Here is a 72,089-nt window from a genome sequence, read left to right as displayed (position 1 = left end):
CAAATATGACCATTAACCAGAGTGAGGAGGACAGGGCGAGTATGGCAGGCACAAACAGACAGATCATCTGCATCACCTGACAAAAAATACACCTTTCCAGCATTGAAAAACATCAGTGGTGTAAACAGAAAAGCTGAGATGAGTAGAGAGAAAACAAAGCAAATATGACCAGTGGCACTTGTTAGCTGTAAGTTTGGATCTCTGCACTTTGGGGTAGTTGGTAACATTGGCATGTGTCTTATGAGGCACTTCATTATCATCTGCCTGCACTCTTCATGAACTGTATTTATTTTCATTGATTCTTAAATATTCATACAATCAGGTACTCAGGCTCTAAGAAAGAGAGATGTGAGGCACATGCTAAAGTGGGCTTATGTGTATTTGCACTGACTTCAACGCAATCCCCTTTTTTTTCCACTTCAGTGGCTGAACAATCAGTCCCAGATGGGACTGATCCCATGCAAACCCTGTTCCTCACCTCAAGATTTTGACCAGCCCCCACTGAAGATGCTGTGAATGATGGGCTCCTGTGCTGTCTTGTATAGGTTGGAGTAAGGTCTTTGTTTACATGCCTCCCAAAACTGGGAGCAGGAAAGGGGAATGCAAATATGAATGAACCTTAAAGACATGTGAGCAGCTCCTTCCTCTCTCCTCTCCGAGACCTGCTCAACCCACAGCACAGAGCAGTTTCGTGTGAGCATGCTTTCAGAGACTGGTCTTCCAGATCCATTCTGGGCAAATGGAGAACAACTGGCACAACTTAGAACATTATAAGCTCAAGAGCTCGTAGCACAAGATTGTAGCCCACATGCTGCATAAAACCAAAGGCCAAACCTGCCAGGAGGTGCTGATCTCACACTCATTTCATCCCTCCCCCCTCTTTCAGTTTCTCAGAGGCTTCAAATAATGGTTCTGTCATTGGTGCAGGTTAGTGAGCACAGTTCCCCTTCTCCTCTTGTCATTAGGGTCTTTCATGTCTTATTATCGAGGTGTCTAATCTTCCTGCCCTTTGTTGAGCATTGCAAGCCTTGTCGCAGCTGTTCTGTATGAGTTTAATGTAGCTCACTAGATAGATGTGGGGATGAGACTCTCCAAATGCTTGTGTTCTGCTTAGATGTTATCATGAAAACATAGCAGCCTTGACCTTTCACATAACTTAGCCAGCCATGAATGGTGGCAAGCCCTGTCCCCCAGCCACATAAATTTCATTCCTGTTCATCAGCTGCTGTTATGCAGAAGAGTATTTTATCTGCCTTACTTTTGACATCTTAATTTGGTTGCAGGTCTTTCCTAAAAGCTATTCTTTGTATATTTTCATCCCCAGCTTTTGCGTGCTGGAAGGTATTAGACAACAAAGTGCCTCCTGGACACTTTCATTTGTAGAACATGAGCTAATTAGCACTTTTAATGGGTTTAATGGATTGCATCAGAGTCTTATAGAAACAATGCTTCTTATCTAGCTAGCAATAATTGGGAACACAAATGAGTAGATCCCATTCTTCCTTGTAATTGCATTAAATCAGCTGATGTCTGAGCTGGGGCAGTACCAATGTGAATCCATCTATGAAAGCTGCTGCACCTTCCACTTTACTTTGTGCTCATATATGTTTGTATTTGTTTCAGTGAGACTACCCACATGTGCTGTTTCTACTAGTGTGCGGTTCCCATTATGTTTTGGTACCATTTACTGTTCGTAATGAGATCCTACGAGATGACACAGCTTTATGATGAAGAGCTACCTTCTATTTCTTAATCCCTTGTTATGCAGTGTTACATGTATTAGATGGTTTACATATTAGATGTTAATTAAAGGGGAGCAGATGGAATCTGTCAGCATCAGAAAGGCTGTGTGTTCCAGTTTGTGAGCCAGCAGAAGAAATCCACTGGTTTGCCAGGATGCAGCCTGCTGAATAAAACTGTTGTGTGTGAATGGACAATCAGAACTGCAACTTCTTTGACATTTAACTGGAATGTGATGGATTAATAATAAAGCAATTATAAAGTAGTTAAGGAAAACAGACTTGCTGAGCAGCAGCTGCTTCTTATGTAAGTATATCCTTGATGGAAAAATAGCTTTGATGCCGAACACGAAGTGTTGTGCAAAAATGCAGCACTTTTGCTTTTATTCACTACTCTCCTCCCACCTTCATGCAAACAGATTTATTACAGTGTAGTAAATAAACATCTGTGCAATATTTTTTATACTGCTGGTGCTTCAAAATTTCTCTGTATCTCTCAGAGGCAAATGAACCTCTCAATTTTCCAAGTGCGGGGAGTAAATTGAAGAGTGGGTTCTGAAATTACTAAGTTACACAACAGCTTCTGATAGGAAGATGGCAAGTGGCAATGCTTCCAGGCTCAGCCTTTCATTAAACGAGTCCCATCTTTACTCAGAAACATCCTCAAGCATGGAAGTAGATAATTTGGTCCCTGTGGTGGTAATTGTCACTAGCCAGTAAGCTGCAATATTATTTATTTTCTCTCTATGAGTCTCTTCTCAGTGGTGCACTTGATGATACCTCTGTAAAAGGGATGCTCAGTCACAGTTGTGGTAGTATATGTAGTGAAACAAACATTTGGCCCCTTTAAAAATTAGATCATGAATCAACTGTTTTTTACAGAAAGCCCTGAATAGTCTTCAGAGAATTCTGTGTGGGGATGAGCTGTGGAAAGATAAGAAGCAAATGAAAATAATGGCTGGGTATGGGAAAGAAGGAAAGAAGTAGAGGAAACTGTAATGGATAAATATCAACATTTATGGGTATTTATCAAACTCCCAGTTTTGACTTTCAACATAGTCCAAGTGCTGTTTCTTCCCCCAGGTCTGGACCCCTGGTTCACTTAAACCATATTTTTATATCAGCTTAGGACCTGGCAGAGAAACATGATCTGAACCTACAGTGTAAGAGAATGAAAGTAAGGAAAGGGAAAAGGAGGCTGTCAAATGGGGGATATGGCAACCTTGTGTACAGAGCCCTTTGGTGGTTTCTAGCTTTTCACATCCTCATGCAAAGCAGCAGTCTTCTGATAGTGGGATGCAGCTGTGGGAGTGTGTGGCTGTGTTTTTTGCAAATGCCTGGGGAGAATGAGGAGAGGTCTCAGCTGCCACACGTTCTAGAGCATGACTGGGCTCCACCTCTCCAAAACAAAGAGGTGCAGAAACAGCATCACAGCAAGCAGCAGCTTAGAGAATGACAGTCATGCCCAGTAAATGTGTTTATGTTGGTGGGACTCATATCTGGAAAGCAACTGTCTCAGCTGGAGATAATTAGTTATGGAAGAAATGAAAATATATTTTTCTGTGATCTAATTACCTTGCAGAATTGCGGTATTCTACAGTGTGAGAAATGCCTTTTTGTGTTAAAAGGAAGGACCAGATCTTGATTCTTCTGGAAAATTCTTTTTAAAAAAGACTGTACTGTCTCAGGGGTGAGTGAGCAAGATTTCGTGTAAGTAAGTAAGCAAGCAGCTTTCAAGGCCACATGCTGTATATGTTAACTCCTGTTTTACATTATGGTGCTGGCCAGGCTTCCCAACCCTTTACACCAGGCACTGGCAAACAGAACAGGTTCAGAGCAAACTGGGGGCTTAAATCAGTGTGGCATTTGATGCTGTATCAGATGCCTGGGGTAAATCTAAGTTATACTACCAGAAAATAGTTGCATTTATTGGCTAAATTAGTGTGACATTAGTGCTTTTTATGTTTAAGAAGACCCAGAAAACATGCTGATTGCCTTTAACCATATTTTCGTAGCTTGTAGTGTCTTAGTCTCGGACATCTTGAACATAATTATTTCTTGGTCGCCTTGAGTAGACTTTCATTGTTTTGCTTTCATTGTTTGCAGTTATAACTGCTATAAAATCCTTTGTTTTAAACATTGCACAGCAGCCTCTGCTAAATCTGTCAATTTTTACTGAATCCCATTTGTAATTATAACAACAGTTTCTATATTAACCTGAATCCTGACATGGATATATCTATTGTATTTTGTTTAATGCTTTATATTAAGTTTTAATTAAGTGGCTACTGATATTTTAGATATTACTTTAATTTCTCTGAATGAAAATTGTATATTGCTTTTTATAGCTGAAATATTTCCTTTTCTTCCCTTCTTATAATGGTTGCAATTAAAAATATATATGTAAAATGTTCATATCTTTTTTAACTAGGAAAACATTTTCTAAGCAATTATTTCTTTTATATGTGAGGAGTTGTATCTATTGGTCACCCATTCCTTAAACGACTCATACTTAAAACTGATTTCCAATTTTTGTTAAGAACCACTAAAATCTTTTTGAAGCTTCAAGTTTCAGGTCTCTGCTATAGTCTGTCCCCATCACACGGAAGAGCATTAGATCATAATATTCTCACCTTGCCATATGTGTTTTCTGTATTTTTGAGTCAGTGATTTTTGGCCATCAGAGGCCAAATACTGAATTAAGATGTAAGGGATGGTGGAGGTAAGAAAACCACTCCCACCTTACACGTAATCACTTAAAACCTTAAATCATAAAGTGCCCTGCATTTACAATGTCATTGTAAGAGGCTGAAATGCCTTCTTGCAGTACACCTTTCCCCAGTTCTAACAGACAAAATTAGTTTTTCTCTTAATTTCAATGTTCAGAATGCAATCTGTGCTGTCAGTATAACTTTTCTTTAGTAAGCTTATCCAGTTCACAGACAAATTATATGCCAAGTGCTCTTCAAGCTTCGGTGTGGTGCATGAGTGAGACACAGTAAAGCTGGATCTGGTATTTGGCAGATGAAGAACAGGAAAAGCTTAGCACCAAAGGGCTCACTGAAGAGGGTCTGTCCATTTATTGACTGCATGGTCATGGTTCTGAACCACATAGGCTGAAGTTGGAGGATTGTTCCATTGACTTGATCTCAGAACATGGACCTGTTCAACAGAGCTGCTGCTGAGCATGTGACACTGGCTAGAAGTTCCTCGTTGAAATATTTTACCTTAATTTCTTAGCAAGAGTTTCACATTAATTTTCATGTGCTGCAGAGCTACATTAGAAAAATGTGTTTTCCTCCTGAGATTAATGTATAATGACATCTATCCAAAGAATGCTTAAGTATTCACACTTCAGAGAAACTGACCTTTAAGGCACACTTAGTGAAAGTAAGCTAAAATCAGTACTGCATTCTTGTTACCAAGGACACTTATAATAATTTTCTTAATTGTCCTTGACAATCTTATCATTAAAGATCTTGGCATTAATTAACTATATAATGTCTCTTGGTTGATAAAATCAGCCTTGCTGTCACAATAAGCATTGTATTTCCAGGCATTCTTTGCAGGACTGTATCTATACCAAGGGTCATTCATGCTACTAACGTTGCCTGGATGACACACAAACATTTGGAGCACTTAATTGTCTGAAAAGTGAGCTGAATGAAGGCAGTGGTGTCGCTGTAAAATATGTTCCAACTCAGTGTTTCTGAAGGGAGCTTTTATGCCAAGATTAGTATCAATGTTTAATTGACAGCCTCTTCACTTAGTTAATTACCTGGGCTATTGTAGCAGAAAGAGAGAAACGGACAAAGGCATTTGTGAGATGAATCACTACCAATACAGAAACAAATATGTGAGTCCTGTGAAGACCTACAGGAAAAATACTGAGTCTCATCTTTCTCCTGCTAGAGTATGATCTTTCAGCATTTTCAAAGGACAACCTGAATCACCACAATAGCATTGGTGGTTCAAAGGTGGCTGGGTTCAATACTTTTATAATTTTCAGATGACTGTTAGGAAAGTTTGCAAGTAGAAGGCTGAAAGTTCAATCTGTGGGCTCTGCATCAAAACACAATCAGAGAGAAATTGCATGTAATTCCATATCTGCTCACACATCACAAAAAATTACTTTTTTTTAAGTATTTGTTTTTGTAAAAAATGGGCAGACTAGAATCTCAAGTGTGGTCTGTAAATCTCTCATACATTAATGCCCTGACTGTGGTTAAATGTGAGTGTGCACAAGGTCTTTCAAATACAAATGTGGGAATACAGCAAACTTATTGAGAATGCTTTCCAGAAGGCACAGTCAGTCAACTTGGTGTCTCAGCCTGACCTCTCGGGTGTGCATGCAGTACCCACCTCCAGCTGTGCCACCAGCAAGCACCAGCCAAAAGCACACAGCTGCTGAAGGAAAGCAGTTTATACTGTGGTCCTGTGTTAATTTTGCTGGGAACAGCAAACTTATCCTTCTGTCCAAATTTATCCTCCTGCCCATAAAGAGAGGGAGACAAAAAACTTTTCCATTTTGGCAGCAGGATCTTGGAGAGCTGTGTGACTTCCTTCCAATGACCATGTCAGAAATCTTTAGAACTGCCAGTGAAGAAATCCCTGTCCTCTCCTCTAAGTAAACCTATAGGACCCAAGAGGCAAGACTAGAAATAGTCCTTATGTAGCAGGATGACAGTGTCTGTTCTTTTTTTTTTTTTTTTTTGTCCTGTGGTGTTCCATAACCTATTTACTGCCCAATTGTTGTCTACCAGCACAAACACCCATAGGATTTAGGCAGTGAAGTGGGAAGGACTATGACACCTTTTCCATTTGCTGGTGCCACTGTCCCTCCACAGTGAAAAATAAGGGCATGATGAAACTGAGCTTGAACTCTAAAATCCCTATGGACTATCCTCAAAAGTCTGGGGATCCAGGGCAGGCCTACCAAAGGAAAAAAAATTTTTAACTTAGATACTTAGCACCAGAAATCCTCTAATTCTGATCAAAAACAATGATCACTTGCAATTTTAGAAAACCTTGGCACAAACACCACTGCTGTGAGCAACAGCTCACATTAAGAGTCTTCAATTTCCAAGTACAGACTCATCAGCTCCTCATATCACTTTATAACAGGTATTTCTGGGGTGCAGTTTCACTACCAATTAACACTGTGAGCCACTGATGAAGAAAGAGTCCAGCTCTCCACCTCTCTTGTCCAGGTTATGTGTCCTCTCTCAGGTTCCTGATACCCAGCTGCTGCATGACCAGGCTGAGCCACCTGCTGGCTGCTCTGGTTGAAAGCTGGCAGTGAAGGAGAGCAAAGCAGTCGAAGGATGAAATGTCCTTCTAGGGGAGAGCCAGCATCTAGACTGGCCTCTATGGATACCATGGATCCATGTATTTGTGATGTTTTTGATGTGTCTGAAGGCAACCAGAAGTTCACATAAGGGTTCAATCAGAAGAATTGTTAATTTTAGTGGAGATCTAACTCAATCTGCCAATCAGACTGTAATTGTCTTTTAGCACTTCTGCCATCAAGATCCCTTAGACACAGCTTTAAATATGGAAATCATGTTGCTTATGAAAAGGAACAGACCTGTGTTGTATACTGTCTCCCTTGGTGATCCTTCCAGAAAGTCATTCTCTACAAAGGAAACGGGTAGCAGGTACTGTAAAGGGAGATTAATCCCCACTACTGCTGCTGTTGGGTCTGAGCTGGATGCAGACATCTGCCAATCTCTGAAATGTTCATGCCCATAAAGCATCAGGGCATGCAGTTTTTCCGTACAGAGCACTCATTCTCTTTTTCTTCTCCAATGGAATACATCAGATTCCCAGGTTCAAGAAAATTCTTTCTTATATGACTCTGGTTTTACTTCACGCATTTCTTTGCTTTTCCTCATGATTGTCTTTCACCTTTTGCCAGCCATTTTGCAGAACAGATTTCACAGAACTTTGCATCTTCTAAGGCAAAGAAAAAAGAATTACCAAAATTTGGATGCTTGAGCACTCTCCTCCAAACTACCAGGAGAAGGCTAAAGTTAACGCGAGAGTTTACTCTCTCATTTCCATTTTCCACAAGGGAAATATGAATGCTAGTGACTGCGCTGGGGGAAGCCCACAGCTGAAGAGAAGACATAGGTGCCAGTGAAATTTAACAGTAGAGTAAAAAGATCACTCCAAAGCTTCTGTAGTTGGATCTGAACAAGGTCTGAACAGAGTTTCTGAAGGCCACTGATGCTTGAACTCTGACTTGCTGTAGACTGAAATATGTCTTCCAGTTTATTCAGGGGCAGGGCTATATTTCATGGCTTTGGATACAGCTCACAAGCTTCCATCACCATCACTCTCAGCCCCTGCCAGATTTACAACTGAGGCCAGCTTCCTGTTATTTCAGGTCACTGTCATTTCATCTGCCTTTAGACACTATGTTTTCATAACTTTGAGGAGTGAATGCTACATTCACTATCTCAGCAGCTATGTTTTCACCCTGACTGCTCATTTTGGAAGGCATCATATGTGTCATAAAAGTGTATCAAACAAAAAGTGTATCAAAGACTGGGCCTGTAAAGATGTGCTTTTAAATGACCTGTAGGAATAAGAACATCTTGTTCTGCATCAAGTTCATCCAGGTGGTTTGTGATATTGCAGTATATGAACCAACCCTTTTCATGCCTTTCCTCATACCATTGTATTAGTCTTGTAAAAGTTCAATGAACTTTTACAAGTTCAAAAATTAACAAAGTATTTTGAAATTACATGTGCCTAGGGAAGATGTAAACTTGGAAAGTATGAGTTGGACATAATAAGAAACTGATTTCTGGGACTTATTTTCAGGAAAACAAGTCACAATGGGGTCCAATTCTTGGCTACTTGTCCCTGCAGAGACAACCCCTGGTAGGGCAGGGTGCTGATTTTTGTCCAAAAACTTGACTTGGCAGCTAACTGCAGCTGGGTGTTGGTTTCCTTGATGCCCACTGACACAGGGAATCCCTTGTATGAAACGATCTCATTGCTTGGTGAGTCAAACTATCCTAGGCCTTCTGCTTGTTCTCACTGTTGAGGTAAAGGAAGTGAAGCTCCAGAAAGAAAACAACTTGTGACTCACAGAGAAAAGGTGACAGAATGATAAGTAGGGCACACTTGACTGCTGTTTTCACAAAAAAAAATCTTTCCTTTACCTAGTTCTGCTACAAGCAGTAACTCTCTCTCTGTTTTTTTTCGCTAGTTCTCCATTCTCCATCCTGCAGAACTTCTGCCGTTATTTTCTCTGGCAGGTTACTAGAACCTTGAAGTAACAAAAAAAGAGAAAAAATTAATACAGGGGAAAGACTAGACTGGAAAAAATAATCTGTATGGAAAAGTGCATCTGTTAGTCTCTGGAACAGTCTTCACAGGCAAACTCTGCAAAGGGTGTACTTCAAACAGAACCAGTCACTGGTCAAAAACAGAAATGGCTGGAAGAAGATAAATCATTTTAAGACACTTTGTTTTCAACTAGTCTAGCCCTGCTTATAGGCAATGCCACCTGAGGCAGTTGCAATTGCAGTCACATTACACTGCTACCACTTGGATCTCAGAGTTAGTTTCCCATAAGACTAGTCACTTAGAATTTGTATTTTGCCCTTCTGGCTGTCATTTGAAACAAAGCAACACTGATATGGGCTTAGAAAATTTTTTTCTGAAGCCATAAAATCTAGACTTTTTATATATAAATTGTTTAATATGATTAAAACTGAAAAAAAGCACTAGGATTGTCATCTCTGTACTATTTAAATACCCTTCCATACAATGCTGAAGACATTAGTTTAAATTATCAATCATTACCAGGTAAAACATGCATAACATTCTTGGTTTAGATTTTGCGTGTCACAGTATTATTGAACAGTTTGATGCATGACAGATCTTTGGGTAGCGACTCCTGCAAGACGAGACCTGGCTACAATAACTAATATTTGGAATTAAAAAGTTAAACAATAATTTACCACTGAAAGTCCCAGCAGGTACCCACAAAACATGCCTCATAGGAAAAGCAGTATTGCTGTAAGCACCAACATAAAGCAGCACACAAGTCTGGGACACAGATGGGGGAGCAGAAAGAGACAAAGTGGTTAAAACTGCAGTTTTCATTCAATTGACTTCTGGTAGCTGGATGTATGACTGCCCCTCTATGTAAGAGACTTTCTGATGTTCAGTGCACATGCTTGGTCCACGGTCAGTGCATGTGTGCAGCAGCAACAGCCCGTCTGCAGTACAAATAAATGGTCTGCTATGCAGAGAGCCACAGCCCAGGGAATTGGTGTGCCAGGCAAGAGGGAGGCTTCTTCAAAGTGCAAAGGACAGCAGAGCTTTCAGCTCACCCTGCTGCTTTTAAACATCTTCCACAAACCCAGAGTCCTGGAGTGTAGGTGTGTCTGCCAGGTCCTGTGTGGTTGCCTGCTCCTTTGCTTTTGCAATGAGTTAAGCTGTTGCAGGCCAGGTATCATTAGTTGAGATACCATCTAACTATGTCAACATGCTGTTGGGCATGGTCTCAAGCTCTGTTGAGAGGTAGCATCTGTTGCCTCAATCTCAGCTTGGCACTAACAGGGATATGTCTGCTGTCTTTTACCTGGCTGGCTTGGTCTCTGAGATGAATTTTTCTCAACATCTGGTTGTTTACACCTTGAAGGAGGATTTTCTCCAGCACAAAATAACATTGTTAATTCTCTTCTAAGATATAAAGTCATCTCTCTCATTTTTAGGAAAATTAAGAAGTAATTTGGAAAACTCTTATAATGGGAAAAAAGCTTTCCATTCAATCCAATACTCTGCAGAATCTGTAGATCTCCCCATTTATCCCATTGTACTTTCCATAAGGATGGAAAATGCCCAGGCCTCAAACCTAGCAGCTTCAAACTGCACCCAAATAAACTAACAGACACCACTCACTACCTTCTGAAGAGTGAACATTTACGAAGGATTGCTGTAAGTGAATCTCATCTACTCCAAGGCAAGATGAAAGCTTGAACAATTGCCAAAGATGAGCCAAGCCAAGGGGGATGACTTGGCTCTCCCTGCCAGAGTCTTGACGGGGCCAAGGGAACTTGCTGCACACATATGGCAAAGCATATAAATTAAACAGTTTTTGACAGTGGCCACCAGAAAGCAGTGTCAGCATCCTGTCACTGGGCTCTGCTCTAGCCCCGTGTCACAGGCTGCAGTGAGCAGCTCAGGGTCAAGGACACAAAGAGCTGGGTTACACCGGAATCCACCCATGCATGCTGCTGGTCATGAGTCCCCTTAGGTATGGCAAGGAATAAGAATGGAAAGAGCCTTCAGTTCTCAGTCCAGGCTTTTACCTGCCAACTACTGGCATCTAAGCATGGAAGAAAACACCATGGCTTTTTTCACTTATTTGTGTCCAGTGCAATTTTTTGCAGTTTCCAGTGCAATGGAGAGTGTGTGAGGGCAAGAAAAATGAGGTACCAGCACTGGCCTTTGTGAAAACGTAGTCACCAGCAGCACTGTTTAGCATTTCACATCACAAATCTGTTTGAATCAGATACAAACCAATCAGATACAAATCTAAATCCCATGGAACAGGAGGCATGATCCTCCTGGGATTAGTGAGCACACTCTGTTAATATATATCCTAACTTTTGGAACCTGTAGCTTTAATGATATTTATATGAAAAAAAAAAGAGAAGAGAGAAATATAAATGACCCTGCTAATTCAAAATTAATAGCAGCTGAATGTACTATAATTTATCTCTAACTTGTGGCTAGGCAGAAGATTCACAGTGCCAAAAATGCAGAGAGATTTTCCAGATATTTCCCACCAATGAAAGAAATGCCTGTAATGCCTGATGGTGGAGTTGGCTTTCACCACTCCAGCACCCACAGCCCTGCTCAGGTTGGGAGGCATGTGCTAGAGAAAAGGGTTTATGATACAAGAGCCAACATATAGATCAGAATACATTTTCTCTGCTGAATCACCTGTATCTTCTCCACAGTTTTTAGCTCATATTGCTTGATAAATAGATTAGGCGAAGGATAAATATGTGAAATAAAGCAATGCTATTTACTTCTGTGTGTAAAAGATAAATGAGTGAAATAGCAAAATGTTGCACAAACCTTTTAATGCCAGTGCTAAAGACAATGTTGATAACTGCATAATGCAAAACCGACACATTCTATTACACAGATGTGTGAAGAACAGATCTGTTATACTTGCAAGGAATAAAACTGACAGTAAAAGAAAGTCTTTGCAACTGTGAACTTTCAGGCTAACTGTAAGAGTAGGATCCATGCTCATATTGACACATGGGCAGCTGAGTCATGCACAGTTTGAGAGAGGTAGCCTAAAAAGGGCAGTCAGTCTGTTGCAGGCTGGGCTAAATCTTGGGGGCAAGTCTGTTGGCTGAAAGAACTGAGCATTTTTTACCGAAGAAGAAAGCTATGGCAAGTGATCCAGGTTTGAAAAATGACAGCAAGAACTAGTGTTCAGAAGACCTCTCATCATTTCACCTTGTTAAAACCTGATATCTTCTTTACACCCACTTACCTTTTTAATTAACCTAATAACTTTATAGTTTGTCTTCAACTCTCACTAGTTTTCAGGAGACTTTGTTTTGTTAGACAAGAAATTTGGAAAATTTTGAAAAAACCCATTTGATCATCCTAGATCACGTTAGTGCTTGATTTGAAGCTGAGGGTTCAATCATTTCACATGAAACACAACTGTGTAAATCAAGAGACAGATCTCAGCCTGAGTGGCTGTCTAAAATAGGTCAGATGAATCACCCTCTGGAGAAAGGAGTACAGAGTGCCTACAGAGGCTACATAATTAGGGCTTATGACTTTTAAAGTTAATGAGATGAATCCTGTGCTGGAGAACTGTAGTTTGCAGTGTACTATGAAAAAGGCCAGGCATTGAAGGCTATGTGCAAAACTGAGTATTTTAAACACCCCTTCATCATCCCATCAGAATCAGCTTAAAACTCTGCTGTCATGGGGTTGAAGCAGCACATGGGGATGTACTTCAAGGCTATGCCACAACGTGTATGCACAATAAAGCAGAGTTAGAATTGTTCAGGCAATTTTGTTTTAATTGATAACATGAAGTAATTGGCTTACCTTGGATTTCCCCCAGTATTGCTTAGACTGCAGAAGAACTTAAATAATCTTTTAATGAACTCCATCTTAGCTGGTGACCCACTAAATGGTTTGCAGGGTACAAACTGGTGTTATTAACATGCTCGGCAAAGCTGCTATTTTCACCAACATTTCATGAAGGCACTGTAAAAGAAAAGGTCACCTCAGAGGAACAATTCACTTACAAAACACTTCCTCAAACAATTAATCTACAAAGCACTTTCTTTTTCAAGATTTTTCACACTGAATCATAGAGTTCAAAAAAATATTTCTAGTTTCCCTTCTCTTACCCTTCAGTTCCAGGTAGAAAGCTATCCCTAACTTGCTGGTTGTCCCCAGATGTCCCATTTCATTCACAGGTGATAATGTTCTTCTGGAAGTGACAGCCAGCCCCAGTTGCTGAAATATTGTGAGGATTGAAGGTACAGATGAAGAGTTACTTCAAGAGATGAAACTCCAATCAGTACTTCAAATACGGGATTATTTCTTGCCCCTTTGTTTTGGGAACTGCTTCACTTATTACCACAGGGCCACCAGTGGGATTTTCCTCTCAGGGGCGTCAGTTTGGTAGATCATTTGCAGGATTGATAGTTTTGTAAGCTGAGAGCAGTGGTGAAGCTTGAAGGAGTCAGTGGTAGTGTAGCTGAATGATAAAGACAAACATTAAGGCATTACACAGAAAAACCAGTCTGTAATTAAGTCTTCACTGCCAGATAAAAAGGAAAGGAAAGCCCAAAATCTGGTATTGTTCCTTGTGTGGGACTCTAATTTCTTCGTCTTTTCCGACTTACAGCAAAAAGAGGAAATTATTTTTGAGGAACTTGAAAATCCTTCATACAAGTAAAATTCTTAGAAATGTTTACAAATGCTGCATATGTCTAATCATCTTGTTTTTTTGGGTTTTTTTATATGCAACACTATGTTACTCATCACATTTGGAATAAAATAATATTGGAGGATAATGTGTTTAGAAAATTAGTGTAAAGGTGGACTGTGTAGCACATAAAGCAGACACAATTTTTTTCCTCTATCATTCCAATTCTTACTAAGATCTTAAGGCTCTATGGTCAAGGAAAATAGCAACCCAAGAGCATATTAAGATTTGTTTTGCCTCTTTTTTTTTTATGGAAAAAAAAAAATGCATCCACTGAGGTCTCAGCCCTGGGAGCTTGTTGCTTCCCAGAACTGAGCCTTTTGCAACGGCCAATATATTTTCAATAACTTACAATTACATAGCACCAACATTTTGACACACAGAAACATTTGTTTAGGAAAAACAACACTTTGATAACAATTCCTGTGTGCAAGAAGAGTGCCCAAACATCACAATTGCACAGAATAAAAGTCTTAATTATCATGGATTCTCAAGCATGCCCTGAGAGCAGCTGGCATTGCTGGGCCAGCTACCTTCTGCTATCCCTGGATTGTCCTCACAGGTAGCAGGGAATCCTTTGCAATCCAGTAGGCCTTGAGGGCAAATGGGAATCTGGGCTTCGCTCAGGGGGCTGAAGGACACAAGGATGGAAAGGGAGGCCCTGCTGCTGCACAGGGATGCTGAGTGCCAAGAGCCATGTGGGATGTTGGTTAGAGGACAGGAGGAGTGTCCTTCTGCAGGGAGAGATGGAGCGAGCAGGGCAGCTGGGAGGTGGTAGGGCTCCGAGTGGGGGGAGATGAAAGGAGGAGAAACTGAACACAAGTATGCACGCCTCCAGGTCTCCAAAGGCTAAAGCTGTTAAACTTTGGAACCACACTAGCTCCAGGAAATAGCTGAAGTTCACATCCTATCCTCACAGTCTGCATTTAGCTGCACATTTACTCTTAAGTTTATTTTTAATTTTATGGCCAGTCCACATGACACTCATTGGCCTATGCTCCCGGCCCTGCTGTATTACTTGAGAGTTTCAAAGAATACTTTTTCTTTCTGGTAGTACAATGCTAAATGACATTCATAAATTTGCACATTCTACAACTTTCCTTAACTGTTTATGGCAATTTTTTTCACATTTCTATAATAATTTTTATTTCAGGCATACACAAGATGACAATGTAAGGAAGGTGGTTAAGAAGTTAATTAAGGTTATTAAATTATAATAACTATGAAATTTGTTATTTAATTGACAAAATTAAGTGCTTTAAATCATAATTAATCTAGGAATGGAGGAAACAAACCCTTGAAAAAGTCCCAGCACTTCCTAAAACTGGAAACCTCAACTGGCACATCTGAATCCTGCACAGAGTGGGATCTTGTCTGAGGAGGCCAGCACTGAGTCTTTATCATCTCCCCCTGCAGTGGCAGATGGAGGAAAAGGATGGGGAAGAATGTGCCTAAGATCTCCAGCCTCTTAGCATTGTACTGCAAAAGGAGGATGAGGAGCAAAGGAAATCCCATCAGGAGTTGTTCCTTTAGGTTTTCCTGACCCATTCTGGGACTAGAGGAGAAAATCCATCATCCAAGGGAACATCTGTAGAAGATGGATTTTCCCCACAAACACCGGAAGAATCTGAAAACCCACGGTAGCTGCAATGATGGCAGCTTTGACAATAATATTCATCTTGGCTGAGGTCAGGATCACACTTCTCTGTATGTGGAACATTCACAGGGAGTTAGTCATATAAACCCAGACAGCAAAGCCAGCTGCAGCATGGAAGATTTTACTGTGTATCAGGGTTGGAGCTACGGTGAACTCATAGCACTTTGAAAAGAAAATGCTTAGAGCATCTCAGTATTCACATACTGCTCAAAGCCTTCATACAGTTGTCAGAGGCTTTTTTTTTAACTATGCTTTGTTTTCAGGAACACTTTCAAATTGCTAAGTCACATTTCCATTGGGAAGAAAATTTTATGATAGTTGGATGGGGTTTCAGATGGAATTTTCAAAGAAATGTCCTAATTAACTCCTTAAAGAATCCTGTAGTATATGTATAGGAAGCTCATGCATTCACTTGTGCTGATAGGGCTGACACCTCTCACCAAATTCCTGCAAACAGTGCCCTTGTTCATGTGAAATCAGCAGTGACAATTTCTGCAGGATTTTGTTAAGTTCCTAAGTGTGTTGTAGAAACCTGGCAGACACTGGGAAAAAATGAAGGTTTAACTGGCACCACAATGGTGTTAAAATGGGGATTAGTATTAGCATGTGCTTTGAATTCAGAGTAATAGAAGTAAAACCAGACGCGTTTTGTTTGGCATGTATTTCATGTCCCAGTGAAACTGGCATACCACCATTTGATCAGGCATGAAGCCATCCCAACAGATGGTCTCCAGCAGCAGCAGCCAAAAGACCATGTATGAACATCAAATGTGTTTGAGAAGGGCAGGACTCCAGGCTGCCAATGTCAAAATTGTTTTCCATTCCCAGCTTCTGTGCCGATGGCTAATGGTGCTATGCAGCCCCTCCACTGCACTGGGGACAAATCCAGCATCGTGGGGAGGATTTATGATCAGGAGCATTGTCAGGCCTTTTGTGCCTACCTTCATCTGGCCTCTTGCAGCAGGCCTTCATCATATCAGTTTAAAAATGCTCCTGGACCCATCATTTGTGTTTAAATGAAAAGATGGAGAAAGATAAGGCTTCTGCTGCATGATATTCTCATGGCTTTTATGCATAAGGGCACCAGGAGTGCTCACAGAACGGGTGCACCTAAGAGGCAGACACATTTCTTTCAGAGCCAAATGAAACGAGCACAAACACTTTCTGTGTCAGTGCCAGCCACTCCACATTGTAAGGAGAGATTTTTTTTGAGTTTGCAATTAGACGGCTGCAGAGCAAATATGCCGATCGTGTTCTTGGGCTGTAGCCTAAATAAGTTGTGAGTTTGGCTTGCACAGATTTAGTTAATCCACTGAGGATGTGAATGAGCCCCAGCTCTTCCCTGTCCCAGTCTTCTCCACACCTTTAAGTCCAGCAATGCCATTCAGCCCTATGGAGCCCTCTTGCTTTCCTGCGACGTTCTTGTGCAGGGATGTGCCTCCATTCCCAAGAAAGACTGGAGCACTAAGACTACAGCCAAAATCTCTGCTTTTCCCTCTCATTTCTAAACTTACTCCAAAACAGAAGGTGTTTGTACTGCCAGACCCAACACTCCCCCCTTATCACATGGCAGGAGAAAGGAGGAGGCAAGTGAGTCTAAAACCTCAGAAGAGTGTCTGTAACACCAGTTGGGCATGCTGCCCCCTGTGCCCACTGGTGCCCAGCCTGGCCAGGGCACAGCCAGGGACACGGAGCAAGAGTGGTGGCAGGAGCTGCCCCCGGCCGGCTCCTCATGGTAACATCTCTTGCTGGTGCTCTGTGCAAAGACAGGAGCACCCTGAGGCCACCAGGCTCTAAGGCATGATCCCCACACCACACGGAACACAGGGGTCACTGGCTGTGAAGAAGGTTTTTCACCTCTTCTGCTTCATCTTCTACGTGGTTTTCCACTCTACAGGACATTTTAGGCTTTTGAATTACAAAAGTATCCTAAAGTTCCTTTGGAGTTCACAGAGCTGAGGATCAGCCTCTTTTTATTCACGTTCATGACTTGATTGCCATCCACTGTATATCATGGTGTTGTCCATCAGGGAGCTTCCTGGAGCTTAACAATCCAGACATGTAAGCTTCACAAGCATGCAAACATAGACATATGTATTCCAAATAACTTCTCTCATTGCTGAAGCACAGCCATCCCACCATGAATTGTGGCAATTTTTCAACAATGTGCAGCTGCATTACCAAACCATGCAGGATAGGAAGCAGAGGATACCTTATTTCAAGGAAACTCAGGAGGAAACCAAGGGTGGCTCCATAGAATTAATCCCATGTGAATTTGTCTCCTGACCAGGTTAAATAGTTGGCAAGTGGGAAGGAAAGGAGAACATTTTTCATTAATCCTGGGGCTTTAATTTGCTTACATTTCAACCCTTTTGTGTGTATGAACCTTGAAAATAGCTTGTGATTCAATATCAAATGCTTTTGTGCAATTGTCCTGCCAAATGAAACTTGTTTGAGCTTCACTGATGTTCCAATACCAACAGTTGATACAATCCGGCTAAATCTTAAATTTCCATTTGTTACGTTCCTTGAATGTTTCCAATGCTAAATAAAGTGTCAAAATTTAAATGGATCCATGACTACGTTGGAGTGCAGAAAGAGGGGTTACATGCACTGATTTGTATATTCAGTGAATACCAGAAGGTCTTGAATCTGGCAAGGGTGAAAGAGATGGTGCCAAACTAACTCCAAACAGCTTTTTCAATAGCATCTCCCCTTGTAAGGCCTCAGGTAGAGCAGCTCTAGAAAATGCTGACACCGTCAACATGATGGCACTTCCAGCAAAAACTTTCAGCACCACTTAATGAATCACAAATTTTTTTCCTGGCAACACCTGCAGGTCAGTGGGAATTCCTCAATCACAGATTGAGCAAGCCTGAGTCTGGGGCCAGAGAGAAGCAGAATACACGGTTTAATATTAACACCTTTGCCTACACCTCCTGAATGAAAGCTCATCTAGGAATAAGTCAGAAATAGTTCACTTGCAGTAATTTTTGTTTTGCTCAGGTTTGTTTGACTTTTCAGGTACTTCATGTTTTCTACAGGTTTGGTTCTGGGTTTGCATCAAGCAGCAGATTCTTTGTGGGTCTGACATAAAGCCCTGCTTATTCCTCTAACAAATTTTTAAATCTTTTTTTACCAATTTAAGGCTTATGCTGGAAAACAGGACAGAGGCATTTCACAGTTTTATCTTTCTGTTGGTGCTGGTGACACCTGGGCACTTCCATACAAACTCTTAAAAGGGCTGAAACAATGAAGTCTCCAGTGTTATCTTTGCCACTTTATCTCGAGGGAGTTTTTTTTTTTTTCTTTTTGTGAAAGTTTGCAACATTTTGGAGTGAGATGCTTAGGGATTCTGATGCATGGTATCAATTTCAGTTTAGATCTTTAACTGGGTTCTTAGCAGTTCAAATACTTACTGGGCATATGCGTGGGTTTCCCTTTTAAATTCTTCTTCCAGTGAAGGCTGCTTTGCTTCCCTAAGAGTCCTGAGGTTTTGCTAACAGGGAGAGCTGGTGGGGGAGTTTTCGAGCTTTCCAGAACTGTGCTGCCATCTCCCGATCAAACATGAGGGTTCCCCTAATCAAAGCCTACTGGGACAAAGGCTAGCAACATTTCCCCCTTTCCTCCAGAAAGGACAATAGAATCAGAGAATAATTTAGGTTGGAAAAAACTTCTAAGATCATTGAGCACAGCACCACTGGGTTTACCACTAAACTACTAAACTTGTTCTATTGCTTGTTACTTGGGAGAAGAGACCAACACCTACCACGCTACAACCTCATTTCAGATAGCTGTAGAGAGACATAAGGTCAGCCCAAGCCTTCTTTTCTCCGGGGTAAATAACCCCGGCTCCCTCGGCCGCTCTGAGTAGGACTTGGGATCTGTAAGGAACCCCATCCCTTTCCTCACATCTGCTCTGTTTGCCATGAGTGCTTGTGCAGAGAGGACACCCACGGGCAGTGGCACTGAGGCTGGGTTCAGACGAAGACCAGAGGTGCCAGGAGCTGCTCCTGAGAAGGATCTCCCCAGTCTGCCTAGCAGGCAGAGGAGAGGCTGGGCAAAGGCCTATTCTTTGAGTCGATGAAGATGAGTAACATTTTCTGAATGTTAGTTTTTGCAAAATTCAACTTTGACTTTTAGGAAAGCTTTTTTTTTTTTTTTTTTTTTTTCTTTTTTTTTTTTTTTAATGTCCAATCACACATTTTCTGATGCACTCACCATTTGCCCACATGCCTGATACAACTTCAAGACCTACAGGTCTTCTTCCCCTCTCCTCACCTCCGTGCTGAGACTTGGCGTCGTTCTCTTTTCCCTGAGGCTGCATGAGGCTCCACCAGCCTCCTTCCTTCCTGCCACTCGCGCCCTTCTTCCTGTGCGGTGACTGCCCTGCTGCGTCCCTTTTAACCATGAGACCAAGGACACTTTTGGGACTTCCCCTGCCGCACAAACTCTGGGTGGTCCCCTCGGGAAGACGGCAAACGCCGGCACCCGGGGGCAATTGACGCTCCCCGGCAAGCGGGGCGCGGCTCTCACCATGGGTTTAGAAACAGTGCTGCCGGCCGTGAGCCGCACTCCGAACCTCCTCGAGAGCGACGGCCTTGCGCGCTCCGCGCTCCTCCCGCTCCGCGCCCCTCCCGCACCGTGCCTGCCCCGTGCCCGCACCTCTCACTCCGCACCGCGCCCTGCACCGCGCCCCACACTGTGCTCTGCACCGCGCCCGCCCACGCTCCGCACCAGCTCCCGCCCCGCAGGCACCGCGCCTGCCCCGCACTCGCTCCGCGCTCGGCTCCGCACCGCGCCCTGCGAGGGCCGGCAGTGCCGCGCTGCGCCCGCCAGGGGGCACCCCAGGGCCGAGGCGGGGTCAGCGCTCCTTTCCCTTCCCTTGCTTTATTTAATTCATTTTTCTTTACTTTATCGCAGTTTTATTTTATTACCTTGGGGCTTTTTCTTTTTTCTTTTTTTTTTCTTTTTTTTTTTTTTTGAGTGGGTTTTTGGGTTTCTTTAATAATTTACTTTTTTGTTTTACCCGAAGGTGATAAACCCTACATGTGGTGGGTCCAAGAGTGCCCTTAGCAGTCATGCTCTAAGATCATGCTTGCTGGCTTGAAAGAAACAAGTAAAGCATTAAGTGCTCTGCCGAGTATTTATAGTAGCAAAGGGTTCCCCTCTCAGATATTAAGAAAGTCTTTTGCATCCAAATTCAGAGTGGGATTTATTCTTTAGCCCCTGCTCTACTCATTTATTCAGGTTTATTTATAAATAAAAGTATATGGCTCAATAAGTCAACCGTTATTGAGAATGCTTATTAGCAATAAAGCATCAATTTACTCCTACGTTCTTTCTGACACAGGAGTAAAGATTTAATGGCAGCACACCACCTCTCTTACAGTATGATTTCTGTCACTAAAGTAATGGCAAGTGGAATAAGAGACAGGTGGTGGTATCTATAAACTCTGCTAATGGCCCCATCAACATATGTTTAATGTATTTTAAACTATACTTCACATCCTACTGTTGCCAGTACATTTCCTCCAGCACCTCTTCTCAACAAAGAAATTTGGAGAGGAAAGGAAACATTAATAAATCCAAAGTGTTTAATTTGAAAGCAGATATAAAGCTTAGCACTCTCACAAGGAGGCTTATTTAACAAGAGATCAGCTCATTAAAGACCTCAATAATTTTGTTGCTAGCATTAGTGAAAGGCTTTGACAAAGCAAAGGCTTTTTAGATATAGTTATGGCCTTTCTGCTGTGTTTGGTGTTTGATCATGCCATGCAACAGCATCACCTTCTAATGGATTACAAAAGTCGGCCAGTCATGAGACAACCCTGGGTAAATGTTTGTTGGGAGGAAGAAAGATCAGTCTCAACAACAGGATTCATCCTGCTTGGTTTTTTAAAATGCATCTTCCTCTATGTACTGCACGGATAGATTTCAGACTTCAGGCACTGCCATGTCACCTCCAGACTCTCTGTGGGTGAGCTTTGGGTGGTGACAACTTGTCTTTCTCCTCCTCCTCCTCCTCCTCCTCCCTCATCTGGTGCTGCCAGAACAGCAGGGCCGTAATCCCCAGCAGCGTCGCCAAGCGCTTTGAGAGCACCGATAACAGCGATGACAGCACTGATAGCCCCTGTGCCAGCGCTTTGTATCCAAAGTCTTGCTAAAGAATTTGGAGTGAAATCAGCTGTCTTCAGAGTGCAGAGATCCCACAAAGAATGGAAATCTGCGGGAGTGTGTGAAGTCAGACTCCAGTCATTAGGGCTGAATTCTGCCTAATTTATTCACGAAATTCCTACTGAAACCAACATTTAATGTGGTATATCCTGAATGTGCATTGTGTGAAACAGCTACCATTGGACAGCCTGGTTTAGTAGGACTGTTATAATCCATCACCAGACACACTTTCTCCCAGAGAGCTGTGTTTCTTGAAACACATCATAACTGAGATGTTGGCATGCTTTTCCTGAGGCTGTGCTTGTCTAACAATGATGACAGCCAAAATTCCCAGCCGAATACTGCAGTACTCCCAGCATGCCTCTGATTAACAGTACCTAAGCTGAAATCACTCAAAATGACCTATTTTCTTGTGCCCTCCTCAGGATACAAGGCCCTTTCCAAAGAGTGGATATTTGGTGTGATACTGGGACAAAGAAACAGTGTCAGTTGTCTCCCTGCCATAGCAGGAGAGATAAGGAGCTCTGAGGTACCAAACTCCAGCTGGGCTTTTGGTATCCCAACTCCTATGTGTTTTTTATCTATGGGGTCTACATAATGTACACCTGTAGGAATCAGATGCTCAGAAAAGACAGCCTCCATCCTTAGCTCCTGTTTGGGCTCAGGAGGAGACAAGAGGAGATGCTTTCACTTCACAGCTTTTCCCTCAAGGAATCTGTTCAGGAAAGGGTGCTCAAGGTGTATTTTATCTCCTGACAGAGAAGAGTTCTGCTTCCAGAACTGGGCACTGAGCCTCAGTCCCTGATGTGGTTCTGGGTGAGAGCAGTCACTAAAGAGCTACTGGCTTAAAAAAAGGATTATCCTGAGAGCAGTCATTGCAACTGTGTCCCACATGCACTATGGGAAGAGGCTGAGGTTGGATACAAACTCGTGGGTTCTACCCCAGGCTAAGATTTTTTTTTAAATCTTTAAAATAAGGCTGTGACCATGCCCTATTTATTTGTATTGATTTCCTCATTACAAGTACCTGCTTAGGGTAAAAAAGGAGGCAAACCTGAGAATTAAAGAAATTATTAGACATTCTCAAGTCCTCTACAATATACCTCAAAGTGCTATTTGCTATTATAGCCAATAACAAAACTATTTGTTATCATATTCTAGGAAAAGAAAAAGGCATTTTCTATTCACGTACAAAAATAATTCAAGCTGGTTTTGTGTTGTCACTGCTATGCCGTTCATGCTGTGATTTCCACCAGAACATTCATTTATGGTGCTTTTTTCTACTATTAAAGAGGATTGTTTCCACTCTAATGACATGGAGCACTTCAACATGCACTTAGTCTTAATTGAAAGTCAATGAATCTACTCATATATGTAAAGTTAACTTCCTAAAAGCTGCACTGGAATATACAGCAACCTGAAGGATCAGGTCCTAGGAATGTTTCCTCTTTCCTCCTTATCATTACAGAGGATCTTCCCTTAGATACAGCAGTGTGTCCTTTCCCCTCATTTTAGCCAGTGCAGCTCTCTGACCCAAATCCTGTTACTTACGAAGAACCCCAGAGAAACAAATCAGCCACTAGAAACTCGTATTTGACTTTGCAGTTATGATCCCAAACACCCAAAGTTAGACTTCATCTCTCAAACTCTGAAATAAAAATTATAAAGGGAAATCACAGTTATGAGATCTTCTCCATGTTGTAGTGTCACTTTTGGAGCCCATTTTCACTCTTGCTTTACTTTTTGATTTTGCCTGGGGGTCAGTGATAAGAAAAAGTGTTGAAGATGAGCTCCCACTTGTCTGTTTTGGCTTTTACTTTCACAGGTCCGTATCTCTTGTCTCCAGGTTGCCCAGTCCCTGATATACCCACCCAAACAGGGGAGTGAGCAGCTCCTCAAAGTGCTTCATGTGCATCAGGGGTGGTGGACACCTCATGCTGTGTCATGATGGAGGCAGATGGGACTGGATTTTAGCATATTGCTAACAAAGTGGAGCCAGGCTTCCTCTGACTCTCTTGGCTCCATGCTTGACTGGGTGTTTATAAGGGACACAGGCCAACAGAGGGAGGGTTTGTCACTGTTAAAGAATATGCAGCATATGCACACACTGGGCTAAGACCAGCACCAAGGCTCTCAGCTGCAAAAACACAGCTTAGTGAGATTTCCTTATAACTTGATCTATAGAGCTGCTGCTTTCCCTGCATGCAAAAGATCAAGTCTGGGCTATTTGAGATCATTCTCAGCTTTTTCTTTGCCTGTGCCTTCCCATGTCTTGTTATTTTTTTCCTATAAAATCCAGCATATAAAATACTTATTTCACTGAATTTTATTTTCATTTTATGTATAAATACCTCTACATGCTCATCTTTTTTACCTCTGTATTCATTCCTAACAAGGTGCTAATAATTCTCTTAGGTACCCTTGAAATACTGGACTTTACATACAACACTGCTGAGCCTCTGTGTGCAGTATAGTATTGCAGTTTATTTCCTTGGAGCTGTTTGTGGCTCTCTCAGAGCTGCCCATTGATACTGAGGCAGAGATGGTTAACAAATACAGGCTGGGAAAATCAGTTGATCTTCCGTTTGCTGAAGGCCTGATGGAGAGCTGCACTGCAGTAGCTAATGCAAAGTTCTGGTTAAATATTGTCCTACCGTTTGCACTATACCGTCTGTTGTTTTTACACTGGGGGCTTAGCAGAGGTTGGAGGCAGTATTGACTTTGTAATTAAACTATTTTAACTTCAGGATTTTGTAATCACCGCACTTAAACCATCTGTTATGGTACATGGCAATTTCCCCACCCCCCTCTCCGCTCCTCCTGTCTGGGTACAAAACGCCATCATGCTTTTAATTGCAAAGCCCCCTTCAGGATGGGGATAGAAGGGGAAAATGAGGATAATTTCCCTTTTCTTAGACAACTTGCAAAAGTGCACAGAATTTGCTCTCCTTGAGAGAGGAGGTGCATGTAGGACTTCACTCCTGGCTCCTCCTGTCCCAGGAGCAAAGCAGAGGGCTTCGGAGTGGGCACCTCCCTTTTCTGACTGACTTCTCAGCCCTTGCCAGGAACTTCCACTGGGAGAAGTAAGAAAAGGGGATGGAGCCCCAGGTCAAACAGGGCAGAGCCTGGCAAGAGAAGTGGCTCCTGTGGAGAGCTACTGAGCTCTTTGTGTTTAGGGAAAGAAAAAATAAGAAAAGGTTAAGGCAGAAGAAGGAGAAGCAGATTTAGAGAAGCCGTTTGTGTCTGTTGGGCTACCTGTGTATGTCCCCTGCGGACCAGGAAATCCAACACCTTGTAGCTGAAGTTCTCAATGTTGCTCAAAGAGTAGCACAGTATAATTTTGCACAAATCCCTCAGGATTTGCCTACTCCTGCAAGCAGCATTAATTAGTATGGAGTAAGCCATAGCAAATTGTTCCAGGGGTAAAATGATCTGGCATTCCCATCAAAATGAGCATCAGCACTTGGCAATCCTGAATTCTGGACCTTCACCAGTGCAACTAATTTAAGTAATTGCAAAGAAGATGATCTTAGTTGAAATAGTTATGACTGTAATAATGACAGATATTAAAACCTAGGCTATTTTTCTCTGCCTTGGTGAAAAAAATTCCTTTTTCCCAGCTTTTGTTTTATTTCCATGAGTTGTTCTGGTCTGCAGTTTTAGCAGATCCAAATGCATGCTGAATGTATGCTGAGATGAAGTAGGGCTTTTGCTGGATTCCTGCTTCCTGCTTTGCTGCTCCAAATTTAAATCACTAGGTCAGGCAATTCTGTGCACTCCTTGGTTAAATATGTCTTTTAGTTTTGTTTAATCTTGCCCCAGTTTTGTGTATTCACCTGCATTCTGTTCCTGGCAGTCAGCTTGGCAGAGGTCTTTTGACCAACATGTGAGAGAGACAAACGCACTCTCACATCTTGTCGCATAAACCTGAGTTATTGAAAAAAGAAGAGAGAGAGAGAATTGGCAGGGGATCTTCCCAGCTGTATTCACCAAAATTCACTTTTTTTTTTTTCTCTTGTTCTAATTTGCCAAAGAATAATTTTTTTCAGGAGAGATCAAAGTGCTAAATCAGACATCAAATGTTCAATATACCTAAATCTCTGATACAAATGTTCTCCTACATATCATGTCAATCACACAGGTTGCATAGACCTATGCTTTGATCTCAGCCTAATCTTGTTTGGCACTACAGCTTTTGAAGCTCTTCTTGAGGGACAAAACAGATAAAACAGAGCTTGAGAGAGGCAGATTTTTGATGTTTAAGTATTGTCAGCACTCCAGGTCTACTGAAGCTGATAGAGAGCTGGCCACCCTTTGGTGTGTCTCAAACTACCTGTCCCACTGACTCGCTTCATGAACCTCTCACAGGGAAATTACTAATTCACCAAAATACCTGAAAGCAGAGAGAAAACTGGACAATGCACTGTGATTGTAGGTAGCTGAGAAATTCCATTTACTTCAACCCCATCTGACAGCAGTAGCCATTGTTATCAATTACACTGGGTTTCACTAATTTCAATCCCACTGTAACTATTTCTTTTCATAAATCAGGGCCCTTGTGCCATGCTGTAGTTGGGGAAAAATGTAGCATTTGACCCAGTGATGCTGTAGGCCAGTGACATGAAGTGAGAGCAGTGCCCACCCCCACCCATCCCCACTCTGAGTTATGTTTTTATCTCCGTGGCTCTCCAGCATGCACTTTCCTGGTAAAGCCATTTCATTAATGCCAGCCAGCAGGAACTGCTGAGTGTGCAACACTTCAGAAGAACTGTTTGCTTACTTGAGAAACTGAATGCAGATGTGGAAGCCTTGCCTTACCTTTAGAATTGTCAAGAAGATGAAAGAACAGAGGATAGCATTTTCAAATGTGAGACCAGCAGTCTCAGAGGGGCCTTACATGTTTTCATGTGTTTTTCTGCTTAGCATGCAAGGGTGAAGATCAGTCTCTTTAAAGATAGATAAGTTTTGCTATAGAAGCAAGATATCAATAAATTAGATGTCTGGATATTTTTAGGAGATATTTTTTATTACTTACAGGATTAAGGACTCATATGTATCAAAACTCTCTTCACCCATCAGTGTTAACAAAGCTGAACTCCAATTGCCACTCAAAAATGCCCAAGCACTTGTTAGTTTATCTCTCTGCTCACCTCTCAGCTTATCCACAAGGACCTAGAGCACATAGCCAGATGTTGATTAAACACATCTTTTCCACAGCACACTCTCTGAATCATCTGGTTTCATCCTAGAGGTTGTGTGATGTCCAGTTCTATCCAGTCTGCCATGTGACCAGCATTTCTTGGAGGTCAGAATTAGCTCTTACATTTGCATTGTTGCAGGGCTGCAGCCAGCCTGGGGCTGGAGCTCACCAAGTAGTCCAAGCAGGTGGAAAAATATCTCACCCTTAGGCATTGCAGACTGCAGTGAGACTTTCCAGGGTCATGGAAAGCCAGCCATGAAGGGGCTTAAAGCTTGTCATGTACTAACTGCATGACAATTACATGACCTGCTGCCAACCAGACATCTCAGTCTTAGCTGAGGCATCTAAGATTCCCACAGGATACATGGAGAGGCTCATGGAAATCATGTGAGCCACAATTCTAAGAATGTCTAAGAGCAGCAAGGGCTAAGGAAAGGGATTTGCTGAGCAAAAGCATTCCTTAGGGACGGTCACCTGCCAAACAGTATATTGCCTGGAGATAGATGAGAAAAGGACAAAGTTTTAGGCCAAAATAGTACAGTTTTGCTTGCATCTGAGCTGTCCTCAGGGGCATATCCCTTATCAGTGATACATCATTTCTTGACTGCTGGCAGAAATGAAGCCAGAAGTAGCGTGAATCTCATTCCCAGCTCTTTGGATGGAGCAGGAGACCTGAGAGGCTCCTCTTGAAAGAATGTGAAGGGATGGAGATCACATTGATGATCTAGAGTAGATGTGGACCCTGCAATGAACAAAATATTGGCTTTTTCACTATTTTTCTTCAAAGGGAACAGATTGGCTAAAGGCTGAAGCATGAGTGTGACTGTACAGGATTGACTGTACAGTCAGGAGAAAAGATCACTCTGCAACAGAGAAGAAAACCAAGCTGACTATATAGACATGTTTTTAGTTTCTTCTGATAGCACCATTCCACTACATGCAAACTTTGGAGCAGGATCAGAGATCTGACTTTCTTCCAAATGAGCAAAAACCATGATCAGCTGGAATAGCTCAATATCAAACTTAATCTATGACTTAGTAATTATTTATTTAAGTGAAGTGTTATCTCCCCAGTACTATGGACTGAGTCAATTTCGGTTGCAGCCTCAATATTTCACTCTTTTAAAAATTAATATCCCAAGAATTTTCCACATAGCTTTTACTTAGAATGAAACTCACTTTTCAATTCTAAAAGAAACTTAGTACTAGGAAACTTCTTATATTATCTTCAAAAATTCCTTAGACATTGCCCACACTATCAATCATACAATGACATGTATTTTGGTAGTTTCAGAAGTGGAAGTGAAAGAGAACTATTACTTCCAGGGCACTGAAATGTTTCATCAGTTCTTTCTCAGGAGCCACAAGTTGGGTCACTGCTATCTGAAGAATGCCTGGAAATTTGCCATGTGATCTCTAAAATGCAAGTGCTCACCAAGAACTGAAATTTGGGAACTGTCAGAAAATCACAGCTATTGTGGATTGGGTGTGGAGGAGCACAGACGCAGTAGGTCAGTCATTGGATGGCATACCTACATAGGAAAAAAATATTTAGAGACAAGGGAATGATGCTGTTAGAGGATTACATACATCTGGCCTAGTGTTTGAAGGTTGATCATAATTTGAAGATGAAGCTTGGTATAAACCATAATAGAAAGAGAGGAAGGCCTATTACCATATTATGCACAGTTGGTATTTTTACTGTAATGGAGATTTTCAAAAACATGTCATTTTAGTTAAACTAAGAGTGATCTCTACGTATTTTGATGCAAAACAGGTGACTGATCAATGAAGTCTGTACAAAACTGAATTGCATGTGAAAATTAAACTTGACAGAAATCAAAAAGGCATATAGTACTCTAAATTTCACTGTATGCCTCTTTTTACTGCAGCAACCAGGGCACAAGGGCAGTAGGAACATGTGGTCCTTTATTTGATCAGAGATAATAATCAACTAAGCCAAAAGGAAGGGAAGTATACTTTCCTAGCTCAGTTGCTAATATAATCTTTTACATGTTCCCAGTTGTGTAACCACTGCTCTGTGCAGCATTGTAACATTCAGCCATTGTTAAATGGGAAAAAACTGTGCAAATAGAAAAGAATTCAAACGTAGAGAAAGAGTATTTGATGTCACTTTCATTTTGCAGTGGGCAGGATATTTCAGATCCCAGCCCTGCTTTCCTCCTGTTTTGCCTGCTTGTGCCTTCATTGGCATAAGGCCTCAGGTCCTTGTAAAAAGGGATTCTGCTGAGACTTGTAGTTGCTGCAAACGTCTGGTGACCACAGAAGCACCATAGTTTGCAGTAAGATCTCCTGCTTTGCTGACCTTTCACCATCCCAGTAGTGTTGGTTACTTGAGGTCTAACCATTACTAATGTTGCAGCATCTCTCTTGAGGCTACAGGTCCTACAGTCCTTCCATTAAAGGTATCATTCTCATCTTAGGCTGCTGATGGAAAGATGCATCTCCTTTCCATCAAAGAAGTTTCAGCTAATGACTACTTAAACATGCATTGATCTTGCATTACACAATTACTGACCTAGTCCTAGATTTTACTTCAACTCTTATCTAGAACTAATGACCCTTATTAATGTCAATAATAGCCATAAACCCTTGAAGGTCTTAAATCCATAATTAGTTCAGATTAATTGCTTCATGTTGACCTGAACCTTGACCATAACCTCAGATTTCACAATGCCAGCCTCAGAAGTATGATTGATAATGTGATCTCCATCACCTAAAACTCCAGATTAGTCTCCTTTCTTCTAGATCTGGCTTTATCCTAAATGGCTAATCTTCTCATATTTCCAAATGTTAATTTCAAATCAGTTCTAAGTCCAGTCTTAAGGCTAGGCCTTGAAGGAATTATATATAACTAGATCATCTGGTCTGACAGTAAGCTTTGTGTAAGCTCAACAGCCCCTGTTAAACATGCAGAAACACCTCACTTTTACCTGTTCTAAGTCAATCATAATTAAAGTTCTGAGTACAATAGTAATCTATATTGTTCTCTCTACATTCTGCTTTTTTCTAGAACTAAGTATAGTTTGTGGGTCCCTCTAAGCAGGAGCATTAAGTCAAGCTTGATGGCCACTTCTAAATCCAACAATATTTTGTGGTCTCAGCTTCATGCTGACCCAACTCTGAAGTCAACCCTTATACCAAAGAAAAATCAGATTTAAGCTCCATCCTGAGTACATCACTAGCAAGAAAGCATCAAATGTGCAAGAATTAACTGTATTAAGTTAAACACACCATGCAAACCTTTATGGCAAAAGACACAAGCCAAGCTCAAGCATTATGCATCATCCAACATCGTAGCCTGAATCCAAGCCCATAAATCCAGTCATAGCTATTTCCAAATCCTACAGAGTGCATCATAAAAACTAAACCTACAACCTATTTCAGGCAGGCAATTTAGCATAGCTTTTCCAGCCCTTATTTGCAACAGTCCTAAGGCCCATATCAACCAGCCCATCCTTGCCCAGACTACATCCCATGGCTAATATAGAATTTAATCCATACTTTAAAGTTAGGTTAGTGTTTCCAGTTAAACCATAGCCCAAAACTATTCATACAAAAGCCTGTTACTTATAATCTGGAGCATATCAAACTTAAAACTAATTCTAATATATCCTCAGTTTTTAAACAGGTTCAGCCTCCTGAACTATGCTGATCTAATCACTAGCAGGCAGCCTCAACCCTTTTAAGTTTCGCTTGATGGCACAGTAATGTTCGTGGTGTGGGATGCTCAGCCTGTAGCAGTACACCTCTGTCCACAGGTATGGCATTAATAACCTGAATTGATTCTTTAGTATCAAATATCTGCTTTTCTAAGACTGATAACATCTCTACAGGTTTTCTCCAAATGCTCTAAGAGTGGGGATTTTTTTGTACCACTGTTTGCTTGCTTTGTTTGCTCCATAAGCCTAATGTCCACTCAGTCCTGACCCCATACTGAGGGGAAAAATACATACTGTTCTGCATCATACAAAACATCTGTTCCTACTCTTGTGTATTTGTGACTTTCTAATATTCTGCACCAGGTACAAGGTTCTGCTAAATGGCTCTGCACCAAAGACTCCCTTCCTCTCAGTGATCAACAATCACTTATACGCTGATCTGACCAGTGATTTGGTGTGCGGTATGACAGAACAATACACAGGTTTACCTTTTGCAAGGTATTTCACTGTGCTTTCACTGCACATTTAAAGGTAAAAGCCAACTTTCTTGCTAATTTTGAGTTTGGAGCAATACTCCCATGGTCCTAACTACCTTCAGGGTCAAAGAACTGCACCCCTCTTCCAGCACAAATTCTGCACAGCGAGGCATGGGCTCATGGCACACAGGACAATTGGTTCTTCTCCATTATTGCTTCATCTTAGTTGATATAATTTGTATAGAATCACTTCTACTTTAGAAGTGGAAGCAAATTTGACTTGCTCACCCACCTCTTTTGCCTTTCCTAACATTAGTTCAGAGTAATTGATACTGACAAAATAGATAAAAAGGATTTAATTTTTCATGTTTCTTTCTCAAAAAAAGGGCTTTGCTTTTTCCTTTAGGCAAGATTCATTTGACATTGATTGTACTCAATAAGTACAATTTTTAACAGAGATTTCCAGGCATGCATATATTAAAACCAATGTATTAATGCATCCACAGAAATGCAACTGAACTTACTAATACAAAACCACCAAATAGCGACTCCATTAATTCTTCATATAATTTACTGCAATGCTGTTACAACACAAAAGACAAAAATCTTCCCATGGGCTATTCACAAAAGCTATGAGGTACTTCATTTTATACAGACAAAATGCACTGAATTCATCAAACCATTTATTTGATTGAACTAATGAGTCATAAAATGGAAATTTCTCATTTGGTTTTGCTAGTTACAATTATGATGGGTTTGTTTTGTTCTGCAGCAGTATTGAGAGAATTCTCTCACTTGGCTATTTGAATATTAGAATATTTTTATTTCTCTTTGCTCTTGACAATGAACTGCAATATCCAACAGTGTGATACTTCATGCTACTTTGTGTTCTGCAGCTTTCTGGAGAATCTGCACATTTAATGACATATGATCATATCTTATCTCAGATGATGTGCAGACACAGTAATTTATGGCTGGGGGGGGGAAACTCTAAAAAACCCAACAAACCCCAGTGCAAAATGGTTCACATAACAGCAAGAAAATTACTGGAAATGGTGCATATAAATCCCATATCCCATTTGAGAAATTATGTACACAGAGTTCTTTCTATGTAGAGCCTAAGAGACTAAGACCCTCTCTGCTAGTGATTGCCTACTTTCTCTAAATTCTATATATTCCCCTCATGTACATTCAACAGCCTGGAAGTTTTGACCTTAAATTAATTATTTGTGCCGTGTCATTTGTTAGCTGAGGGAGCCAAGGATCTCAGGATAGTGACATATCCCTTGCTCTAGTGGCATATCCCTTACCTTCATACTACCCTTCCCATCTTAACTCCTTGGAACAGGAGGCATCTCCTCTCCTGTCACTGACTGTAGAGGTGACCTGCATACATAGTGAGGGAACCATGTCCTTTTATAGGACAAATTTTAGGACAAAATATATCCTGAACAGTCATGAAGAAAGAAGTCTTTTGCAGTGCTTAATTCATTTGCTACAAAGCTTTGCCCAATAAATGTTGAACAATCTGTGTTACCATTACATCTCATTGAGAATTTGTATAGAAACCAAAGCTTTCTTGCACCATTATGGTACTTTTGGTCACAGCCTAAGTCTGCATCCAGAATTAGGAAGCAATTGAGCTGAAGTCTTCCACTTCTCAATTACTCAACTATCATGTCTTTTTTCTACAGAAAGTGTTTCATATCCAGAATTATTCAAAACCTAGTCCAGTCAATGTTTTTGATTGCTTTTCTGCAGTCCGACTTCTGATAATAGAGATACTGAAGGAAGTTATACAGAATTAGAAAGAAAAGCTTCATCCTGGTATCATCCATTTTCCTCCACCAAAAAATGCACTTTACTTCAATTCCACAATATTCAGCATATATTTAATGGACTGAATGGGACTGGATTTAAACCCAAACCTGAATCTGGTGTTGGGACAATCTGATTATAAAATAACACCTGCTTTTTCATGAATGCATAGCAAGAAGTTTGTTTTGTAAGTGTGTTCTCTTCTCTGTCCTCTGTAACACCACTAGTGAATATTCCTGGCTTCTCCAGGAACATAAAAAAATGTGTGTTTGTGCACAGATTATCATGCCATTTGTAAAATACTTTTAAAAATTAAAATAGCTATTGAAGGGTTACAAAATTTTCTAATAATCTTTATTATTTTCAGTCTCAGTTTACAGTTGCCCTAAACCAGTGAAAGCTGATGAACATATTTTTATGAATTTCCATCAGAAAAAGCTTTGGGCTGATACCACAGGTAATTTTGAAATCCCACAACATTTAGTGTCATAGTTTCATTTCCTTCAGTTATCCAGCTACAGTAGCAAGCTACTGCAATTAGTTAGCTTATGATATTTGCATGTTTTGTTTGTTTTATTTTAAGAGGAAGAGAAATAAAATCTCCATAATATGTTTTATTTATTTCCTGAGGACTTTCACTCATACAAGTAGGCACTAAACATTTGAAATTGTCTTCCCAGAGCACAACAGTAAAAAAACTTTAGAGTTTGGCTTAGTTTCATTTAAAACAGTAAAAACTGACCTTGTAAACATTTCCATAGGAGGTAGGATACATACATTTGACAATCTGTCAAATATGAGAAAGTAAACAGTTACTCTGTGGTCCTAATAAATAATGAGCAACACAGGCATTAAATAAACATTTTATATATATAAAAAAAGATATAAGTGAAAGACTAAAATAGCATTTTTAATAAATTAGGAATAGATGTAATATTTTCTTTACAACTAATTCTTGCATGCAAGAATCACTTGCTCTTTCTGCTTACCCTGAATTTCTGCCTGAAAAGTTGTAATGGTGAGAACAATCCTGAGAGATTCACAAGCAGGACCCAATCTAAATATAGGTATTTTTTGTGTGTCAAGGGTTGATAACATTGTTAAAATGGCTTCTTTAACACCTATATGTACTACTTTTATCTTCCACCAGCTTGGAAGGGGATTATAATCATAGCCTTAATGTCTGGGGTCAGAAAGTAAACTTAGGGCACAGACATGTCTCTCTCAGTTAGGTTCCTCCAGCAGCTGCTCCCATGAAGACAGTGTTGATTGGTGGTAAAGATGGCACCATATCTCTGCTTGGTGGGGCATGGACCTCCAGATTTTCCTGGGAAGGAAACTGACCAGATGTTCCATACATACACTGAGAAGAAGATGCGGTTTGCAAGTTTGAAGCTGTGGGGAAAAAAGGTTACCATCACTGCAAGTTTTCAATTTATCAAATTTAACAGAAATCACAATCCAGTTTTAACAGAAATCACAATCCAGTTTAATTTGATGAAAACTCCTATCTACCAGGCACATCATCTGAAGGACAGAAATGTCTGATCTTCTGTGCAAGATTAACAGGTAAGCAGTAGGAAGATGTAATCTTGTGTAGAAATAAAGTGCCCTAGTTTGTATCTTTCATGCAACCCTTTTTGGAATGAGAGACCAAACTCAGCTGCTATTTGTTTAAGGCATATACCAAAATAAACCCTTTGGGATTGGGTATTTCTGCCTAAAATTCACTGTCAGTGGGAGCTTTGCCTATTACACAGTTGTTGAAGCATAGAATGGGGGACCAGAGCACAGGAAGTATATACTGAGACACCACTGACCCAGGATTCATTTGATCTGTTTGACAGTGAGGATCTCCAAGAGACCCTAGAAAAGCCCAGTCTATTATTAGTTTACTTAATTATTAGAAAGTACTTCCTAACACATGTTTTTATGCAACTCAGACCAATCATTCCGCTGCCCCTGGACAATGGATTATAGACCTCCTTATAGAAGCAAATTTATTAAACTCAGTTTTAAGGAAATCACATCCAGAGTACCGAGCTGTTTCATCTCTATGTTGCATTTCATATATTGTGTATGTGAGCTACAATTTAATACTCAGCATTTGATAGGATACTAAAAAGTTCATAGCTGCTCCTCAGTTGTTGGCTGTACTTACGCATAGGGGTCCGGCAGACAACAGAAGGTGAGGACTCTGAGTAGTAGGCGGCCGTTTGTTTTCTTCTGCTGTCATCCAAGATATTCAGCGGATCATGTACATCACTGTAGGATGGCAGTGGTCGAACGCTGCTGACACTGCTGATTACAGAAACGTGTTGGTCCACCATTGTTCCAAGTCTGTGAGATTCTGAATAATTTATGCTGTTTCCATAATATCCTAATTGAAGATTGAAAGAAAAAAGATGAATGAAACTACTGGGTAGTGTATGAGCCTGTGATAACCTTGGAAGAACAGTACTTGTTACTGGATGAAGCCCTTCACAATAAGATTATTTATATACACACAGAGCCCAGGAAAATAAGCAGCATATGTAAAGACTGACCCAAAAGAGAGGTGGTAATAAGGAAACCAAAATATGGTAAGGGTTCAGTCATGCCTTCAGTACAGAAAATTGCTCTTTCCTTCTAAGTTCAGAATCAAACACAGCCTGCAATCACTGGCCTTACGAGACACCATGGGGAGTCCTATGCACAGTTCAGTGCTTCCTTCTGAAGCTTACAACCAAGGAAAGTATACATGGAAAGAAAATCTGCAGGGTAATAGGTATTCACTGCATAGACAAATCTGTATAAAAGTAACATTTACACTGTGTCTTTCCTCCAGAAGAGGGGAGTGTTTTGCTGACTATACCTCTGAAGCAGTGATTTTACATTTGAAGTATGAGAAATGAGAGGGACAAAGTCCCAAACTGTTGCTAGTGCACATTTTTATACTTCTTTCCACCCTGCAACTCAAATGGACCACTATGCTGATCCCTGAGGTAAGCTATCTTGTGTCTTCTCTGTTTCATAGCAAATGTTTTGGGGGCTTTTCAAGAGATTGTTAAACCACAAGATCATCCTGGTTTTGCTTCCTTTGTGCAAGATATGGTGATGATACCAAAGGAAGATTAACATAAGGCAGCAGATGCATTTGAGGTCAACTGAAGATTCACCAGAGGAAAATAAACCCTTAAGTAGCTTATTAAGCTGTTTTACAATCTCTGTGTGTTATCAGAGAAGTGGAAAACAGGAATTTATAAATAAAAGCTGAAATACATCTTCTATAGAAAAAAAAAAAAAAAGGCAGAGAAAAAGCATTTTACTCCAGCAATGAAAGAGAAACAAAAGGAAAAAGAAAATATGCATTTATACCGTTGGAAGCATTAGCAGGATAAGCTGCTCCTGGACATGTAGATACTGAGTTGTTCAAGAAATTGAAACTCCCACTATTCAGAAACTGCATATTGTGTGTGTCCTGAGACATGTTGGAGGGACCATAGCTGGAAGGGGATCTGGCATTGTAGGGAGACACGGCACAACTGTTGCTGAAGTAGTCTCTGGAGAACTGCTGTTCACTCAAGGCATTGAATCGGCTGGACTCTGCTCTGTGGTCGTAAACTCCTGAGGTGGAATGGGCCTGTGTCCTGAACATAGCCTGGTAATTGGAATTATTTCCATAGTAATTCTGATTAGTCTGTGACAAAGTCTGATAAAGGGGTTCTGAGTAGGAAGAGCACTGTGAATGTGTCGGTAACATGGGACCTACACTGGGAGGTCTCACAGCCATTGGTCCCTGGTTGATAACACTTCCTCGGCTGACCATGGCTGGTGAAATGGGTGGAGTCATGAGGTGACCAGTGCTTTGAGACAGCTCCATTTGATCTGGAATAAATAAACATTAACCATGATTAGTGTCCATACCTCAGTACTGCTGTTAAGACACAAACCCTCTAATGAAGTGCAGATTACCATTTGAAACCTTTACAAAAGTTATGTACTGGCCCCCACCTATATAAGTCACAGCTTTTATTTCATAGCTTCAGGATATAAAACTTCTCCCTTTCATTCTCCACCTTCAAGGTGCCACATTCAGTGGGAATTTTCAACAGTTAAAATCCTTATGTGCTCCAGGTTTACTGTTCATTCTCTCCTCACAAGAACCTCACCAAGCCAAGAGTTCTAAGATAATTTTACCATTTTTCCAAGAGGAACTATTACTGGCAGGGTAATTACAATTGCTGACTTCTGTAAATCACCACAGAATGTGAGCTCATGAAATGTTGTTTACTAGAGGTCTTCATAACAATGCATGTGGTCATGGCTCCTCCTACAGCAATGTTACCACGAACTGAAAGACTAACAGGCAAATTAGGGAAGGAGAAGCTGGAAGAGTTGATACACACCTGTCAGCTGCATACTCTCCCCATCTCCTGTGGTGAAGGGGTTCAGACCAGAAGGTGCACTGCTGGGCTGGCCAGCTGACAAGGACACGTAGGTTTGCTCTCCTAGGCACTCGTTTTTGACTGAAGTGTCACTGGGCAGAGGAGCGGCTTTGTTGCGATTTGCTAGGAAGCAAGAGCTTGGTGATGCAGTGAAGGTGGCTTTGCTTGCATCTGGAAGGGTAAATGAAAAACCCTTGTTGGCTGTTATGTATCCTCACTGCACATTAGTTCTGTTTGCATCATTTTCCCTGACCACAGATCTACATCACACAGTTTCAGCTCCTTACTGAAGCCATCATATTGGAAGTATGAATTTGATTTATTCCCTTGAAGTAAATGTCAACAATGAAGTCAAGTAAAGTGCATTAAGAGTGAATCAGGACCGACATTTCATCCTAAAGAATTAACAATGGCAACTTTAGAATGCCTGAACTCTCTTTTCATATTGATATCTAGAGAAAAGCATCTGTTATACTCAAGAGTTCTTCAGCTTTTTGCAGACTATTGATAAAGTCAGTTTTGCTGTTCTTCAGAGGAAACCATGATTTTACCTTATGGTTTCAAGTACTTCACCTAAACACACAAGGATAAGGCAACTGTCACACAGGCCAAGTTTTTCTTTTAGAGGCTGAATTGAAAGAAGTGCAGCACTTACTGTCAGACAAATTCTATGCATGTTTCCTGTAGCAAAGTGCAGATTTAGAGTAACGACAACCAAAAAGCTAAGGTTTGACTGCCAGTGCTAATGCTAATAAAAAATAATTCTGCAAGCTTCTGAAGTTTCACTGGATTTTTAATGATTAACTTGGACCAGAACTTGATTAAAATCAATCTTCATTCTTTTTATAGCAAAGGACCTGGAACATATAATTTCAAACTGTCTAACTTTAAAGAAGCCTGGTAGATGGAAAATGTTAAGGATACTGTTTTCAAATAATTTTATTTCTTTTCCATACAGTAATGCTTCAACCACATGGTAAATAGGGCTCCAAAGTTGACATTGAAGAGATATTTGCACTCTGGTAACATTTAATAGATTCCTGGTTCAAGTTGTAATTACATATTTAAGCTTTGGGGAAAAACTGGGTAAGGAATTCCTGCACTTTCTGCTATTTATACCTCTTTTCACACTTCAGTTCATGGCCCTTCAGATGTACCTACAAGTCTTTGCCACATCCAAGAAAATTTCAGTGATCCTTAGTATTGACATTCCAACAAAATGTTATGAAGTGAACTGTGGTAGGAAGGTGGGAATGAATTGCTGAGTGAATGGTCACAAACCTTCCAAGTGAATTTGACCATGTTGCACATAACCACACCTTCAGGAGAACACAGTAAACTTGCTTCTGCTTAAACAAATACAACAATTTCTAAATATGCAAAAAAAGCAAGCTCTAGTTACCTAAATTCTTCATGTATTTGTCCAGTAGATTCTGGAGTTCTTGTTCTTTGTCATTATTGAACTGTGTCTCCATGGCAAGCAGGATGTACTCATCTAGTAACATGCGGATCAAATGAAAAGAACCTTTTGGAGGAGAAAGAGAGAGAGTAGCTGAGTTATCTTTGTGACCATCTCTCACCGCTCCACAAGAAGCCAGTGAAACAAACAAATAATTGTGGACTTTAAATGACCTGGCAAGACCAACAAGGAATAGTGCCTAACTTCTAGCTCTAATCTCTCTTTGCACTGGCCCACCTAGCTCAATTGTTTACTGTCCTGGAGGCTATTTGACCACTAATTACATCAAAGAAAAATACTGATGAAAGTGAGACATGCTTTATACTTGAAGAGAGCACACAGTGGAACTAGATAAGGCTGAAGTCTGCTAGAATGCCTCTGCTCTATTTCTGTTTGCCTTGTGCTAAATAACCAGACAATAACTGGTAAAGTCTTTGACCTTATTTCAAGGATATATCACATTAAAAAATGTATGTGTCCCTACAACCATTTCAAATACCCTCTGAATTTTAGATAACAATGTACCTATGGCTAAAAATATGACATTACATACTAGAGTTTGTTTCACTTGCTCTGCCATCTTCTCTCGTATGTTTCTTTCTGAGTGTACCCAAAAATGTAAACATTCCTAAAGATGCATGTGTGACCTTTAATTTTTAAAAGCCACAAACACTATTAAATCAATCATCTGCTGATTTCAGAATTAAGTGTGTGATAACTGCCAAATTCCTTTGCTTTTATTAAAACATACCATATATATGGTATATACAACGGTATTTATTTGCCAAACTGATCCACAGGCAAAACCAATAATTTAAATCTTTTGTCTCTTATACTGAGATATGCAGTCATTGCCATATTAAAACAAACAAAGCTTCTAGCACTTAAATGTCAAAGCAGTATCAAAACAGCAATTCAAAAGAAAAATACCATTTAGAAACAACCCTATGACACAGGTCACCAGAAAAATATTGCTAGTATTTACTGCAAAATGTTAGTTTGAAAAATATACCACACGGTATTTGTGGCTTTGATCAAAGAATTTTTAGATTAGGATGGGTTCCTCAGCACAGGAAATAGTGGAAAGCTGGTAAGTGCTTAACATATATGTACAAAATATGAGTGTTTGTATAAAGCTCAGGTACCAAAACTTGATGCGTTGTTTAGAGTTAGGTTATGCATCACTCGAGCACCGAAGAAGCTCCATTTCAGAAGGAAGTCCTGAGCCCTCTTCTTTAAGGACCTGCCATTTTGCTTGCTTGCCTGAAAGAGAATAGTAAAATACCGTTAGGTATGCTCACTTGCTTTCTGCCAACAGGAGAGAAGAACTGAATATCCTTGAAAGTTCAAGGAGTGCTTAACTCAGGCTGATGTGGCAGTGACTCAAGCTGCCTGATTCAAACGATCTCCTTGCTCTGTGACCTAACTTGGTAAAAGAGCAGTCTTCACTCCTTCGAGTGCAGTCATTTAATGTTGTCTGTCAATGTCAGATGAAGCAAAGTGCTTACTGCTTGGGCCCTGATAGTACATAAATCACTGCATATTCTAGTATTAAAGGTGCCTAGTTGTTCTGTAACTATACAGGGAAGGCAGGCAGGCAGGAAAGAAGGCAGGAAGGAGGGCAGGAAGGCAGGAAGGAAGGCAGGAAGGAGGGCAGGAAGGAAGGAAGGCAGGAAGGAAGGAAGGCAGGAAAGAGAGGAAGGAAGGAAGGTCCCACCCTCTGGCACTGTTATTCCATAAAATCAATGAATAGAAATTAGTCTTTATACTTTAATTTAATCTGTGTAATCCTGGTCATAGTTTCTCTTACAGAATGGTATGTTTCCATCCTGATGATCAAAGTGATGCTTTTAATACTGCTCATTTCATACAGTCACTTTGCTCTCACAGTGATTTGTTCATGTGGCAACATATGCCCTGTTGCTTTCTCCCACAGCAGGCAGAAAGAAGCTGTTGTGTGAGTTTGACAGTAGCCACACTTTAGCATGAACAGAAGGCAAACAGCAGTGGAAGGATTACATGTTCTGTAAATGATTAGCTTCTGCTCAAGTTGACCTAGCTTCATATCAAAACTTGTTGGTACTTCTTCCCTAAGTACAGGAAAACAATGCTAGGAACCATACCCATTAGCTTTAATAATATGCTATCACACAGTAGATGCTAAATGGAAAATTGCTTCACCTTTTCTGCCTGACTTGCTTATCAGGAATTGTCTTCTGAGATTGTGGAATGAAATTTAATCCATAATGATTCCAGTCTAAAATAAATTGAGATTACTCAGCTTCAATGTTTTTTTTTTGGTTTTTTTTTTTTTGTTTTTTTTTTTTTGGCCTAGGGAGATTTCTGTGTATATGAGGACTTGCTTTGGTTCTGCTGCCCTGAGTAATCTAAAGCTCCTCACTGTGCTGCTCATGTGTCAGCAATTGTTAGGAAACTCAGAGCACTTTAAAAAGAAAGAAATTATCACTGCCTCCATTGAAATTTGGGAAAACAGGCAAAGAAAGGAAAAAGGGCATGTCTGTGGTTTTCCTGTAAGTGGCAGTCTCTCTTCTGCCAGCCAGTTGATGCTAACTGTATTGTCTCAACCTTTTGCATCCATTCATATCAAGATCCTACCTAAGATACCGCATTTTCAGATAAAAAAAGTCTGATGAGAAGACCAGTGTTCAGCTATTAGCCAATAATACATAACACCTCATTCTACTAGTTTACAGTTATTTGAGTCACAGATTGGTTAAATATCTTTTACTTAGCTATAAGAAAAAATCCTTTCTTTTGTTCTGAGCTGTAGTTTATTAATCCCTACATAACTGCATGCATATAAAATACTTTTGATGAAAATGCATCTTGGTAATTGGAGATGGGAAGGGTAATCCCATCAAAACCATCAATTACTGAGTTAAGCACCTTAGAAAGCTATAAAACTGTATCTTCCATCCTGAAATGTAGAAATTCTTCAGGAGGCTAGCTACTTCTGAATCCACCTGCTGCAGTAACTTACACTACACACAGTACCACCTAAATGTCATGGAAGAGAGAATTGCTTCTCTAAGAAACAACTTTTGCTCACCTTACTCAGAGCAATCCCCCCGCGATTCTGCAGGCACACATAAGGTCAGAGGGTTTCTGTCATGTACAGTTTGTGAAAGTCCTGACTTTAGTGTTTTAGCTACCATACTTCTTAGTTTGTCACACACAGAAGACTGCTCAGCATGATTAATCTGGACTAATATCACTGGAATTTTTGACACCAAATTACAAACTTCCCTGTCACAGTAAAGGAGATAGGAACAGAGATGAAAATTCCTTGTGGAAAATCAGTGGGACTGCATAAGGAGTTAGGGGGGTAGGATTTGGTCTGGAATCAGGCAGAACATTTGAAAGGTACCTTGATAACCCTTTGCTCAACCACAGTATCCAACCATTCAATAAATGATTCCACAGTGGCATTCTTCTTTAGGAGGTCCTTCAGTTCTTGGAACACTGTAATAGAGTCATCTACCATGTAAAAAGGAGAACATATCATTGCACTCTATTCTGAACATGAGAAAAAGCCACTCACCAGCCATATGACAATATTGTAGCATGGAAAGGAAAATCATAGAATTAGAGCAGTGAAGAAATAAGTAATTCCCCAGCAAAGCAAGCACACACACATCCATCACACACATGTATTTTAATTACTTAAGCATTACAACGATACAGGTTGTAAGACAATGAAGTTTTATAAGAAAATAAAAGAAGATTATTTTATTCTCCATTCCTTTGCAGATTCAATCTTGAAAACCTTTCTAATACTACGTTTGCTAATAAAGCTTTCTCTGTAATATGGCAGATTCACAATGTCTTATGTTTCTTTCCTATTTTATAAGTTTCACACAATATGATATAATGTTGATTTCCTCAATTTCCATATTCAAAATAGTGCCTGAAGGACCATTTATTTCTCTTCTTCTTTTCTTTTTTAACCAGTGTGAAAGAAGACAAAGAATAAAATAAAAAATAACTGCCAAAAAAATATGGGAAAGGGGCAACTCAAATGAACATGTGAATAGGAATGTGAATCATTAAAGAGAACAAACTTTCATAATCAAAGAAATTATATTTACAGGACAACACACTGCTATTCCTTTCAGCTCTTGAAACTCTGATCAACATGACTCCTATGATAAAGTTATCTTTTTAATAGAGAAAATGACTATATCTATTTTTCAACAACATATATGAAAATTAACTATCTTAAAATTTATACTTCGAGTCTATTTTGTGTATGAAAATAGCTGCTACACTAAATAGAAAATTACATATATTTTTAAAGCCCAACTCTCAGAAGAAAATATGATTAATTAAAAAAAAAGTAAACTAGTTCAAATATCCACTACAATTAGGCCATAATGAAATGGAATTTCAGACAAACCTTTCAAGAACTAATCTGTGCAATATCCCCATATAGGATAGGGCCAAGTTTTAAAAGAGGTTTGCAACTGACATGTAAATGTATTTTTCAGCAACCATTTAAAGTCATCTAGATGAGATAACTTTCCAGCACAAGCTTCTGATCTTGTAGGACATACTAGGACAACCAATTGGTTTTCTTAACCTACTGAAGTTTATGGTGAACTAGATTAGAGAAAGCAGAGTCTATGTGTGCCCTGTCTCAGTCAGTCCAAGTAGACTGCTGTGGCATGGAATGAAAGAATGTACTTTTAATGGTAAAAATACATCACCATGGACTTACATTCACTGTAAACTTCCCCATCAGAGTCTGTGCTCCCTGAAACTGCAAGAAGGGCCTGAGAACCAATGCTATTCAAATCGACTTTTTCAATATCCGACACCATGGAATTCACCACATGCTGATCAAAAAGAGCTGGCCGAGCAATCTGCAAGAGAAAGCAAGGTAAAATGCTGAGACCCTCTTGTGGTTTTGCCCCAGCTAGTAGCTAAGCACCACACAGCCACTCACTACTCTGCCAAGGGATGGAGGAGAGAATTAAAAAAATAAAAGTAAGAAAATTTGCTGGTTAGGTTGAAAACAGTTTGATATTTTTTAAAGGAAATAATAAAAATAACAATAATAATTTAAAAGTTTAAAAGAAACACCAAAATACAACAATTAAAACAACTGATCACCACTAACTGAGCAATGCCCAGCCAGGTCCCCGAGCAGTGGTCCCCTGCCAAACATTCCCCCAGTTTTATTGTTGATCTGTGGTAAGGAATACCCCTATGATCAGCTGGGGCCAGCTGTCCCAGCTATGTCCCCTGCCAACTTTTTGTGCACCTCCAACTTACAGCACTGTGGTGTGAGAAGCAGAAAAGACCTTTTCTGTGTATAAACAGTGCTCAGCAGTAACTAAAATAGCTGTCAATTATCAATAGTTTCCAGTACAAATCCAAAATATAGACCCATACTATGATGAACAAAATTAACTCTATCCCAGCCCAAACCAGTACAGGCCCACACCTGGGGATCACCCAAAAAACTGCTCAGAGAAGAATCTTATTATGTTTAATTTTATTGTCATGGCTGGGTTTATCACAGATCAGATGAGATAATGTTTCCCTTTCATTAGACTACTGATGCTCTTCTAATGTGCCTTCCTATCAGATTATCTTCCCAAGATCACCCATATGCTGCTTTTGTATTTATGAAAGAGAAAACCAAGTCAAGATGAATCTCTGGTGTGCCTCCAGTTATTCATGAGGACTACCACCTCAAAGCCCAAGATGCTACCGTGGAAGGAAGCTCCTTGAAATGCATTGTATCCTTTTGGATAACCTACAAAACCACCACATGGAGGTGACTTCTAATTGCAGATACCTGTGTCCTGACAACCCAGCCTAGGAGTCTCCAACTACCTGTCACTCCCACTTCATCTTTCCACTCAAAAGTCAAATAGAAAGAGAACATGGACAAGGCAGCGAATCTTTGCTAGGCAAGAAGAATTATCCCATGTTTTCCAATTTGGTACTAAACAAAATACACATATATTCCACTTGATTGTTTTATTGAAAAAAGTTCCTGTGATGGCTGTTCATTATAGCCATGGTCTTTGCTCTCTTTTCTGGTATAAAAGTTTGAAGTTCTGGTCAGATCTATTTATGGTCACTTTCTAATCTCATGGTTAAAACTACAAGATTTAAGTCTTCTATAGCTAAAGGTCAACCTTGAAAAAATAATGCATTGCATCTCATAGCCAGAAAGGTGCAATGAACACAACTGACACATTTTTGAATGTATAATCTTATTCTGTTTACCTGTGCTAGGTGTAGAAATGACGTCTGTCGTTTCAGGGATGAAACAAATCTTCTTGCAATAGGCAATTTCTTATCCATTAGGCTTTCTGGTAGATTTTCCAAAGAGGAAGCAACCCACTGTTCCCAGTTTTTTGCAAAACTTCTTATATCTGCAAGTAAACTATAAGGGAAACAAAAAGTGATTTAGAGAATCACCAATAAAAATTGTCTGGCATTAGTTTAAATAATTGGGTTTAAATCTATGGCTAACAGACTTCTGAACATATCCGGAAATTCCTCCTCAGGTGTTACCAAAATAAACAGTAAATGACCAATCATTGGTCTATATATTGACTACATATTGATACATAACCCCTCTGGGAAAAACTGTGGGCCAGCTGGGACACTAAAATGCTATCTAATATTTCAAGGCTGTTCTACAGCTGCCCTCAGAGTGGATACTATTTTGCCATACATACTCTACCGTTCTAAAAATGAGCATAAATACAGTGAGAAAATTTCTCTAGAATATAGAATTACTGGTATTTAGTTGGAATATGCCTAAAAATCAGAATGTATCATGATTATTTTCAAATACCTACCTTTCTGGCATTTCTTGCATTGTTGCAGGGATGAGTACATCTGTAAGAACCTTCAAAAAGTCAACAGAAAATGACATCATGCTTCCACTGGCCATTTATTCATTCAGTCATGTCTGCCTTGTCTACTTAGATTGCAGAAAATTTACACAGAATAAAGCCATTCAACCTACTGTCACGATATTTATTCGCCTGGATTTTTCCAATCACTATTAGACAGGAACATATGAGATATTTATATACTTATTGTGTGTATTCATAGCAGTAAAATGAGGAAAAAAACAAACAAGACATGCTATCTCCCATGTCTTAAAGAAGGGAAACCAGTAGAAGTGAGATGCATAAACACTTTGTCTTTTCTAGCATCACCAAATCTCTGTAAAGCAGATACTCAAGCATCTCCCAAGTCCTTGAGTGCTGTTGACTCTTCTTTCTACCAAACTGGACATGGCACTGCAGGCATTCAGAGTTTAGCCATAGAGTTCCCTGCAGCTAAGTGAGGTGTGGAACAGTTATGGCAAAACACTGTGCCATCTGGCATGCCCCCTAGAGAATATTACTGTGGAGGACAAAGTTGTTAGGCAATATTCCAGAAATCTCCTTTCTCTGTTAATGTAAATAGTTTGATAACAATCCAATGTAATTCCTTCTTCCTTCTGTCAGATGTTATGTCAAGAATATCTAACATGATTACAGATAAGAAATTGTGAGAGACAAAGAAGAGGCACAATAGCAAATTTATGAACTTCTGAAAAATTCGCTCTTACTCAATTTATAATTTAATGCTCCTCTAGTATTTCTTCTGTCACATTAAATCTATCATAAATAAAGTTAATATTGAATCTACTGAGACAACACATGTAGAGTAGGAAAAAACTCATAAACTCAAGGTACATTATAACCTCTACAAGTAAATGAGGCTTAATGACCCATCTCCTGGGTAGTAATTATGATTCTTGATGCTAATTACCTCTGCTTTACTATGCTAACTAAAATACTTCTCACTTTACAGCTTTTTATGCTTCTAAGAAATACATATTTTCATCTTTTCTGAATTTTCCCCCCATATTTTTGTACAGTAAAGAAAGATTACAATAAGGCATCAGAGCTAAAAAGCTTCAAGTATTTTGTTTTGACTGGTTGATGTTTACTATTAAGCCAATAGTTATTTCTTCTCATCAATATGTGATGTGAAATCTGTTAGAGAGACACTTATATGAGAATCCTTTCCTATTTCTATGGCATGTCCTATCAGAGCAACTTAAAGTCCTTTGCATCTACTAAATAATCATCAGATCTGACTTTGCAAATTAAAACCTCAGGAAACTTTGGTGGCATTATTTTGTTTTTTCCTAGTGCTCTGTAATATATTCCTGACCTTGCAACACTCCTAAGGGTCACTTGGTTTCAACTTTTTATGTGGTCATGCCATGAGTTAGATCAAAGAACTCATATGGTACAAAAGCTCCCCAAAACAGGTATGCCTTAATTTTTTTTTAAAACCCAGAGCAGTTTAGAGTGTAGCAGTTTTGCTGGTACATCTAGCATCAAGGGAACAGAAAAGAAAGGCAGCTGGCTGATACTTATCTCTTTGAGCCAGGTCTCTTAAGCTCTCAGAGGAAAGTATCATACTCAAGATAGCTCAGCTATAAATTAGTAGGGTGGTTTCTGTGACAGTGTTGGAAACAGAAAAGTTTTAATAAAAAGCCAAATAACAAAGCTCTTTACAGAGAAAACTCGAGCTAGGGTAAGAGGTTCTTGCTCTCACTAAAACAATTCACAAAAACGATTACTTCTTTTGTTATCTTCTTTTTCTAGTGAATTTCTTAGGTGAGACTTTTTGGCTTCTGTCTAATTGGCTATCCTTAAGTTTGAGGTGAAGTCCCCAAGGTCTTATGAGGTGTCTTTTAACCAAATTGAGGAGAGAAACTTCTGGGCTTTTTTCCTTTTAAGGAGACAAAGGGTAATTTGTTCACTCCGTCAACAGGGGGCACATTCCTCCATCTGGCAGGAGGGGCAAAAATGTCTTAACCCAGTATTGTTCCAGCTTGGTAGCATGAAACCACAGCTTGACATAACCTGTGAGCAGCAGACTGGCATGTGGAATAACCTTATGGATGTGCCAGACTCCCTTTTCTGGTAGAAATTGCAATGATCTTTTCAGTGAAAACAAGGCTTCAGTTTTCATCCAGGATTACCTTAGTGAGCCTTGCCAGTGAGTACATGAGCATTTCTTTTAGCTACATTCAAGCACTGTTGCTGTGCTGCCTGGGTGGTCACACACCAGGTGTTCAGCTGAGCTGAGACTGCAGTTCAGCTCTTAGAGCTGCCCATTTTATTTCTTGAGTTCAATTATTTCCTTGCTGATTTACAGCAGAAAGCAGTCATGTCATCCTCTCATTCTGTCTTTTTACAGATGCAGAAGCTGTACTGTGGGTGAGATTATTCATGTAGCTAAATGCCTAACTTACCTTATACAGTATTGAGTCACAGACACAGAAAATGTCAATGATGATGGGATTTTCAAGCAGAGGAAGAAGATGGTCAGGCATTCCTTGCCAAAAATGTAATAGGAAATGCTGGATCTAAAGGAATAGGAACCAGATTCATAGACATAAATCATGCTTTCTAGGCTTCCCATGCATATGTACCAAGTGTGTGTTCAAACAACCTTACCTCTTCAAAGTTCCCATTAATTGCATTGTCAAGGACACACTGACAGTGTGTTTTGTACATCATGATAAGAGTATCTACCTGTTTTGGAAGAAAGAAATATTAAACAGAGTTTCTTAAATCTTTCCTTTACTGCTGAAGTGATCTAAGTTTCTGCTTTGTGTAGCTAGTATTTAAACACATAATATAAACTGTATTGCAATGCATATTTGCAAATAGACAGCCTGTATAACCAGAAGTGATGAGGACATCACTCATGTCTAGTTTTATCAACAGCTTTATGTCATTATTATTCAAGCATTATTTAAGTCAAGCACTGTTGCTGTGGTCAGACATGTAGCATCTGAACCTGTATACACTGTGAAAATGTGAATAATAAAGTAAGGCAATAGCTAGATTAGTCAGTCAGATGGTAAAGTAAATTCACCTTTCTGAAGCTAAGATTAATCCCAAAGAGCAGTGCAAGTTAATCATTAGGCTACAATAGGCGTCTATGAGTGTTCTGAAACATCATCTAGTTGGACAAATGAGAAAATAGCTGCCAGTCATTTGGTCAAAGTTTAATCACTGCCTCACATGAACTCAACTTTTATAAGCAGAACTCCCTTTCATCTCATCAGGTTACTTTATCTGAATGGAGTGTTCCTCTATTAAAAAAAAAAAAAAAAAGTAGAAATTTTTTTTAATTGTAGCAAATCATAAGACAAGAAATATGCAAACTCATTTAAGGAAGGAAAAGGGCTAGCAAAACCATTCTTATGGTAGTGAATCACAGAAGTTTTGTTACAGTTTATGAACTTCTCCAGCAAACCACTATCAGATTTTGAATGAACCTGGTGCCATCTTATTGAAATAGGTTCAGGATACAAATTTCTTTGAAAACAGATTTTCCTGATTTTCAGAGCTGCTTCTTTAACTACATATCTTTAAAAAGCAATAGCAAAGAGTGAGACAAGAACATTTTAAAGAACTGTTTTTGAAAGGAGCTGATGGAAGTGTGAAGGTTGGGTAAGTTCTCTCCAGAAATATTAAATGCAGGAATTACCCATCTATTTTAGTGCAGACTGATGTATTTATGGACTCTGAGTTGCAAACAACTCTTCAAGAGTTTAATGCAGGAGTCAAACTTCATTTATGGGCTGTCTTCAACAGAGTACCTAAATATCTTAGTTTCAATAATCTTTGGTTAAATAAGCTGAAGGAGGGAAAAGGCAGTATGAAAAGAAAACAGGAAATAATAAAACAAGAAAGAAGAAAAGAGCAGCAAGCAAAGAGAAGGCAGGATTCACATAAATTCTTCTTTCCCACAGTCTCCTCATAACCTGCTAAGTCTGTCCCCAGACAGGCATGCACAATGCTGCTGAGCCAAAAATGAAGAGAATTGCCAGTTTTTCTCCATTGTTGGAACAGTAAAAATCAGTTTGTTTATACTGCTGTGTTGGGTCTTCAAGGAACCTCAAACATTTGGCAGATTTAAATTTCATGAGAATGCTGTCTATATGAGAGATGTCACTTCACTGAAGGAGACTATAGCAGCAGGTGGTGCACACTGCTAAGTATACCAGTTCTTGGGTTTTCATTTTGAATGGTAAGATTTCCAGCTAAGATGGCTCTTTTTGTTTAGCTTCTCCCTACAGGAATCCTAGGCTTCACTACTTTGTCAGAACAAGCTTAGGAGGAGGGGCTCACAAAGTAACGTGTCTCAAACCAGTCACCATTATCATCTGCACTTAAGGTTAAATTGAAAATTTCAGAATGTCTGTCAAAGGATTTCTAGCACAACATAGCAGCTTGTAAGGGGACAAGAAACAACACAGATGTAACACACAGTAAAAGAGTCAAAGACATAAAACATGAGAGACACTTCCAACTGAAGAGTTATCCTTAGGTAAGTAATAACAAATATTGATTTGAGGAATGATTTAGGTAATTTGAAAAAAAACCCCAAATGTTCACATTTGCAGTCGCTTTTCAAATAATTAATGAAAGATAGTAAAATTAATCTAATTATTTGTTGTGAATTATTTGTTCTGTTCTAATCAGAACAAAATTTACCTTAAATCCAAAGGCATTTGTAAAGAATACAACTCTCAGCTATTTGTTTGTTTTGCTCTTCCCGTCTTACATACCATCAGTTTGTAAAATACTGGGTCAGTTAATAGGTAAATAATTCAACCACCTTTCCATTGGAAAGCTGGTTAATCGGTGTTAGTAAAGGTTTGCTCCCTCTATAAATCAGTCACCTCTGTTTGATTATGGACATTTCTGGCTCTTTCATGTCAATACCTCAAAGGCTAAGATATGAAGAAACATTCTGTGGCAAATTTTTGATCTCTAAGACAGCAGAGAAGGAGCTCACTTTTTACCTTGTCTTTAGAAATGCACCCTTGAAGCAAAAGATGTTGAGCACTTGGAAACTCTGGGAGGAGTGTTCCAGTTTTGGAACTCAGAGAATATTTACGTGTAAAACCACCCTGAAACAGAAGGGAAAAAACAGGAACATTGAAATAGTTAATACTGTTACATCTGAAACCAAAAATTCATGCTAAACTTGTATATTATTTCATGAGTCTCTCAAGGTTCCAGAATACTTGCATTCAGATAATCCTTCAAAAATATTGATGCTTATCCAGATCTGGACCCCAGCTCAGGAAGGTTATTAAATATGTGTCTATATCTAAACTCCACCAAACACTTTGAAGGTCTCAAATGCTATGATTAAGGTGAAACGCCCATCCTCATGAGAAGAAATACAATTTGTGTTATGGTTCTGCCCTTACTGGCTGAACTGGAGTTATTCTCATAGGACTGCATTCAAATCTAAAGACCATTTGGCTTAAACCCGTTGTTCTATTTTAGCCTAACCAGTCCTTATGTAAAGTCAGCTTGCAGAGCCACGAGCTGCCCTTCTGCATATTCCTGTGGAAAATCTTATTACTTCTGTGCAGATTCCCTCTGTACTAATGGATGAAATTTATAATCGTGCACAAGGCATTTGAATGGAACTTGAAGTGACCTTTTCCTACCCCTTTACCTACAGGTAGATTTCACTGAAGTGGGAATGGTAGGTATATAGTGCAACATTAGAGTGTAAAAGTGTACAAATGAGACTATTTTTCTGTAAATGTTGACTCATAAATTGGAGGCCAGTTTCAAGTGAAATTCTCTCAAATACTAAATTCAGAAAACCATAGCTGTAACTGACTTATTCAACATAAATATAGCCCTATTTTTTAGGGTGATATATCTGACAAAACATGCAGCAAAAATAAAAAAGCATACATCAAGTAAACTAATTTTGCCTGTGCTATATACTATTCAAATACATATAAAGCTCTAAGTAAAAGAAATTGTAGAAATTTAGAAACATTAGTACTTCTTCATGTCAATACTTTTGTAGTGTTATAATTGCCTATCAGGCAATAAGGAGGGTATTTTTTAACAGGAGTAATTCTAATGATTTTATTATGCAATTACCCATGAAATATATTAAAAGCTCTGATTAAAAGGGATTTGTTCATTTAAAAAAAGGCAGTGATGGTGGTGGGAGGTTTAAGAGAAGATAATCTGCAATGTTTTTTACCTTGCTAATGGACTTATATGACTGTGCCTCAGTTCTAGGCTTAATATTTTAACCTGCTGCCACTTGCCCTTTCAATTTAATGCCATCTGTTTCTAATGGCCATTTAACATTAAGATAATGACAGTAATATTATCTGCCTAATTAACCATGCAGACTCTAATGGTGCACTAACTGGTTTAGATAAAAGAATTTGCTGATATCTCCCCCTACAGAGAGAATACTAGAAAATGTGATAAAACATAGCAGAAGTAAACAGTGTCCCTGGCACTCAATAAGTGTTCATTCAAATGCCATTTACTCAGTATATTTAGACAATCAGTGCTTTAACATCTTTTCAATGTCTTTATGTTCCTACTGAGAATTACACCTTATGCAATTGTTGTAAATCTTTTTGGAATACCTAATTGCATGTACTTTCAAGCAAATGAAAAAGGATGTATCTATCACCTGTTCACACTAATGAAAATATAATGCCAAAATTTCAGTATGCTGAGATTATTATAATTCAGTTTTGACCATGAAAGACTTTTTTTCTATTAAGATCTGTCTGAATAATTCCAGACAATACTGAGCTAGACAATCAAGAACTCACAGTGATGAGCCCTTTCTCATTTATTTCCACTGAGTTATCTGTGAACATTTTTTTCTGGGGAGAACAAAGGAACTTTGGGTCAGAAACAAGACAGATTTGTGCGATTGTCAGTTCCAAGGCAGACTGGGAATGCCACATCAGAGATGGAAGAAAATATGCACCGATTTATGCCAAAGGAACCAGATATATCCCATCCCAAAATTCTGAATGAATGAATGCTTCAGTAGTGCTCATGAATATGTTGGGGATATTCCATGGCACAGCGCTATCTTTTTTTTGATAAGATAGCCAATTATCTGAACAGGGAAAATGCAACAGACCTAATCTATCTGTACCTCACTAAAATACTTGACATGGTGTCACCATAGGAAATGATCAGTTATGCTGGTGAGAGTGGGGCTTAGTAAAAGAATGTAAAAATATTTAAGAAGCTGACTCTAGCTGAAATGCTAACAAGTGGTGTTGACAAGGAAACTACTGGGTTGAAAAGGGATTGAAGTGAAAATTCCCAAAGATCAGACTTAGGGCTGATCTGACTGAACATTTCATAGATTAAATTGGTTGACATGAATGAAATCATCAACAGAGGAAGACCAAGAGGTCATCTAGAAAGACATGGATGGCATTGAGATAATGGTAATAAGGGGGATGAAAATCAATAGTGCAAAACTACACTCTCAGGGACAAATAAAAATGTCTGCTATCAGCTAGGAGTGGCTTATCTGGAAATTAAAAAGGTGAAAGGCTTGCTCTCTATCAGTTGATCGCAGAAGGTATATTTAGTTTAGTAAATTAAATGGTGTCAAGAAACATTTCCAGGCAATACTGGAAGAGTATAACTTCAGAATGGCCTCTGGTGTTCTTTTGGCCCATGCCAATTAGCAGTATCCCAAACACCTCCAGTCATATTTCAACACATACTGGAAACATTTCTTTGTGTCAATGTAGCAGAGATGTCCCTATGTCCTTTTGCAGGTTCAGGAGTTTAATAGTATGGATGCGGGATATTCCATGCCAGCTGAACTCAGTACCAAATAAAAATACTGTGAGCAACCCTTAACCTTTAATGCACAATAATCCATAATTTTCTACTATAAATATGACCAGAATGACAGTGATTATACCATAGGACAGAGCAGAAAAAATGTAGACTACTTGTGGGAGGCTGGAGAACAAAAACCAACAAACCAGATCCCATTCTAGGGTTCATCAGACGGGATATTTCCAACAGCAACTGGAAACAAACCATTTACAAGACTTTATGATTTATTTTACTCTAAAGACATTCAAATCTGAACAAGTATGGTGGAAGGCTATAAGGCTGATAAGAAGTTACTCAAAGCTGCTATTTGTCCCATCCAGCAAGCAAAAGCAGCAAAAAGACATAAGAACAAAATGTCATGAAGAGCAAAAAATAGAGAAAGGCAATACTGACTATGAGGAACAAATGTCAGTTTATTTAAAAAAAAAATATTTTCAGTTTCCAGTCAGACATACGAGATTTTGAAAAAGCCCTCCTGCAGAAGTAACATGTAAAAAAAAACATAAAGCTAGAGCCTGATCCTTTGCTTAAATACAGTTATGGGTTAATGGATTGCAATGGGAACCCTAAAAGGTGTTTTTCAATCTTATTTTTCTTTGAACATTTAGAGGAACAAATACTCAGCTTTGTTAAAAAAGGTTATGTGGTCTAAAATTTAATGAAAAATAATGCTGCAGTTTCTAAAGAAAAAAATGTGAAGGAAATCATAGGTCACCTAATACTTGTATTATAACAGAAGTAAAAGGAAACAGCACTTACCTCATTCTTTAGCTTGCTTCCAGAGAACCTTTGAAAGCAAACATATTTGATTATTTTTTCCTAGTCAGAACATTTTTAGAGATTATATCGATGTATGATCTACTAGAAAAATTGTCACATTTTTCCAAATGCAATTATAGGTTTTTATGGGTTTTCAATTTTTTTCTTAACTTCTTCCACTGATTTTCAAATGCCTGGGGATAACAGGAAACCTACTGATGTCTTATAAAACATGAAGATTAAGACCACTGACTGAACACTGAAGTATAAAATCCAGTTTCACATTTTTGTTTGGATCTTTGACACAACACAAACAGCAAAAAGGCAGCATAGATGCAAGTCCATAATGTCTTTATAAGGAAATATATGCAGTTTTTGATAGAGCTAAGTAAATTCAGAGTAGAAAAAGTATATATCTATCTATCTGTCTATCTATATATCTATATATATCTATATATATATAGATATATAGATATATATATCTAAAATGTACATTTATTAGAAAAATTAAGAAATCATAGTAATTTCCCATTCTTTTTCACTACAGTACTATTTTGATCTAATGACATAAAATTTCTGAGATAAAATATTCCTTAACTGGCAAAAATATGTTGCTGTATAGTGAATGTCCTATTAAGAGTCCAATTGAGAAGTTCCCAGTGAAGTCATTGGACTATCAGACCACCCTTCTGCGCAGAAACCAGAAAGAACATTTTAAATTATAACTACTAAAGTAGAGAATGTGCAATAATAGGTATTCTAATGGATCAGTATAATGATAAATGTTGTTTGATTATTGTTATTTCCTGTACCACTAGCTGCCAACTGATAAGATACTGTGGGCAATATGAAGTCTCATAATATTAGTGGCAATATCATTGTTTCCTGCTGTTGAGATGCTCCCTGGCTGTTTCCTGCTCTCTGAGATGCTCTCAGAAATCAGAGTCTGAGCAGTTGTGGAATTCCTCCTGCCCGGGCCTGGCACAGGAACCTGACAGTTCCTACCACATGATAATCCAGCATGTTACCTAGGCAGTTCCCTTGCATGTTGATAGTTAAGTATAAATGAAGGCATCACTCAGCTGATTATAACGTGGATCTAATTAACTTCAAAGCTAGATGTATTTGTTTTGGACTCTGGATTTCCACAAGTTCAGCAAAATGTACACTGCATGTACAGCAAAAATGTGAGGCAGCATCTGTTAACACTGCTCTTCCAGAGACTCAATGACTAGAAGAGACGTAAAGGACAGATTTATGGATCACTATATGCAGCAGCCAGGAACTGGGAGTTTTGAATCCCTACACTGTCTGATTCTTTCATTACCCAGAAGCTTGTTCTTAACCCCAAGCAACTGCATCATTCTCTTCACACAGAAAAACCCAGCTACCGTGATGGGCAGACTGTGAAAAATGAGCATCTGAGCTTCTGCTTTAATTCAGATAGGGAGGCAGTTGAACTGCTGGACCCTGAAAATTCAACATCTCATATAGGTCCTAACATAAATAAAAGGTTCCTAATTAGTGAATCTAGTGAGTAGCCCTGAAAATCTTAGAGAGTATCTATGCCATCTTCATGTGAGTGTATACCTTCAGAAATCCAGCCTTGGGGAATTTTGCAGAACCTCCACTTTCTTTGCACTCATTGCTACTAGATTGTGCCTGCCTGACATAAAGCTGAGGAGTAATAATTCTTATATTATTTTAAATGAAAATAACTGTCTTTTAGTCAACAAAATTAGCAATTTGTTTAAGATAATTCTGTATTATGCAAGAAAAATACACTGTGTACCAGCAATACCTCCACAGCTCTGGACACATACCAAACAAATAAATAGAATATTCTAATCTATTACACACTAAGTACTGCTGTGGAGAGAACCCTCCCTTTTTAAGCATCATTGGCAGCATTACCCTCAATTTGTACACTTGTCTTATTGCTTGGAAAAGGTCTCTTTGGATATGACCTAAATCTGCCACCAGTCAAATTTTCTATGTGTGATTATAAACTCATTTATTCCTTTCCTTTCTCAGAGTCCCACTTATCCAGGTATACAGCCACAGACAATGAAAGCCATCATTCAAGCCATATGTGAACAGAGACATTTGTTTTACGAACTATTAATCTTTGGCAAACCAACAGGCAGCTATCGTAACGTATTGATCCTGCTAGCTGTCCCTTAAATAAATATAATTAGAGCTTCCTGGGTTAGGTTTAAACTGATATTAGCCAGTCAAAGGACCTGTAAATATTAATCTACACTGACCCCTCCCTCCTGCCCCACAGGTGCCAGCTTCACACCATTCTCCAAACGTTTCATAATGGAAAGCTGTCCCGGGGAAAGAACTCACAGGGTGACACACAGGCAAACAAAATTAGACAAGTGTTCTGGAAATGGGATTTTGCTCCCTCATACAAACTTGAACAAATGTTCTGCTGTTAAAAGTTGACAGCTCTGCACTGGCTGTGGTGGGGTCAAACTGGAAGACTCTAGCAAAATCTAGAGATCAACCTTTTAAACACTGAGATAACCAGCAATTCTAGTTCTGCTAGAAACAAAAATTAGAGTCCTACATATACCTTCCTAAGGGAAGGTTATAGTTAGACCTTCACTGATTAAGTCTCAGAAGTTATCTTACCTGGTTAAGCCCTTTCCAGAATACACAGAGTGGTAATATGCACTGCTTTCTTTAATGCCAATTCCATAATAGTGATACCTGGGAAAAAAAAAAAAAGAAAAAAAAAAAAAGGGGGAGCATTTATGAGTGACATGTCAAGTAGACCAAGCTGCCAAACTGAAAGAATTGGAAGTAAAGGAAGCTGTCAGACTAACAGCTTTCTGAAAACTTTTCTAAACAGGGTCTAACAATTCCTTTCACAGACATGGAACAAAATATAGTCTCATAGAGAAGAGTATTGTCATGATTTGATCCAAATTCAAGGGTTAAAATTAAAATGCTTTCTCTCTTACAAGAAGAATGTAGCTAGAATAGAAAACCCAGAAACATGTTACATCTCTTTTCCCTAAAATGCCTTCTGTTTCAGTTTACTTCATTTGTTTGAAAGGGTGCTGGGTTTGATCTAACAGGTTCATTTTATCTTGCTTGCCACCAGTACATTTAGAGCCTTTCTCAGTTGAAAATAGGTTGCCAGTGCATCTTGTAACTTAGTCTTCAGTCACCTATGACTAATAATGATAATATGTAATTCATTCATTCATTCATTCATTCATTCATTCATTCTTTTGTCAGGTCATAGGCAGACTAAATTATTAAGCCATTTAGGCTATTCTCATCCACATTTGTCTCCCTTGTTTCTCTCCTGGAGATTACTGCTCCCAAACAGAGATTGAAAAAGGAAACATGCCTATGGCTCACGCTTTTCAGTGCTCACACCCAACACCTTAACCAAAGACACCAAAGATGCAAAAAAAGTTGGTTTGGTGCTAAGGAAACTGGCTGTGCAGTTTTACTGCTTTCCACTGATTTTGCTACAAAATAAATGACTTCTGAGAGAAGGGCAGGAGAGCAAGCTGGGGGCAGCTCTTTCCTTACCGGTCATAGCAAAGTTTCCTTGAGTTCATGTATAAAAGTTGATAGGCCTTGTCTTATAAATTCCACTCAACAGATTTAAAAACTGATTGTGTTAAACCAAATTTGTCTAAGAATCTTACGGATAGAATAGAAAGGTTAATTTTCTTTTTACTAAAATTAGCTTGAAAGTACCATGGCAGCTGTTTTAACTGAGCTGCTTCAAAGTACCACTTTGCAACACACTGCACCGATTTCACTCAAATTCCCCAAAAGCTTGAAGAAATGCATTCTTAAGACACAAAACCCCAGCAAATAGTTCATAGAACATATCAACAAAAGTGTTAATCTCATCTCATCTATGCTGTTCCTGGTGATGATCATTTAAAAAAAAAAAAAACCACAGTATTTTGTTTGCTCTTGTATGGAACTACCACAGGTAAGAACAAAATCCTCACGTATTTTATATTTACAAAGCTGGTTAAAGGCATTAGATACAAATTATGCCTAAGAAAATGTTCATTAGGATGATATATTTGTCTAGCCTAGGTGGCTGTGACAATCTCAGCTGAAATAATTTTTCTCTTTCTGGACAGTCTGTTGAGTGCATTCAGGATTTTACAGCCAAGTAACATGACAGAACGTGGCACCATTGCTTTTACTGCTTTTCTGAAATGGGTGAGTCTACATAACACTGCTAGATCACTGCAGCACTCAACCCCTAGGAAAGCTAAACGTGTGTCCCCTGTTTCCTCAGTGTGACACAAGAGGTATTTAAAATATACAGGTATGGATTCTTTGAACAGCATTTACTTATTCTTTACATTGCAAAGGGTGTCCATTGAACAAGAAATAAAAACAGAATAGAGTTGTGACTGCTTCTTTAACAATGTTATCTGTCCATTTGTCATTGGCCATGTAAGCAAGCAGCTGTCCACATCTCATTCCAACAGTTTAAATCTCCCAGCTTCAACCACATGCCATTTTTAAAATTCTAAAATAAAGACTTTTTTACACTTTCACCATAAATTTGGCATTCCCTCCAGTTAAGATTGGAGTAGGCCAGAGGCAATGAAAAGCATTACTTCTTTACAAAGTTATGATTCAATATCTAGATCATTCCACATCTAATTCAATATTAATATAATCGGGCAAGGAACAGGAACTGTTGTATGATTTAGATTCTCAAGTATTTAGTGGTAGGCAATATACTTGTTCCTGCTGGAACATCCCAGGATATCAGAATTTATTACTGAGACATCTTGTTATGCTTGTTATGTAGAGAATAGATATTTTCAGAACATATTCTGTGTGTATTAAAGGCATAGCAGGTATCATTCTGTTTTTCTTCAGTAGTGTGTAGTTGAATTTTTACTGCTAAAAACCACAGCTTTCTATTCACAACAGAGAAATGATTAAAAATAATATAATTTTACTTTTCGAGATCTGTCTGGCATCCTCCATAGAGTAATAGAGTATGAAGATTATTATTCTCTTACAAGCCATTATTTGAACAGCTTATTTTGGGCTCCCTGTTGAGAGTAGTACACCCATACCAGACACACTGACAACATCTTTAACCTATATCTTCAAAAGCCTTCCTTCTTTATGAGCATATTTTTATGTGTATGTTCAGTATATTTGTATTGTACTATTTATTACTTCTAGTGTGTAATTAACAAAATGTAATCAGTTACTACAAGGAATTTACTCTCAGTTTTTGAAACAAACATTTTGTAAAACAAGCTGAACTACTTTTCTCTTTTAATTTCAGTGGTTTGTTGTAACATTTGTTCCTACACAACTTGTAGCTCTGATTTTAGCATACACTGACACAAATGATAGCTGATAAGGAAATGATAGGCTTAAGCTGTTCAGGGACTTGCAATAACTTCTTATCACAGGGCCAGCTGCCATATCAGTTTTATTAACCCACTAAATCACTCCTAATAAATAAGATAATAGTTTTCAGACATGATGGATAAAAGCTAAGATTCATCATTGATCAAAGTCTACAAAGAAATTAAATTGTAACTTGAGCTCAAACAGCCTTCCTGTGTGTATGGTCTGAGCAGTTTGTACATTTTCCCAAATAGCTGCTTTAGGTGATTTGAGTACTGTGAAAGTTACAGCTGAGTTCTAGCATTGACCACAGTATGTTCAAAATTACCAATGCAAAAAAGTGGATTCAGAACAGAGAACAGTTGCTTATGAAACACTAATCAAAGAAAGCAGTTTGCAGTATTTATGGTGCTGCATCTTCTTTCACTCAGCAGACTGAAAACAGAGAATATCCCTTACTTTCAGCTATGTAGAGTGATTAGCATGGGCATGAGAGACTGACATATTTTGTTAACAAAATCGTGTCCAATGTGTTGGGCCTTCTTGGCCAAATGTTTAAATGAATTTTAGTACTGACACTTTTGCACAAATGGGTTGTTGGATGCAAACACAGAAAAAGAGAGATTCTGACTTGAATTCTAGGAATCATCAGACTCAATTTTAAGTTTATCCTTTGCCCTGAACTAGAGATGACAAATGCAGTTTGGGAACAGAGGAAGAACTAACATTTGTGTATCTCACACCTTACAAGAGCAACTGTATTCCATACGCTAGTGCAGGAGCTTTTCCTCAAATCCAATTCATGCTCATGAGGATGTCAGAAAGAGCTTGTTTCAGAGTAGGAGAAAAACAATTTCCACCACCTTGAAGATGATGGAAAAAGAAAATTCTTTTCTTTGCTTTCTTCTGATCACAGCCAGGCTCTACCAACAGATTATCATGCATGCTTGCAGTGTCCAGGAAGGCACTTTTCTCTAAATTTAAGAACAATTATTCCATTGGAGAAGAATTGTCTTCTTCCTTTTTATGCTTTTGCAGCATCTGGAGTCCTGGACAATGATCAGAGCTCCAAGGCAATACTGCTATATAAAACATCACTGCTAAGAATAGAGAGTGCTAATACTGCTCCTGCTAGCATTATATGGTAGTAAAGATAGCAGCTATAGAAATAATTCCATGTCACTACACTACTGTGCTTTAAAGAATATTACTTAATTGCTAGTACTCTCTTACTAGTCCAAATAATTCAGAAACAGCTTGTAACATTTAGAGTCCATGATAACATAAAAAGAGTAACTAGCAATTTATTGAAACCGAAGAGTCCCTTAACTTTATTATTAATTTAATGGAAATACTTCTATAAATAACATTTGTGTGACTAACTGCTACCTGGTGAAATCAGAAATTTATTTATTCCTCAGCAAGTCTGTAGTTCTGAGGCGGACATGGCCCACAACACCACAGATAGAAAAATTGATTATCAGAGATCATTAAACTGGAAAAGGGGAGATTTGGATTAGATATTAGGAAAGAATTCTTTACTATGGGGGTGTTGAGGCGCTGGCACAGATTGCTCAGAGCAGCTGTGGATCTCTCATCCCTGGAAGTGTTCAAGGCTGGATTGGATGGGGCTTTGAGCAACCTGGCCTAGTTGAAAGTGTCCCTACCTGTGGCACAGGGGTTACACTAGATGATCTTTAAAGTCCCTTCCAACCCCAACCATTCTATCATTCTGTGCCTCTATAATTCTATGATTTATACTGACACTTCTATATGAATATTTGCTGTTATATTTGGTCTCTGAACTGGAAATATTGTCATTTGTGCCTTTTGTGAGGTCCTTTTTTGCACAGCAAGAGCAAGGTAAATGCATTGTAGCAGAAATGAGAATTGAATAGGAAAAACTTCTGAGGAAAACAGATGAAAAAATACAGAGAAACAAGTGCCAGATGTTCAAACAAAACCTGATGATGCCTAATTTCTTTGAGGAAATTGTTCAAGAACAGTTAATCCATATGAAAATATGGCACATAACACCAGCAAGGTCAATAGGGATATGGAATCTGCTAAAGAAATGTTGGGCATGCGTTACTTCTATATTAATATTGTTTAATGTCTTTGAGAAAACGGGACTATAGTGACACATGTTCCAATACAATTCATTTTGTAGCTATATACATATTTGAAACATATTCATTTACTTAACAAAGGTTGACTTATTGTGCTTAAATCATGCAGACACAGGATATGTTTTGGAAGTTTGGATCCTCATTGGATCCTGTTTATCAATCTGTTAGTTATGTCAGAACAAGTATATAATGAGTATGTGGAAGACTTTTCCCTTGCATTAACTCATTCATTGTAACTAAGTAGTTCACCAAATATGTTGGGTTATGAACCTGACTAAGAATTCAGCAAAGCATTGATGAATTAACACATTGTTAAATATTCCTGCCAGATCTCTTAAAATCTAAACACAACACCAGCAGCAAAGCTATGTCTACACCATCTTATGCCTGTAATCACAGCTTAAGTTCACCACAGCAGACAATACACAAAATCCCTCTTTTGCCTAATAAATAACCTTTCTAATAGCTGACCTCCTCAAAACACCTCTACTCAGCATCTATAGGTCACTTACAAAAAAAGAAATGAACTTCAGTTCCAGTTTTCTTCTATACATTGCAGGCTGTGTACTGTCTCCTAAAAGAGGTGAATGGCTTACAAATTTGTAAGACTGTGAGAGACACTACGCAAGAACTATCCTCTGCTAAAACCAACAATATAAAAAATCAAAAAAAGGAATAATGTCCTACAAAGACTTTATTTCCTTTGGATTTCATTTTTTATTAATGGTTATTTAAAAAAAATGCTTGAGACATGCTCAAGAAATAGAATGTCTTTACAACAATTTGGAATTTAAATTCTTCCCCACCATTTTTTTCTGCAACAAAAACTAAAGTTCACAAATGACATCTCATTCATTCTTCAGCAAAACTAAGGTGGAATAACTAGCTGTTTCTTGTATTTCTAAGGCAGGAAGAAAACCAAGTATAACAACATTTAATAACCCCCAAAACTATGAAAATAAAATATTTATCTTTCCAACCTTTCTAGTATATTGCAAAGCACTTTGGAAAGCAAGTCTTGTAGATTTTTTTCTTTTCAGTCTCCTTTTCTTTTCAGTTTTGCTTATAAACTACTGAAAGACAAAAGTAACTGTCGTTCAAGGCTAAGTAGCTCAAAATAAAGAGTTTTCCCAAACAAACAGAATGTTTTGAGTTTCTCCTATTTATATCTCTATTATTCTGGTTTTCTATCTTATTCATTAGCAAAATGAATGTGAGGGAGTATGTGTATTGCCACTCTTCACAACAGTTTTACACTAAATTATTCATGGCCAAAAGCATAATGCCAGAACCAGAACCAATAAAAATTTTATCACCAGGTGATATAGAGCTGTCTATGATTTATAACTGCAACCTAAATTTTTACAGACCAAATATACAAATTAATAGGATACATTATTTATGAAATTACTGTACTATAGATTGTGTACTTTTCAGAGTTTTATAAAATACCCACAAGAAAGAGCAGAAATATAATTTAACTTCAATTTAAAACAATGCTTTTTCTAGTGGTGTATTTGAGTGAACCCATATTGTTACATAGAGAACACAATAAAAGTTGTTAGGCTTGCAAAAGAGAAATAAAATCATTATTTATAGAAAGATGAGAAGCTATAAATACAGGATTTTTATATCTAATATTTTGACATATATTTGCAACATATGCATGGGTCTATAAATGCAATGGCAAGATTTACAAGCTTAATCAGTTTAATTTTAAAAATTATGCAGCAGTGTTTTCAAACTTAAATGCTTGAGTTTGAGTATCAATTTCAAAATGTACATGAAAGTTATCATTTGCAGTGTACCATCTGAATAAACTCCCCTGCCAATTAGTACATATTAAGGAGACATGGAAATACACATGGTTCTTAAAATGTGTTCTATAAGCAGATACACACGTAACTGTGCCTTACTTTGAATGGCCCCTTGTTCCAAGCCGCCTTGTGGTAAGGAGAGGGAATTTCTGGCGAATGGTCTAAAAAGAAAATAACTCCGTTAATTTCTAACACTGGCAAACTTTCTTAGCAATCTGTTTATAAAAAAATCGTAGTGTAAATATATGGTCTAAGGCAGTTCATGCATTAACATTTTTGATACTTATGGCACAACATAAACAATTAGGCCATGTTTCACACTGTAGGCTTACTTCCATCCTTGCCCATCTTGCTGTGTATCTCCAGTCTTCCCACCTGTTCTCCCTTTCTGTTTTCATTTCTATTTAAAATTTAGTTTTCTTCATCAGAATCCTATTATGTTCAAGTTCCTAAAGTACAACTGTATTTTTTGCTTCAGAGATCTAAACAAAATCAGGGGAAACTCTGCCCTCTAGCTATTCTGTTTTCAAAGACAAACAACTAGAAAGAAATAGATGTTTTTATTTGAAAGTGTGATCTGAAAAATTAATTCAGTAATAGAGGCAGACCCAATAGATATGTTGAATAGACAGATCACTGCCAAAATAATGTTTAAATTGAACCTAATGTCTTTCTCATTTACACTGAAACTGTGTATGAAAATTAGATATCCACTTTTTTAGTATATCCAGTTCAAGAGGAATAAAATAGGAAATGAACATTCTATGAACCAGATTTAAAATCCATTATTTAATTTAATTAATGCATTTTGCTATGTATAAACCATTACTAGATCAGTAGTGCTTAAAAAAGATGATCCTTGAAGCATTTTTGGTTTCCTGCTTCACTAAATACTCAGGATTTAATTTGGAGAGTTCACATCTCTCTTACATTAAATTACTTCAGGATTAATTGTAGAGAAGGGTAGAAAAGAGAATGAATCAACAATTTTTCATTTGGAAGCTCTTTGTGTTATTAATTTCTTTTCCTCTTCGAGTAGTACTGCCTGTGTCACATCTCACCTTACACTGTCTTTAGTATAATTATAAGTGTCCTCCATGTCAGATCTGGTTTTGTGGAAAGAACCTATTAATGTCATGAAGAAAAAGGGAATTTCAGCTTCAATCTCCTAAAGGTGATGTTAAGAAATGCCTTCATAGGAGACAGTGTAGTTATAGTTAGTCTGATTCCATGTACATTAGCAGTAGAAAACATGCAAATTTCAGAAGAATTCTTACGCAGGTGTACTAAACTGTGACTCTCCCAAACAACTGATCTAACACATTATTAAGGCATTTACTTATTACCTTCCCAAAAGTTGCAGCACAGGCAGGTTCCAGCTTCTCTTTTCTGCAGAAGTCTAAATAATGTGCATAAAGGATGCATCTTGGTAAACATACTCCTTCACATACAATGTAGTTTTCTTCCAGCCTGTGTAGAGAAAGAAACTGCCAGAGTAAGAAGCAACATGCCATTTCTCCTGATTGCATTTCCCAATTTTTGTTCTCTTTTTTTTTCAGTTGGTCTTCTTTTTTAAATTTTACTGAAGAATTCCATCAGAGCACACAGATGAGTTTCTCCTAAAAATGACAGGCACTACAGACAGACTCCACACTTGGTGCTTAGGCTAGTTGCAGAATATGGAAAACCTGGAGCCAGATCCCTGTTCTCAATGAGTCTTTTTCAATGTCTGGACTTTTTTGCTTTATTTAAATAACTAAGTTATCATCACTGAAGAGCCAGCCTTAGTCTGAAAATAAGAGTCTTAACTAGACTATAAAAGATCTGTGTTTAAGTCAGTCCTTTGAGAGGATTTAAGAGCAGGGACCTTGACTTTCATCTTCTGTCCCACTGTATCCTCAACACCTGAGCTACTATCTCTTTTCTTCATTGTTTTGCTTTTTAATTTCCACTCTGGACCTGGAAATGCTTTAAACCACAGTGGAAAAAACAAAGAACATAGTTTTTTGAAGAAGGTGAATTTCTATGTGGCTTCCCAATCAGTTTACAGAATACGGGTGCTGAGTGATGGTCATTAAAGCAAAATTTTTAAAACTGAAGCAAAACCCTGACTGTTTTCACTTGAAGAGAAGCCTTGGTAACAGCTAGATATTTCTCTGTCCTGTTGGTTTTTTTCTTTATCATTTTACATTGTTCACTACTCCTGGGATGATATGCAATAAATTTGTTTCTCAAATTACACAAATTTGTAATAAAATACTGTGTGGTAAGCGATGCATATTGAATAATTTTGCACTGACTCACCAGACTTAAATCCTTAACTACTTACACTCAGAAGTAAACTAGAGTAAGAAACTGAATAATTTGGATTAGTCTAATTTTTCAGTTAGAAGAAAAAAATAACTCTATTGACTGCATTTCCTAATTAAGTTCCCATTTACTTCAACAAACTCCTCCCTAATTTCAAGTGTATTTTCATACAAACATTTATCAATTAATGTATGAAAAATTTGATTTCTTATTTGGTTAACTTTTTTCCCCCAGATAAAATAAACCAAAGTTAGGGCCTCAATGGGTCAGAAAACATAATGTAAAAGACATGCATAATAAGACAATGAAAATCTGTCACAGTGTTAAAGCATAATTAAAGCAGTTGTTCACAAACGCAATTCTTAAATAATGTTTCATTTCTACATTTTGATGATACATTTAATTGATAGCCACAGAGTATAAGAATCTGACTGAGACTTCTATTAAGTGACAAACATTTGATAATTTCAAAACTCAGAAATTTGGGGATGGGTGTCCTTATTTGCAGATGAGGCTCATCCAAAAGAAACCCGCAAAACAAAAACAGAAAACAAAAACCAACAAACGAAACGCCCCAAAAATGACAAATTCTTTCTAAAAGAGATGTCGCCCTCCTCGCCGGCTCAGCTGTTAGAGAAGGGTCCCTTTGAATGTGTGACGGACACGCCGGCTCGGTCCTGGAGCCCCCAGGGCAGGCAGCGGGGGCTCTCTGGAGCCCTACCATTGCAGGGTGAGCTGCGTCTGCTTCTTCTTGTCCTTCATGATCTGCGTGATGCTCTTCTTCGAAGACGGGCTTCGGTCGGCGGCTGTCAGCGCGCCGTCGCGAGCATCCGCATCCTCTTCTTCCGAGGAGAGGGCTTCGCTGCCGAAGCGTGTTTCTGAGCGCCGCGGGGGACAAGAAGAGAGGCCCAAGGGCATCGTTACGGTCCCGCAACAAGCCACCCCATCCCTTCTGCCGCCCAGCCCGCCGCGGGCTGAGGGACGGGCCCGGCAGCCGCGTCCCCGCCGGAGCCCGAGCAGCGGCTCCCGCTTCCTGCCGCGGCGCGGGCTGGGCTGGGCAGGGCACGCTGCTGCTCCTCGCCTTTACCTGCCTTGATGCCGGCGGACAGCGGCGGCTCGGGCAGCGCCTCCCGGGCGCAGGGCAGCAAGCTTCGCCCCAGCAGCCCCGCGTAGCGCTCCTCCTGTGCCTCGGTGGGCACCGCCTGCGCGGCCGGGAGGTGCAGGAAGGCGTCCCCCTGCTCGGGTCCCTTGGCCATGCTCCTCAGCGGCGCCGGCTCTGCCCCGGCGCGGCGCGGGCGGCGCCCATGGGCGGCGGGAGGGGACGGGAGCGGGCCTGAGGGCGCGGGGCGCCGGCTAACGCGTGGACCGGGGCTCTCTGCACCGCGGCCGGAGACGGTGTCGGCCAAGCGCCGCTGTGAAGCGGAGGAGAAGCGATGCGGGGGCGGCAGCGGGGGACAGGTGTGCCTTACGGCGCCGTCCAGGGAGGCGACATGGCTCCCTTGCGGGCAGGGACGGCCCGCCCGCCCAGGGGGCTCCGCCTCGCACCGGGGCCCGCAGGCGGCTGTCGGGCGGTGGCGGGGAGGTGTCTCCTTCCCTGCCTCCGCTTCTACTGCCGCCGCCGTGCTCGGTCAAGCCAGAAGGGGACAGGGCACGGCTGAAGGCCGAGGAGGTTCGGGGAGCCGGCCAGGAGCGGATCTGCCGGGGATTTAATGATTAACTCCCGCCGGCGGTGGCTCCGGCTGGTGCCAGGGAGCAGCTCCCGGCTCGCCGCGGCCGAGGCAGGGGGCGGCCGCAGGGTCCCCTCGTCCCTTCAGGGCAGAAGGCGGCCGCAGAGGCTCTCCTTGTTCTCCCCTCCAGCGGAGGGCGACGGGCGCTCTGCGCTTCGCAGCTGCCTCCTGACAGCCGCAGGGCCAGTCGTGGGACCCTTCTGGGCGCTATCTGTCACTGTCCGTATTTCCTTAATTCCCAGCGTAATTTTATGGGTGATGGAACAAAACATCTTTATTTTGTACATTCTTTCTGGCAGACGTGTCTGCTTTGCTCCATTTCAGCATGCTGACTGAGAGGTGGCAGGAGAGAATCACAGAAAGTGGTCCTTGCTTTTTCCAGAGAACAAAATTTTCAGTAGGATGGAAATCTAGTCTGATCACTGCAACATCTACTGTTTTAATAAATTCTCATTACAACAAAATGTTAGGTGTTGTGCTGTAAGGACACCTAACAAAATGTTAGGTGTTGTACTGTAAGGACTGGGAAATTGTAGTATGACTTGTGGTAGCAAGCAGCCCTGAAATGTTATATTGGATGAATTATGAAGCATTCTTTGAGCCATCAGGTAGTGCTGGACTGTCACAAACACAAAGCTCGTGAACAGCTGTTTTCCTTCTACTTTCTTCCAGTCTTCTGCTGCACCTTAAGTCATTGATACCACCAGCACTACAAAGCAGCAGAATAGGACCACTTCCACTCCTGCAGAAATGCATTGTCAGATCAGCTCATCTATCAGATCCATATTTAATAAAACCCCAGATATGCCCATATCTACTGAAAGCCCCAAAACCTTATCATAAGAATAAACTATGGACTTCAGTCCCAAGGCAGACCTATGAAAGGGTCCCAGAGTCAAAAATGGCATTTTGCCCAAACTTCCTGCTGTTCTGCTTACACCTGCTCCCTCCACTGTGTAAAGTATATTTCTTCATTACCAGTTACTCCAGTCAACATTTCTTCCCTGTTTACGTGTTCCCTTCTTACTTCATTAAGCAATGCTACATATGGCTTTGACCACATGTGCCTGTGTCAGTTCTTACTGTAACTCACCAGGACAGTTCAGCATCTGGTTTCAATGTCTTTGTTTGAGGTCCTAGCAAAATCTCATTTGACCCTCTGACTTTTGGCTGGCCTGAGCACTAGCACAGGTGCTCACAATTTGGTCCACCCTGACCAGTATTTCCATGGTATAATAAAACCTCTCAGCTACATATTGCTGTGTTGAATCTTTTGTGAACGAAATCGAATGTGACATTGAACATGGTATTTTGGTATTATGGAGCTAAATGTAGCTATTTGTTCTTAAAGGGCAGGATTCTTATGGTGGCAGAATATCCTCAGTGACACTAATGAATTCTATCCATCATTGTCAACACAGGGATTAACTGAGTAAGGGGTCCAGCATAGGCACCAGCTAGTTTCCTCCCTGCAGCAAGCATTTGTAATCCTGCTGAAGCAAAGGACCGACACCAAAAGCTATGGCAGGTGGACAGTCCTTCCCCACATCTAAGCTCCCCCTTGCTGGAGTCGGCAGTCCACCCGAATGTATGATTTCAGCCTTTGGGAGACAGAAAGGATGGGACAGGTATAGAATTGGGCTAGCTGAAACCATAAGTACCAAGAACATTATAACATTGTTTGTGCCTAGAAATTTTTTATATCGTTCTGGAGTATGTCTGTTGAGAATCATGGTCCATATTGCTTATCACTGAATAAAATCTGGTTATGAAGTAGAACTGTTAAAACATATATCCATGTACATTTGGGTTTTTAGAATTTTCCTATTCAAAAATTGTGCATACACACACATATAAACATACAAACATATATATATATATATGTATATTTATATATGCATATATATACACATACACACACACATATGCACAAAGATGACTGCCAAGGTGTGTGCATGCAGCATGCATCATCCCTGGAAACATTCAAAGTAAGGCTGGATGGGATGGGGGTCTGAGCAGCCTGATGTAGTTGGAGATGTTCCTGCACATTGCAGGAGGATTGAACTACATGAACTTCAAAGGTCCCTTCCAACCCAAACTAATCTATGGTTCTATAATTTGTACTTGAAGCATGCAACACGTCTTGCCTAACTTTGTCTCAGAGTTAGTTTTCTTAGTCTAATCTGTTCACCTTAGTCTCCCTTTACAGCCAGTGGAGAAGAAAAGGTGTCTTCCAGAGGTAGTTCATACCAGGCACAATACGCAATGAAAGAGATCATCTTCTCATAAATCTGTTTCCTTCTAGGTCTGTACTGCGAGCCTAGGAAGCATTGCTAGGTTTTAGGGGAATTTTGTAATGATGTAATACCACTAAAATTCAACAGTCTGTTGTATAACCTGGAGCAAATGATCAGATACAGGTGCTCTGTAGGTCAACAGAATTATTTGTTTCTATAACTTGGATGTGAAATATCTTTTATATCAGCACTCGGGTATTGCACCATTTCATCTTGCTGCAGTGTTTCTTTTCCTTGTTGCCAACACAGCACATGAGAGCAAAAATTTTTTCAACTTTATTCATATCAGTGTGACTTGCCATTAACAACAATCTGCCTGAGGGGTTCTCTGTTTTGAACTGCAAAATGTTTGGAAGATAAATGCAGCAATAGAAATACAATTTGTTATTGATCTATTCCTGTGTAATCCTGCATGATGTTTACTTAAGTGTTGGAAACTGTTTCACCTCATATCCTCCCCAGACAAATTAACTACACAGAAGCCCTGATACAGTGTTGATGCCAGGACTCTTTGGTAGTCTCTAACACCTATTTATTTCCAAATATGCTGCTAGTACAGTAAAAGTAAAGTATGATACCTACCAGTACTCTACAAAGATATAATAAATTAATTTGTCATAATTGTCATTGTTTGTCATTCTCTCTGCTTTGACATAGCATGAATCTTATTTAGCTCCCCCTGAAACTCCATTTCTGGTTTTCTGTGACGCCTTGCAAGAAACAGTTTTAATCATCACCAATTCAAACAAGATAGCTTTCCCATTTATTTTGATCCTTTCCACATCTCAGTGTTTACTTTTTGAGAGTATTAGCATCTTGAAAATTAAAAAAAAAATAAATTGGTGCACTAAGCTAAGAGCTCCTGCATTTGACAGTGTCACTGGCAACACCTTTTGAAAGCATATATCCAAGAATAGATTTTTATCACAAAAATTTCTTTAGATAAGAATCCCAATTAAAGGGTCAAATTTGAAACAAATTGAAACATCCTCCAAAATCTTAGCTTTATTGTTTCCAATAATCATTGAATCATTTCTTTTGATAAATTAACTGTAATGATGGCTTGAGAACATCACTCAGTGATAAGGGAAAATTCTTTGTCTTTGCAGTTTTTTTTCTGAGCCCTTCTCAAGGTTCTTATACATCAGCAATTTTTGCTAAGTGATTTCTCTAAAGAATTTGCTTCTTTCTGGTGTCTTGAGTCACCAGTTTTGTGCATGCAACCAACTGAAACTGTAGAGAAAGCAAAGGCAAAGAAAGAAGAGGGCCTTCAAATTTTAGCACTTTTCCATTGGGTCTCTCTTCTACCACAGAGGAAGATATTTGATCCCTCACTGCTGCCAGTTTGTACCGTGGCTTCTCTGGTGCTTGTACAAGAAGAAATTGGAGAAAGATATGAAAGTGAAGGAAGGACACCAGACAAGAGAAGTGGCATTCTTCAGTGTGGGGCTGGAGATTCCTGCTCTCAGTGGGATGGGAAGGAGGATCTTTCATTGCCCAGCTAGTCCTGCTCAGCAGCTATAGCAGGGGAGTGCAATCTACAATGGTGCCTTTTTGACTTCAATAAGCCTGTGAACTGCCAGTCCTGATGCTGTAAGATCACACAAATATGGTTGAACTTTATCTGTGCAGCCAACAGAATGAAAAGTTAATATTCAAAGCAATGGAACAGCAATCAACACAAACTACCCAGGAGGAGAAGCATTCAACTCCATCAGGAATGTGTGTGTGTGTGTGTGTGTGTGTGTGTGTGTGTGTGTGTGTATCTACACAAAAATACCACAAGAAAATAAATTGATCACCCAAAGGATGCTATTGCCTCCATGTCTGACTATTCCCATTGACTATTCCCATCTTTTTGTAGGTTCTCATTCTGTGTTATTAGCCATTTCATAGCTTTTGATATATCACCCTGAACTTTCTGAGTTTCTATAATTCTGAAGATCTTTTCCCAGCTTGGTATGGAAAAGATCCACAAACCTTGCCCTGCCAATAACTTTACAATCAGGGCCAGATCTTTGAAAGCAACAGCTTGTCTGACAAGTTAATTCAGCATAGAAGCTTACAGTTTCCTTTATAAGGAATAATTGTTGGCATCCAGTAGATGGTGATGTTTAATAAGGTATTTCCTGATCTGTCTTCAGCTGATAAAGCAGGACCTGTCTCTCTGTCTCATTATGTTAGGGTATTTTACTCACTGCCTGTTCCTATGATCTTTAAATGAAAACCCATTCTGTTTTGTATAGAAGTGGGTCCTTCTATTTTTCTTCCCAAAGAACAAACTTCAAAATTAATAAACCATATGTTACAC

The 72,089-nt window shown here is 39.4% G+C and overlaps 1 protein-coding gene across 1 annotated transcript; it reads right to left on the bottom strand.

The window, feature by feature from the left end:
• Nucleotides 1-31,860: 31,860 nt before the first annotated feature.
• On the bottom strand, nt 31,861-66,672 carry RFX6 (regulatory factor X6). Its single transcript, XM_068186640.1, has 18 exons — nt 66,476-66,672; nt 64,791-64,914; nt 63,544-63,605; nt 56,766-56,843; nt 54,126-54,153; nt 50,516-50,623; nt 48,153-48,230; nt 47,948-48,061; nt 45,480-45,529; nt 44,899-45,058; nt 43,376-43,520; nt 42,026-42,135; nt 39,783-39,900; nt 38,581-38,703; nt 37,140-37,349; nt 36,109-36,618; nt 34,913-35,131; nt 31,861-34,146 (listed from the first exon to the last, which is right to left on the bottom strand). The coding sequence occupies exons 1-18, from the start codon at nt 66,670-66,672 to the stop codon at nt 33,980-33,982; spliced, it is 2,601 nt and encodes an 866-aa protein (XP_068042741.1). The 3' UTR covers nt 31,861-33,979.
• Nucleotides 66,673-72,089: the final 5,417 nt, after the last annotated feature.

Source organism: Anomalospiza imberbis, chromosome 3 (assembly GCF_031753505.1).
Source record: "Anomalospiza imberbis isolate Cuckoo-Finch-1a 21T00152 chromosome 3, ASM3175350v1, whole genome shotgun sequence".
Lineage (NCBI taxonomy): Eukaryota > Metazoa > Chordata > Aves > Passeriformes > Viduidae > Anomalospiza > Anomalospiza imberbis.
The sequence above is the reverse complement of the archived record's forward strand: the minus strand, read 5'-3'. Positions and strand labels throughout refer to the sequence as shown.

Excerpts from the sequence above, each read along its gene's own strand:
- RFX6 (XM_068186640.1), bottom strand. The coding sequence starts at position 66,672 with ATGCCCTTGGGCCTCTCTTCTTGTCCCCCGCGGCGCTCAGAAACACGC. Across the intron at positions 64,915-66,475 it reads ACGCAGCTCACCCTGCAATG|GCTGGAAGAAAACTACATTG; the intron begins GTAGGGCTCCAG and ends TTCTCTACACAG. Across the intron at positions 34,147-34,912 it reads TGTCTGCCGGACCCCTATGC|CTTCAAACTTGCAAACCGCA; the intron begins GTAAGTACAGCC and ends TTTTCCCCACAG.